Here is a 63,479-nt window from a genome sequence, read left to right on the forward strand (position 1 = left end):
CTTTTTTCCCAGAGCTTGGCAATGAAATCTGGCTTGCAAAACAGGTTCTACTTTCGATATATCCTTCAAAAGAGACTACACACATCTAACAAAATCTGTCTTATTTTCTGGAGCACTGTTTCCACTTTTTATCAAAATTACTTTTAAATAGCATCAAAATTTTCCTGACGTCCTTTGGGGTATCTTCATTACAACTTTCAAATGTACTACTCATTTAATAAATCATCTATAGCCTTTTCTTCCTCAGCAATTATAACAATTCCAATTACCGCCGGTACCTTGAATCGCTCAGAATGTGACATGATTTTCCCTATCGATATAAAAATGAAAAAACTGTAAGCCATGTAATAACTATACCATAAATATCAATAAAAATTTATGCCGTACAAAACTACAATAGTTAAAATTAAAATTTTGTCTTCTTTAGCGAAATTTATCCCGATATTCCAGGCGTCGTCCGAGGAAATTCCCCCAGGCCCGCGTCTCAGCGGCTCTCGTTTGTTAACTTCATGGAACAAAAAGGGCATTATTGTCAAAAAGCGCAAGTAGGCGAAAAATGTGATGAAAATATCTATAACTATAAGGACGTTTCCACATGTCTTTGTAGGTTTCGCAATCCTACCTCGACATATATTTTTTATAAGTCAATTTAAACAATTGAAGTCGATAAAAAACGATGTTATAAAGACTGAGAGATTGCCATTTGAAATATAGTATTTGAAACCAATTATATTTGAAGAAAAATCACTCTAAATAATTCTATATACCGATGGCTATAAGATCCCGTTAGAAATTGTCGTTCCTTGCGTTATTGCTATCTAGCAGGTACGTGTTAATGCTAGCGAGTCAGCTACCGTCGGGGTGTAGGCGGAGGGTAGGCAATCTCAACGCGTGACTTTGCAGCTGCATAACATTGTTATAACTTAAATAAACGTTGTAAAAGTTACCAATCATGATGAAGCATTTAGTTGCGGATATCGCTGAACCTACGGCGACTTTATTTTTAAAAGTTGCAAAACTGACTTTTGTCCCGCTAGATTTGCGATTGGGACCACTGTGCGATGTAAAGAAAATGAAAAAATAACTATTTTTAAAAAATTTTATTTTTATAAGTGTAATTTCTGTACGATGTGAGAAAAATGGAATATGAAACTCAAGAATTAAATTTTTTGCTAGAATCAGAATTTCTGTGAGATCCGACAAAAATACAAAATGGCACTCCAAAATTAAATTTTATTGCTAGAACCAGAATTTCAGTGCGATGTGAGAATAATGAAAAATGACACTCCAGAATTAAATTTATATTGCTAGAAACAGAATTTCTGTGCTATGTGAGAAAAATGCAAATTGATACTCAAAAATTGAATTTTATTGCTAGAAACAGAATTTCAGTGCGATGTGAAGAAAATACAAAATGACACTCCAGAATTAAATTTTATTTTTATAACTAGAATTTCTGTGCCATGTGAGAAAAATGGAAAAATTACACTCAGGAATTTAATTTTATTGCTAGAATTAGAATTTCTGTGAGATTCGACAAAAATGCAAAATAGCACACCAAATTTAAATTTTATTGCTAGAAAAAGAATTTCAGTGCGATGTGAGAAAAATGCAAATTGAAACTCAAAAAGTGAATTTTATCGCTAGAAAATGAATTTCAGGGCGATGTGAAGAAAATACAAAAAAACAATTTCAGTGAGATCCGAGAAAAATGCAAAATGGCACTACAGAATTAAATTTTATTGCTAGAAACAGAATTTCAGTGCGATGTGAGAAAAATGAAAAATGACACGCCAAAATTATATTTTATTGCTAGAAAAAGGATTAAAGTGCGATGTCAGAAAAATGCAAAATGAACTTAAAAAATGAATTTTATCGCTAGAAACAGAATTTCAGGGCGATGTGAGAAAAATGCAAAATGATACTCCAGAATTAAATTCTATTTTTATAAGTAGAATTTCTGTTCGATATGAGAAAAATGGAAAATGACACTCCAGAATTAAATTTTATTGCTAAAATCAGAATTTCTGTGAGATCCGAGAAAAATGCCAAAATGGCACTCCAAAATTAAATTTTCTTGCTAGAAACAGAATTTCAGTGCGATGTGAGAAAAATGCATAATGACACTCCAAAATTATATTTTATTGCTAGAAAAAGAATTTAAATGCGATGTCAGAAAAATGCAAAATGACACTTAAAAAATGAATTTTATCGCTAGAAACAGAATTTCAGGGCGATGTGAGAAAAATACAAAATGACACTCAAGAATTAAATTTTATTGCTAGAAACAGAATTTCAGTGCGATGTGAGAAAAATGCAAATTGAAACTCAAAAAGTGAATATTATCGCTAGAAACAGAATTTCAGGGCGATGTGAAGAAAATACAAAAAAAAATTTCAGTGAGATCCGAGAAAAATGCAAAATGGAACTACAGAATTAAATTTTATTGCTAGAAACAGAATTTCAGTGCGATGTGAGAAAAATGCATAATGACACTCCAAAATTATATTTTATTGCTAGAAAAAGAATTTAAATGCGATGTCAGAAAAATGCAAAATGACACTTAAGAATTAAATTTTATTGCTGAAAACAGAATTTCAGTGCGATGTGGGAAAAATGCAAAATGAAATTCAAAAATTGAATTTTATCGCTAGAAACTGAATTTCAGTGCGATGTGAATAAAATGAAAATGACACTCCGAAATTAAAATTTATTGCTAGAAACAGAATTTCAGTGCGATTTGAGAAAATGCAAATTGAAACTCAAAATCGAATTTTATCGCTAGAAACAAAATTTCAGTGCGATGTGAGAAAAATGCAAAATGACACTCCAGAATTAAATTTTATTGCTAGAAACAGAATTTCAGTGCGATGTGGGAAAAATGCAAATTGAAACTCAAAAATTGAATTTTATCGCACAGAAACAGAATTTTAGGGCGATGTGAAGAAAATGCAAAATGACACTACATAATTAAATTTTATTCTTATAAGTAGAATTTCTGTGCGATGTGAGAAAAATGGAAAATGACACTCCAGAATTAAATTTTTTTGCTAGAATCAGAATTTCTGTGAGATCCGAGAAAAATGCAAAATAGCACTCCAAAATTAAATTTTATTGCTAGAAACAGAATTTCTGTGCGATGTGAGAAAAATGCAAAAGATACTCCAGAATTAAATTTTATTTTTATTAGTAGAATTTCAGAGCGATGTGAGAAAAATGCAAAATGTCACTCCAGAATTAAATTTTATTGCTAGAAAAAGAATTTCAGTGAGATCTTAGAAAAATGCAAAATGACACTCAAGAATTAAATTTTATTGCTGGAAACAGAATTTCAGTGTGATGTGGGAAATATGCAAAATGAAACTCAAAAATATAATCTTATCGCTAGAAACAGAATTTCAATGCGATGTGAACAAAATGAAAATGACACTCCAGAATTAAATTTTATTGCTAGAAATAGAATTTCAGTGCGATGTGAGAAAAATTTGAAAATGACACTCCAGAATTAAATTTTATTGCTAGAATCAGAATTTCTGTGAGATCCGAGAAAAATGCAAAATGGCACTCCAAAATTAAATTTTATTGCTAGAAACAGAATTTCAGTGCGATGTGAGAAAAATGCAAATTGATACTCAAAAATTGTATTTTATTGCTAGAAACAGAATTTCAGTGCGATGTGAGAAAAATGCAAATTGAAACTCAAAAAGTGAATATTATCGCTAGAAACAGAATTTCAGGGCGATGTGAAGAAAATATAAAAAAAGAATTTCAGTGATATCCGAGAAAAATGCAAAATGGCACTACAGAATTAAATTTTATTGCTAGAAACAGAATTTCAGTGCGATGTGAGAAAAATGCAAATTGACACTCCAAAATTATATTTTATTGCTAGAAAAAGAATTTAAGTGCGATGTCAGAAAAATGCAAAATGGCACTTAAAAATTGAATTTTATCGCTAGAAACAGAATTTCAGGGCGATGTGAGAAAAATGCAAAATGATACTCCAGAATTAAATTCTATTGCTAGAAACAGAATTTCTGTGCGACGTCAGAAAAACGCAAATTGAAACTCAAAATTGAATTTTATCGCTAGAAAAAGAATTTCAGGACGATGTGAGAAAAATGCAAAATGACACTCCAGAATTAAATTTTATTGATAGAAACAAAATTTCAGTGCGATGTGAGAAAAATGCGAAATGACACTCAAGAATTAAATTTTATTGCTGGAAACAGAATTTCAGTGCGATGTGGGAAAAATGCAAAATGAAACTCAGAATTATAATCTTATCGCTAGAAACAGAATTCAATGCGATGTGAACAATATGAAAATGACACTCCAATATTAAATTTTATTGCTAGAAATAGAATTTCAGTGCGATGTGAGAAAAATTTGAAAATGACACTCCAGAATTAAATTTTATTGCTAGAAACAGAATATCAGTGCGATGTGAGAAAAATGCAAATTGATACTCAAAAAATGAATTTTATTTCTAGAAACAGAATTTCAGGACGATGTGAAGAAAATACAAAAAAAGAATTTCAGTGATATCCGAGAAAAATTCAAAATGGCACTACAGAATTAAATTTTATTGCTAGAATAAGAATTTAAGTGCGATGTCAGAAAAATGCAAAATGACATTTAATTTTGTTGCTAGAAAAAGAATTTCAGAGCGATGGGAGAAAAATGGAAAATGACACTCTAAAATTTAATTTTATTGCTAGAATCAGAATTTCTGAGAGATCCGAGAAAAATGCAAAATCGCAGTCAAGAATTAAATTTTATTGCTAGAAACAGAATTTCAGTGCGATGTGAGAAAAATGCGAAATGAAACTCCAGAATTAAAATTTATTGCTAGAAACAGAATTTCGGGGCAATGTGCGAAAAATGGAAAATGACTCTCCAGAATTAAATTTTATTGCTAGAATCAGAATTTCTATGAGATCCGAGAAAAATGCAAAATGGCACTCCAAAATTAAATTTTATTGCTAGAAACAGAACTTCAGTGCGATGTGGGAAAAATGTTAATTATGACACTCAAGAATTAAATTTTATTGCTGGAAAAGGAATTTCAGTGCGATGTATGAAAATGCAAAATGAAACTCAAAAATTGAATCTTATCGCTAGAAACAAAATTTCAGTGCGATGTGAACAAAATGAAAATGACACTCCAGAATTAAATTTTATTGCTAGAAACAGAATTTCAGTGCGATGTGAGAAAAATTGGAAAATGACACTCCAGAATTAAATTTTATTTTTATAAGTAGAATTTCAGAGCGATGTGAGAAAAATGCAAAATGTCACTCCAGAATTAAATTTTATTGCTAGAAACAGAATTTCAGTGAGATCTTAGAAAAATGCAAAATGACACTCAAGAATTAAATTTTATTGCTGGAAACAGAATTTCAGTGCGATGTGAGAAAAATGCAAATTGATATTCAAAAATTGTATTTTATTGCTAGAAACAGAATTTCAGTGCGATGTGAGAAAAATGCAAATTGAAACTCAAAAAGTGAATATTATCGCTAGAAACAGAATTTCAGGGCGATGTGAAGAAAATACAAAAAAAGAATTTCAGTGATATCCGAGAAAAATGCAAAATGGCACTACAGAATTAAATTTTATTGCTAGAAACAGAATTTCAGTGCGATGTGAGAAAAATGCAAAATGACACTCCAAAATTAAATTTTATTGCTAGAATCAGAATTTCTGTGAGATCCGAGAAAAATGCAAAATGGCACTCAAGAATCAAATTTTATTGCTACAAACAGAATTTCAGTATGATGTGAGAAAAATGCAAAATGATACTCCAGAATTAAATTCTATTGCTAAGATCAGAATTTCTGTGAGATCCGAGAAAAATGCCAAAATGGCACTCCAAAATTAAATTTTATTGCTAGAAACAGAATTTCAGTGCGATGTGAGAAAAATGCAAAATGACACTTAAGAATTAAATTTTATTGCTAGAAACAGAATATCAGTGCGATGTAATGAAAATGCAAAATGACATTCAATAATTAAATTTTTTTGCTAGAAATAGAATTTCAGTGCGATGTCAGAAAAATGCAAATTGAAACTCAAAATTGAATTTTATCGATAGAAATAGAATTTCAGGGCGATGTGAAGAAAATGCAAAATGACACTCCAGAATTAAATTTTATTGCTAGAAACAGAATATCAGTGCGATGTAATGAAAATGCAAAATGACATTCAATATTTAAATTTTTTTGCTAGAAATAGAATTTCAGTGCGATGTCAGAAAAATGCAAATTGAAACTCAAAATTGAATTTTATCGATAGAAATAGAATTTCAGGGCGATGCACAGTGGGCGGAAATCGGAAAAAGCCGGACAAAATTACAAAATGGCTTTTTTTGAGTTATAAACTTGAAACTTCGCAGGTATACTCAAAAATGATTGAAGTTTATTGATATGTACTTCATTTGACATAGATCCTACCCGTTACTGAGATACAGAGGCTCAAACGTGAGCAAATTTCCATAAAAACGCCCGTCTTCAATTTTCCCTGAAAATCTTCCAAAGTAAGTGAAAAGTGAAGTTATGGGTGGATTCTTGCCGAATAAAAAACCACATAATCTGTTAGCATGGTGTTTTTTCTTTAATTTTCCGTAATCTTAAAGAATACAGACCATAAATTCTTACCGTGCAGTAACAAAATGGCGGATACTGTTTTTCGACGAAGTTTTACATTTAGGTAGAGTTTCAAATAGGTTTTCGGCAAGGTCGCGCAGAGTAACTTATATGAGAGCATTGTTTGAAGATTTCTTGAGGTCTTAATGATGTTTTCTTTGAAATAAGTTTGCGTCGCCGGAAATTACATTGATTTTTCGATCGCGCGGCAGGGTTCTTCTCCGCGCGTCGGGAGTTGGATTAGCCGCGCCGCGGTAAGGTTATTGAAGCTGTATGGGTTTTAACGCTCAAAATTCACCGTTTTTATGTTTTGCTTCAAGACACCGATTCTCAAATGGTCTATGGTGAAGACAGTGGAGGTTTTTCATGCGATGTACTTGCACGTTTCATCGAAGTTCATTTCGTTATCTTTGGATACGATCGAAGACCATGCTTCTATTAAAAGCGTTCAAACCTCGACAAAGTGAGTTGTTTTCCTGGGACTCATACAAAAAGACCTACCAGAAAGATACCAGCTGAGACCTTTATACCTTTTTCAATCACCAATCCCTGACCCTCAGGATTCTAATTTCGAAAACGGTCGTTTTATGACACCCTGGAGTGGAGCCCTTGGCCGTCTTAACGGAGGCTGAATTTAAGACAAGGCCCTGATGCTCTGAAATTTCTCAATGGCTTCCTGACGAAACGCATTCTATGGCCATACCTTAAGAAATGGGTAGAGTTCTCGATATAATGAATGATTTTTGTGTCGATACAAAAGTTGGCTCGCTGACTCTATAACATTTCCAGAATTTGTTATGCATCACTTTCCCGATACTTCAACGACAGCCGGTTGAGTATTGTATTTTTGTAAAAATCTATTCCTCTCAAATTGATTGACTAATTAAAATTCCCCCTGTAGCTTCATGCTACAAAATTCATATTATATTTGCCAGGCATTCCAGGGCGGCCAAAAAAATGTCGCACCTAATGTGTTAGATCACGCAGAAGAAAATTCAAACTTTAAAAACTACTGCTACTACTGCTGAGCTTGCTCTCGCGGCATCTGTGAGTTTGAGAGAGAGGGGAGACACTGCAGCAGCTCACCTAATTGCAGAAATAACAACTACGACCCCTACTCGGGCTAAGAGAGTTCTTTCAAAGTGGAGGACGAGTGAAAAGGTCCACCCTGAGATGACAGTGGAAGAGGCACTGTCATTGATGATTGCCTCTGATTTGACCAAGCGTCAACATCGGTCTTTTCGTAGGACAGCTCTGAGCCATGGACACGAATTGTATCCCAGTTATGATAGAATAGCGATAGCAAAAAAAAGGCAGCTTATAACGAAGGAATCAAAATAACTGAGACCATGTGCGAAGTAAACCTTCAAGCACCACTGAACCACACCATATTGAGAACAATAGCCTGCTTAGCCACCACTTCCACCTCTCAAGAATTAAAATGTGTGGTGAACTACAGATTAATCTCTAAGTACGGTTTTGATGGAAGTTCGGGCCACTCTCAATATAAGCAAATGTGGCAACAAGTGGATGCTTCAGATAAATTCCTAGTCATGAGTTCCCTAGTATCTCTTAGTTTGATTAAAAAGCAGCAGGTAACATAGGCGCTACAGGTAACGACTGAAGTTTCCACTTTCTCTTGGTTCATTACATTTATCTCTAAACTTTTGATAAAGAATTTAAATTGCATCGGAGGCACTTCTCACATATAGGCTCTACAATTTTAGATGACACTATCTGGGAAAATCCACTGCCGACGTCGACACGATTTTGTCATCCCATCCGCTTTAGGTGAAAAAAAGAGACAAAAGAAGTTACAAAATCAGAAAGACATTACCTATATCGAAAGGCAGGTGGATGGCGTTAATGATTTCAACTCTGGATTTTACAAGATCAAGTTCTGTTTACTACTGACCATGATCAACGGAAAATTAATGCTTGCATTGCTTACCTTATTTTCCTAATTTTTTCTTAATCTTAAAACCCATATAATTTATTATCCTACAGGGAATTATAGTCATTTCGAAATTAAGAAAAACGATAGTTTTTAGTTTGCAACACACTGAAGGACAGCTGAATCATGGGGTTCTAAATCTGCGGTGCAATAGCGTCGGGTATGAATAGCTTAGGAGATGTAAAATATCGTTCACCTGATATCGATAAATATTCTGTTGGTTTGTGTACGCTGCACTGCCACATATGATTTTCTGAATGCATATTGGATATGTCGTATCGATTGGAATTTAAACAGTGGCATTTGATAATTTAAATTTAAATTTATTTTAGTTAGGAAAGGAATGCTAAGAAAATTTTCAGCTAAAATTGATAATATAAATTAAAATAACTATTTTGAAAAAGATGTTCGGGGATTTCTTCAAAAACGTACTTACAGGCAAGTGGAAGTTTGAAATTTCTACGCTCCACAAGCAAATTAAAATCACTTTCACAAATTCTGCGCACTCAAGAGAACTTAACTTTCCTTCACCACAGTCAAAGTAGAACTGAGGGTATGAATCACGTTTTAAAAAATCTAGAAGTTCCCGTGGAATTGTCTACCTAAACTACCCTGTCTTCATCGTATCTGCTTCAACAACTTTCTAGTGCTTACTGTAGGTGCAGAACGTGAGATTGTCACGCGATCCATAATTTTCGTCCATAAAATTTTGATTATTTAGTTGTCATCAGTAATCTATGTTCATGATTAGTAATGTTAAGTCACTGAACACTGCATTATTAGCCATCTTCTTGAACATTATTCTCTTCATCTCAAGAGTAAAACATTAATGACGCTTTTTGCAGTTCGTTATTTGCTCAATTTGCCGACTTGGGTGGCGGCGGGGTAAAATGCTCGCCTGTTAAAGAAGTGTCGGGTTCGAGTCCCGCATGGGTAAGTTTCCTTTATCAAGTGCAACGTTGTCGCAGAATGATTTATTCACGCCATTTATGTCAATATTGATCCGTCGGTACGTATGAATAAAGTATAAATTTTGTAACGTAAAGCTAAATGTGGAATAGTATTTATTCAATTAATTTGAAAGAAATAGATTTTTACAAAAATACCAACTCCCGTAGAAGTATTGAGAAAGTAATGCAAAGCATATTCCGGAAATGTTACGGATTCAGCGAGCCAATTTTTGAAGCGACACAAAAATCGTGCATTTTTTCGTTCCCATGGAAATACCTCCGTTAAGACGGCCAAGGGCTCCACTCCAGGGTGTCATAAAACGACCGTTTTCGAAATTAGAATCCTGAGGGTCAGGGATTGGTGATTGAAAAAGGTATAAAGGTCTCAGCTGGTATCTTTCTGGTAGGTCTTTTTGTATGAGTCCCAGGAAAACAACTCACTTTGTCGAGGTTTGAACGCTTTTAATAGAAGCATGGTCTTCGATCGTATCCAAAGATAACGAAATGAACTTCGATGAAACGTGCAAGTACATCGCATGAAAAACCTCCACTGTCTTCACCATAGACCATTTGAGAATCGGTGTCTTGAAGCAAAACATAAAAACGGTGAATTTTGAGCGTTAAAACCCATACAGCTTCAATAACCTTACCGCGGCGCGGCTAATCCAACTCCCGACGCGCGGAGAAGAACCCTGCCGCGCGATCGAAAAATCAATGTAATTTCCGGCGACGCAAACTTATTTCAAAGAAAACATCATTAAGACCTCAAGAAATCTTCAAACAATGCTCTCATATAAGTTACTCTGCGCGACCTTGCCGAAAACCTATTTGAAACTCTACCTAAATGTAAAACATCGTCGAAAAACAGTATCCGCCATTTTGTTACTGCACGGTAAGAATTTATGGTCTGTATTCTTTAAGATTACGGAAAATTAAAGAAAAAACACCATGCTAACAGATTATGTGGTTTTTTATTCGGCAAGAATCCACCCATAACTTCACCATTCACTTACTTTGGAAGATTTTCAGGGAAAATTGAAGACGGGCGTTTTTATGGAAATTTGCTCACGTTTGAGCCTCTGTATCTCAGTAACGGGTAGGATCTATGTCAAATGAAGTACATATCAATAAACTTCAATCATTTTTGAGTATACCTGCGAAGTTTCAAGTTTATAACTCAAAAAAAGCCATTTTGTAATTTTGTCCGGCTTTTTCCGATTTCCGCCCACTGTGCGATGTGAAGAAAATGCAAAATGACACTCCAGAATTAAATTTTATTGCTAGGAACAGAATTTCAGTGCGACGTCAGAAAAACGCAAATTGAAACTCAAAATTGAATTTTATCGCTAGAAAAAGAATTTCAGGACGATGTGAGAAAAATGCAAAATGACACTCCAGAATTAAATTTTATTGATAGAAATCAAATTTCAGTGCGATGTGAGAAAAATGCAAATTGATACTCATAAATTAAATTTTATCGCTAGAAACAGAATTTCAGGGCGATGTGAAGAAAATACAAAAAAAGAATTTCTGTGAGATCCGAGAAAAATGCAAAATGGCACTCAAGAATTAAATTTTATTGCTAGAAACAGAATTTCAGTGCGATGTGAGAAAAATGCAAAATGAAACTCCAGAATTAAAAGTTATTGCTAGAAACAGAATTTCGGGGCAATGTGAGAAAAATGGAAAATGGCACTCCAGAATTAAATTTTATTGCTAGAATAAGAATTTCTATGAGATCCGAGAATAATGCAAAATGGCATTCCAAAACTAAATTTTAATGCTAGAAACAGAATTTCAGTGCGATGCCAGGAAAATGCAAATTGAAACTCAAAATTGAATTTTATCGCTAGAAACAGAATTTCAGTGCGATGTGAGAAAAATGCAATTTGAAACTCAAAATTGAATTTCATCGCTAGAAACAGAATTTCAGGGCGATGTGAGAAAAATGCAAAATGACACTCATGAATTTAATTTTATTGCTGGAAACAGAATTTCAGTGCGATGTGGGAAAAAGGCAAATTTATACTCAAAAATTGAATTTTATTGCTAGAAACAGAATTTCAGTGTGATGTGAAGAAAATACAAAATGACACTCCAGAATTTAATTTTATTGCTAGAATCAGAATTTCTGTGAGATCCGAGAAAAAAGCAAAATAGCACTCCAAAATTAAATTTTATTGCTAGAAACAGAATTTCAGTGCGATGTGAGAAAAATGCAAATTTAAACTCAAAAATTGATTTTTATTGTTAATAACAGAATTTCAGGGTGATGTGAAGATAATGCAAAATGATACTCCAGAATTAAATTTTTTTTTATAAGACGAATTTCAGAGCGATATGAGAAAAATGGATATTGTCACTCCAGAATTAAATTTTATTGCTAGAAACAGAATTTCAGTGAGATCTTAGAAAAATGCAAAATGACATTCCAGAATTAAATTTTATTGCTAGAAAAAGATTTTCAGTGCGATGTCAGAAAAATGCAAATTGAAACTCAAAATTGAATTTTATCGATAGAAACAGAATTTCAGGACGATGTGAGAAAAATGCAAAATGACACTACAGAATTAAATTTTATTGCTAGAAACAGAATTTCAGTGCGACGTCAGAAAAACGCAAATTGAAACTCAAAATTGAATTTTATCGCTAGAAAAAGAATTTCAGGACGATGTGAGAAAAATGCAAAATGACACTCCAGAATTAAATTTTATTGATAGAAACAAAATTTCAGTGCGATGTGAGAAAAATGCAAAATGACACTCAAGAATTAAATTTTATTGCTGGAAACAGAATTTCAGTGCGATGTGGGAAAAATGCAAAATGAAACTCAAAAATATAATCTTATCGCTAGAAACAGAATTTCAATGCGATGTGAACAAAATGAAAATGACACTCCAGAATTAAATTTTATTGCTAGAAATAGAATTTCAGTGCGATGTGAGAAAAATTTGAAAATGACACTCCAGAATTAAATTTTATTGCTAGAAACAGAATTTCAGTGCGAAGTGAGAAAAATGCAAATTGAAACTTAAAAAGTGAATTTTATCGCTAGAAACAGAATTTAAGTGCGATGTCAGAAAAATGCAAAATGACACTTAATTATATTGCTAGAAAAAGAATTTCAGAGCGATGTGAGAAAAATGCAATATGACACTCCAGAATTATATTTTATTGCTAGCAACAGAATTTCAGTGCGATGTGAGATAAATGCTAATTGAAACTCAAAAATTGAAATTTATCAAAAGAAACAGAATTTCAGTGCGATGTGAATAAAATGCAAAATCACTCTCCATAATTAAATTTTATTGCTAGAAACAGAATTTCGGAGCGATGTCAGAAAAATGCAAATTGAAACTCAAAATTGAATTTTATCGCTAGAAACAGAATTTCAGGGTGATGTGTAGAAAAGGCACAATGACACTCCATGGAAACGGAAAATGGCACTCCAAAATTAAATTTTATTGCTAGAATCAGAATTTCAGTGCGTTGTGAGAATAATGCAAAATGACACTCCAGAATTAAATTTTATTGGTAGAAACAGAATTTCAGTGAGATCCGAGAAAAATGCAAAATAGCACTCAAGAATTAAATTTTATTGCTAGAAACAGAATTACAGTGCGATGTGAGAAAAATGCAAATCCAAACTCAAAAATTGAATTTTATCGCACAGAAACAGAATTTCAGGGCGATGTGAAGAAAATACAAAATGACACTCCAGAATTAAATTTTATTTTTATGAGTAGAATTTCCGTGCGACGTGAGAAAAATGGAAAATGAAACTCTAGAGATAAATTATATTGCTAGAATCAGAATTTTCGTGCGATGTGAGAAAAATGCAAAATTACATTCCAGAATTAAATTTTATTGCTAGAAACAGAATTTCAGTGCGATGTGAGAAAAATGCAAAATGAAACTCCAGAATTAAATTTTATCGCTGGAAACAGAATTTCTGTGAGATCCGAGAAAAATGCAAAATGGCACTCCAAAATTAAATTTTATTGCTAGAATCAGAATTTCTGTTAGATCCGAGAAAAATGCAAAATGGCACTCAAAAATTAAATTTTATTGCTAGAATCAGAATTTCTGTGAGATCAAAGAAAAATGCAAAATGGCACTCCAAAATTAAATTTAATTGCTAGAAACAGAATTTCAGTGCGATGTGATAAAAGTGGAAAATGATACTCCAGAATTAAATTTAATTTTTATAAGTAGTATTTCAGAGCGATATGAGAAAAATGGAAAATGACACTCCAGAATTAAATTTTATTGCTAGAATCAGAATTTCTGTGAGATCAAAGAAAAATGCAAAATGGCACTCCAAAATTAAATTTTATTGCTAGAAACAGAATTTCAGTGAGATGTGACAAAAATGCAAAATGACACTCAAGAATTAAATTTTATTGCTAGAAACAGAATTTCAGTGAGATGTGAGAAAAATGCAAAATGACACTCAAGAATTAAATTTTATTGCTGGAAACAGAATTACAGTGCGAATTAAGAAAAATGCAAAATGACACTCAAGAATTAAATTTTATTGCTAGAAACAGAATTTCTGTGAGATCCGAGAAAAATGCAAAATAGCACTCCAAAATTGAAATTTATTGCTAGAAACAGAATTTCAGTGCGATGTGAGAAAAATGCAAATTGAAACTCAAAAATTGAATTTTATTGCTAGAATCAGAATTTCTTTGAGATCCGAGAAAAATGAAAATGGCTATCCAAGATTCAATTTTATTGCTAGAAACAGAATTTCAGTGCGATGTGAGAAAAATGTAAAATAATACTCCAGAATTAAATTTTATTGCTAGAAATAGAATTTCAATGCGATTTGAGAAAAATGCAAAATTATACTCCAGAATTAAATTTAATTTTTATAAGTAGGGATTTCAGAGCGATGTGAGAAAAATGGAAAATGGCACTCCAAAATTAAATTTTATTGCTAGAATCAGAATTTCAGTGCGTTGTGAGAATAATGCAAAATGACACTCCAGAATTAAATTTTATTGGTAGAAACAGAATTTCAGTGCGATTTGAGAAAAATGCAAAATAATACTCCAGAATTAAGTTTAATTTTTATAAGTAGGGATTTTAGAGCGATGTGAGAGAAATGGAAAATGACACTCCAGAATTAAATTTTATTGCTAGAATCAGAATTTCAGTGAGATCCGAGAAAAATGCAAAATAGCACTCAAGAATTATATTTTATTGCTAGAAACAGAATTACAGTGCGATGTGAAGAAAATGAAAAATGACACTCCAGAATTAAATTTTATTGCTAGAAACAGAATTTCAGTGCGATGTGAGAAAAATGCAAAATAATACTCCAGAATTAAATTTAATTTTTATAAGTAGGGATTTCAGAGCGATATGAGAGAAATGGAAAATGACACTCCAGAATTAAATTTTATTGCTAGAAATAGAATTTCAGTGCGATTTGAGAAAAATGCAAAATGATACTCCAGAATTAAATTTAATTTTTATAAGTAGGGATTTCAGAGCAATGTGAGAGAAATGGAAAATAACACTCCAGAATTAAATTTTATTGCTAGAATCAGAATTTCTTTGAGATCCGAGAAAAATGCAAAATTGCGCTCCAAAATTAAATTTTATTGCTAGAAACAGAATTTCAGTGCGATGTGAGAAAAATGCAAAATAATACTCCAGAAGTAAATTTAATTGCTAGAAACAGAATTTCAGTGCGATGTGAGAAAAATACAAAATGACACACAAGAATTAAATTTTATTGCTAGAAACAATTTCTGTGAGATCCGAGAAAAATGCAAAATGAGAATTAAATTTTATTGCTAGAAAGAGAATTTCAGTGCGATGTCAGAAAAATGAAAATTGAAACTCAAAAATTGAATTTTATCGCTAGAGACAGAATTTCAGAGCGATGTGAGAATAATGCAAAATGACACTCCAGAATTAAAATATATTGCTAGAAACAGAATTTCAGTGCGATGTGAGAAAAATGCAAAATGACACTCCAGAATGAAATTTTACTTCTAGAAACAGAAATTTAGGGCGATGTGAAAAATATGCAAAATGATACTTTTGAATTAAATTTTATTGCTAGAAACAGAATTTCATGGCGATGTGAAAAATATGCTAAATTTCAATCCAAAATTACATTTTATTGCTAGAAACAGAATTTCAAGGGAATGTGAGAAAAATGCAAAATTACACTCTAGAATTAAATATTACTGCTAGAAACTGAATTTCAGGGCAACGTGAGAAAAATGCAAAATAAATCGCAAGAATTTAATTTTATTTATAGAAACAGAATAACAGTGCGATGTGAGAAAAATAAAAATGACACTCCAGGATTAAATATTATTGCTAGAAACAGCATTCCATCGATGATAGAAAATGGGAAATAAGGTTCAAGAAAAGAATTTTATTTCTATAAACACGATTTCAGTGCGATATAAGAAAAATGCAAATTGTCACTGCAGACTCCAATTTTAATGCTATAAGGAAAAAGGCGAGATGACACTCCGAATTAATTTTCATTCCTATAAACAAGATTTCAGTGAGATATAAGAAAAGTACGAAATTACACACCACAATTGAATATTATTGCTATAAAAACGATTTCAACGCAATGGTAGAGCAATACGAAATGAAACATCAAAATGGAATTTTATTGTTAGAAGCACGATTTCGGTGCGATGTATGAAAAATTGAAAAATAAACTCCAGAATAGTACTTTATGTCTACGTACCCGATTTCAGTGCAATGAAAGAAAAATGCTAAATGACAATTCAGAATGGAATTTTTCAATAAATACGATTTGAGTACAGTGTAAGAAAAATGCAAAACGACATTCTTTTATGGAATTTTTGTGTTATAAACAATATTTCAGTGCCAAGTTGGAAAAATACGAAATTATACTCCAGATGTTTATTATTAGAAATACGATTTCAGTGCCATATAAGAAAAATGCAAAATAACACTCTAGAATGGAATTTTTGTGCTAAATACACTATTTCATTGCCAAGTATGAAACACACGGAATTATACTCCAGAATAGATTTTTAATTTTTGAAACACGATTTCAGTGCGATATAAGAACAATGCGAAGTAAAATTCCATAATTGAATTTAATTGCTATAGACAAGATTTCAGTGCCATGTTAGAAAAATGCGTAATTACACTCTAGAATAGAATTTTAAACAAAATTTCATTTCGAGGGTAGCAAAATACGAAATGACATTAGAAATTAATTTTACTGCTATAAACTCGATTTCAGTGCGATATTAAAAATATGCAAGATAATATGAGAGATTGAATGTTTTTGCTTTGATAACGTATAACGAATAACGAATTTTGGACCTCCGAATAACAAAATTTTGACCTCCGAATAACGAATTCCTGGCCTCCTTATAACGAAATTTTGACCTCCGAATAACGAATATTTGACCTCCGAATAACGAAATATGAACCTCCGTATAACGAATTTTGGACCTCCGAATTAAGAAATTTTGACCTCCGAAAAGCGAATGTAAACCTGGTAATATGACGTTTTCTCGGAATACCAAAAGCAAGCCTCGGAATACCGAAAGTCCCTCTGTATCCTCAAATATTGATGGTTGACCTCCGAGTGACAACATTTTGACCTCCTAATAACGAATTATTTACCTCCAAATAACGATTTCTTGAACTCCAAATGACGAAATCTTGACCTCCGAATAACGAAATTCTGACCTCCGAATAACGAAGTTTTGACCTCCGAATAACGAAAATTTGACCTCCGAATAACGAAATTTTGACCTCCATTCAACAAATTTTGGGACTCCGAATAACGAAATTTTGACCTCCGAATGACGAATTCCTGACCTCGTTAAAACGATAGAATTATAAAGAAAATTTGGTTATAAAGATTATTATAAAGAAAAATTGGCATTGAAATAGTGTATTTAGCACAAAAATTCCATTCTAAAGTGTTATTTTGCATTTTTCTTATATGGCACTGAAATCGTATTTCTGATAATAAATATCTTGAGTGTAATTTCGTATTTTTCCAACTTGGCACTGAAATATTGTTTATAACACAAACATTCCATTAAGGAATGTCGTTTTGCATTTTTCTTACACTGTACTCAAATCGTATTTATGGAAAAAATCCATTCTGAATTGTCATTTAGCATTTTTCTTTCATTGCACTGAAATCGGGTACGTAGCCGTAAAGTACTATTCTGGAGTTTATTTTTCAATTTTTCTTACATCGCACCGAAATCGTGCTTCTAACAATAAAATTCCATTTTGATGTTTCATTTCGCATTGCTCTAACATCGCGTTGAAATCGTTTTTATAGCAATAATATTCAATTGTGGTGTGTAATTTCGTACTTTTCTTATAACTCACTGAAATCTAGTTTATAGGAATGAAATTAAATTCGGAGTGTCATCTCGCCTTTTTCCTTATAGCATTAAAATTGGAGTCTGCAGTGTCAATTTGCATTTTTCTTATATCGCACTGATATCGTGTTTATAGAAATAAAATTCTTTTCTTGAAGCTTATTTCCCATTTTTCTATCATCGATGGAATGCTGTTTTTAGCAATAATATTTAATCCTGGAGTGTCGTTTTTTTTTCTTACATCGCACTGTTATTCTGTTTCTAGAAATAAAATTTAATTCTTGAGATTCATTTTGCATTTTTCTCACATTGCACTGAAATTCTGTTTCAAGCAATAATATTTAATTCTGGAGTGTAATTTTGCATTTTTCTCACATTGCCTTGAAATTCTGTTTCTAGCAATAAAATTTAATTTTGGATTGACATTTAGCATATTTTTCACATCGCCCTAAATTCATTTTTTAGAAATAAAATTGAATTTTGGTGTAATTTTGCATTTTTCTCACATTGCCCTGAAATTCTGTTTCTAACAATAAAATTTAATTTTTGATTGACATTTTGCATATTTTTCACATCGCCATGAAATTCTGTTTCAAGAAATAAATTTTTAATTTTGGAGTGTCATTTTGCATTTTTCTCACATTGCCCTGAAATTCTGTTTCTAACAATAAAATTTAATTTTGGATTGACATTTTGCATATTTTTCACATCGCCATGAAATTCTGTTTCAAGAAATAAATTTTTAATTCTGAAGTGTCATTTTACATTTTTCTCACATCGCACTGAAATTCTTCATTTTTCTCACATCGCCCTGAAATTATGTTTCTACCAAAAAAATTTAAATCTGGAGTGTCATTTTGAATTTTTCTCATATCGAACTGAAATTCTATTTCTAACAATAAATTTTAATTCTAGAGTGTCAATTTGCATTTTTCTCGTATCGGTCTGATATTCTGTTTCTAGCAATTAAATTTAATTCTGGAGTGTATTTTTGCATGTTTCTCACATCGCACTGAAACTCTGTTCCTAGAGATAAAACGTTATATTACGAGGTTATAATACGTTTTTCGGAGGTCTAAATTTCGTTATTCGGAGGTCCAAAATTCGTTAAACGGAGGTTCAAACTTCGTTATTTGGAGGTCAAATTTTCGTTATTACGAGGTCAAATTTTCGTTATAACGAGGTCAGGAATTCGTCATTCAAATCTTCTCATCGCGGAAATCTTACTCCTTGGACATTTGAGGATCTCCCCTACATCCACCATGGAGAGTCTGCTATTTTCGGCTCTCTTGCTTTGGCTGCCACCGGAGGAACATATCTAATGTTCTGACAAAAATGTCGAAAAGAAGTCTGGCCAATTCATGCTGCCACACACTGTCCAAGTTATTTATTGTACATATGTTTAAGGTTCGTTTTGGTGAATAGAATCGTTACATGTGTGTTCTTATTTTTAAAATGCTCGTCATTAAGAATTTAAAATATTTTTACAACTTTTTTTTTCTATCCTTCCTTACTTTTTTGTCTTGTGGAGCTTTGCACCTCACTAGTTCACTAGCAGATTGAAAGGGTTCTTCATATTTAGGCTAACATTAAAAAACGGGGGTATAAACGAAGCCGCCCCACAAACGAATGACGGTGAAACAGTTCCGAATTGCCCTCGCCCCCTGAGCGGCTATGGCGACCCCAGACGAGGAACGGCGAAGCCGTTCCGAGTATGAAGCGGGGTAGCTCCGGGGGGGCACACTCAGCCCCTGGGCGGCGAAGCCGCCCTTCAGCGAGGAACGGCAAAGCCGTTCCGAGGAATGAGTGGGGCGCTTCCCTACCCCCTGGTCGGCGAAGCCTAGCTTAGGTGAGATTATTCGAACTTCAAAAGTCTTCGAACGACCACAAATGTAGACGGCGAAGCCGGAACTGGGGTTTTAAAGGCCTTAACGAGCGCGCGGTACGCAGCGAGTTTTAATGCTATAAACACGATTTCAGTGCGATATAAGAAAGATGCGAAATGACACTACAGAATTGAATTTTATTTCTATAAACACAATTTCATTGCGATATAAAAAAAAATGTAAAATGACGCACCTGAATTTAATTTTATTGCTATAAATTCGATATCAGTGCAAATTAATAAAAATGTGAAATGACATTCCTGATTTGAATATTATTGCTATAAGCACGATTTCAGTGAGATTTTAAAAAAATGCGTAATGACATTCCAGATTTGAATGTTATTCCTAGAAACAGCCTTTCATTGCTATGTAAGAAAAATACGAAATGACCCTCCAGAATTGAATTTTATTGGTATAAACACGATTTCATGGCAAGGTGAGATAAATGCGAAATGACACTCCAGAATTGAATTTTGTTGCAATACACACGGTTACAATGAGTGGTAAGATAAATGCGAAATGACACTCCGGAATTGAATTTTATTGCAATATACACGATTTCAGTGCGTGGTAAGAAAAATGCGAAATGAAACTCCTGAATTGAATTTTATTGCAATATACACGATTTCAGTGCGTGGTAAGAAAAATGCGAAATGAAACTCCTGAATTGAATTTTATTGCAATATACACGATTTCCTTGCAATGTAACAAAAATGCGTTTTGACACTCCAGAATTGAATTTTATTGTAATAAACACGATTTCAGTGACTCATAAAAAAATGCGAAATAACACTCCGACATTGAATTTTAATGCTATAAACTCATTTCAGTCCCAGGAAAAATATATGAAATAACACTCCAGAATTAAATTTTATAGCTATAAAGCTATAAACACAATTTCAGTATGTACAACTTATTTCAGTGCGATGTTAGAAAAATGGGAAATGACACTCCGGAATGGAATTTTTTTGCCATATACACGTTTTCAGTATGTTGTAAGAAAATGAGAAATGACACCCAAGAATTGAATTTTATTATTGTAAACACGATTTCAGTGCGATGTTACAAGAATCCGAAGTTACACTCGAGAATTGAATTTTATTGCAATATACACAATTTCAATGCGTGGTAAGAAGAATGCGAAATAACACTCCGGAATTGAATTTTATTGCGATAAACACAATTTCATTGCGATGTAAGAGAGATGCGAAATGACACTCTGGAATTGAATTTTATTTCTATAAACACAATTTCATTGCGATGTAAAAAAAAATGAGAAATGACACTCCAGAAATGAATTTTCTTGCTATAAACACAATTTCAGAGCAATGAAAAAAATGCGAAAAACACTCCAGAATTGAAATTTAATGTTTTAAACTCGATTTTAATGCGAGGTAAGAAAAATGCGAAATAAAACTCCAGTATTAAATTTTATTGCTATAACCACGATTTCAGTTGGACGTAAGAAAAATGCGAAATGACACACCAAAATTGAATTTTACTGCATTAACACGATTTCAGTGCGAGGTAAGCAAAATGCGAAATTACACTCCAGAATTAAATTTTGTTGCTATAAACACAATTTAGTGCGATGTAAGAAAAATGCAAAATGACACTCCAGAATTGAATGTTTTGCAATAAACTGGATTTCAGTGACTTATAAAAAAATGCGAAATAACACTCCGACATTGAATTTTAATGCTATAAACTTATTTCAGTCCCAGGAAAAATATATGAAATAACACTTCAAAATTAAATTTTATATTTGTAATGCTATAAACACAATTTCAGCATGTTAAACACATTTCAGTGTGATGTAAGATGGAAAAAAATGCGAAATGACACTCCAGTATACAATTTTATTGCTATAAACACGATTTCAGTACGATACGAGAAAAATCGGATACAACACATCAAAATTGAATTTTAATTGCTATTGACACGATTTCGGTGCGATGTCAGAGAAATGCGAATGACACTCCTGAATTGAATTTTTTTGCTATAAATATGATTTCATTGAGATGTAAAAAAAATGAGTAATGGCACTCCAGAATTGAATTTAATTCCTAGAAACAGCATTTCATTGCGATGTAAGAAAGATGCGAAATGACACTCCAGAATTGAATTTTATTTCTATAAACACAAATTCATTGCGATGTAAAAAAAATGTAAAATGACACACCAGAATTGAATTTTATTGCTATAAAATCGATATCAGTGCAAATTAATAATAATGCGAAATGACACTCCCGAGTTGAATTTTATTGCTGTTAGAACGATTTCAGTGAGATGTAAAAAAATGCGTAACGACACTCGTGAATTGAATGTTATTTCTAGAAACAGCCTTTCATTGCTATGTAAGAAAAATGCGAAATGACACCCCAGAATTTGAATTTTATTGCTATAAACACGATTTCAGTGCGATGCGAGAAAAATGGGATACAACACACCAAAATTAAATTTTATTGCTATAAAACCGATTTCAGTGCGATATAAAAATCAAATGAGAAATAACACCCCATAATTGAATATTAATTGCTATAGACACGATTTCGGTGCTATGTAAGAGAAATGCGAAATGACACTCCTGAATTGAATTTATTTGCTATAAACATGTTTTCAGTGAGATGTAAAAAAATGCGAAATGACACTCGAGAATTGAATTTTATTGCAATATACGCAATTTCAATGCGTGGTAAGAAAAATGCGAAATGAAACTCCGCAATTGAATTTTATTGCGATAAACTCGATTTCAGTACGATGTAAGAAAGATGCTATTTCTATAAATACTATTTCATTGCGATGCATAAAAAATGCGAAATGACACTCCAGAAATTAATTTTTATTGCTATATACATGATTTCAGTGCGATGTAAGAAAAATGCGAAATGACACTCCAGAATTGAATTCTATTGCAATTATTATTATTATTTTCCTTTTCTTGGCCTTGTTTAATATACGATATAATATTTCCTGGAGTTTGGGTCAATTTTAAAACAAGTTTCAGCCAAGGTTTCGATTTATTTTTAAATCATCATCAGGGCTACGTAAGAAAAAAGTATGAACAATATAAAATACAAAGATTGTTGAATACAAACCTTGGCTGAAACTTGTTTTAAAATTGACCTAAACTCCACGATATATTATATCGTATTCTATTGCTATAAACTCGATCTCAGAGCGATGGAAGAAAATTGCGAAATGACACTCCTGAATTGAATATTATTGCTATAAACACGATTTCAGTGCGATGTAAAAAAATGCGTAATTACACTCCAGAATTGAATGTTATTCCTAGAAACAGCATTTCAGTGCGATATAAGAAAAATACGAAATGACACTCCGGAATTGAATTTTATTGCGATATACACGATTTCAGTGCGACGTAAGAAAGATGCGAACTGACACTCCAGATTTGAATTTTTTGGCTATAAACACAATTTCGGTGCAATGCAAGAAAAATGCGAAATGACACTGCAAAATTGAAAGTTACTGTTTTAAACACGATTTCAGTGCGAGGTATGAAAATCCGAAATGACACTCCAGAATTGAATTTTATTGCTATAAACACGATTTCAGTACGAAGTTAGAAACATGCGAATTGACGCACTAGAATCGAAATTTGTCGCTATAAACACGATTTCAGTGCGAAGCAAGAAAAATGCGTAACGAAGTACAGAATTTAATTTTATTCTTATAGAAACGCTTTCAGAACGAAGTAAGGTAAATTGAAAGACACTCCATATTTTAATTTTCTAGCAATAAACACGATTTCACTACGATGGAAGAAAAATTTTAAATTGACACATTGGAAATTAATTTTATAGCAATAAACACGATTTCAGTAAGAAGAAAGAAAAATGCAAAATGACACTACAGAAATGAATTTTATTGCTATAAACGATTTCAGTACGAAGTAAGAAACATGCGAAATGACGTATTAGAAATGAATTTTATTGCAATATACACGATTTCACTACGAAGTTGAAAAATTCGAAAATTCGCACTTGAAGTGAATTGTATTGCTATAAACACGATTTCAGTACGAAGTAAAAAAAACTGCGAAATGACACTCCAGAATTGAATTTTATTGCTATAAACACGATTTCAGTACGATGTGAGTGAACTTTTGGCTTTTTTAGAGAAAATTTGGAGTATTCATCTCTTAAGGGCTACCTTAAAAGTGAATTGAAAATAATTAAAAACAAGTGATATAAGATTAGACAGGTACAATTTAGGAGGAGAGAAATTTTTAATGTTCCATGGAGTAACATTTGAGAGGTGTTAGAAAGTGCAACGTTCAATTATGCAAATCTAATTACTAATTTATGGTATTGTATTAAAAAAATAATTGATAGGTTGGAAATTTACACATGAGTGGAAATATAGTGGTACGATATATTTCCTTAACATTCTTAAGAATTAATTTTTGGACGTTTGCAGACAATTTATCATTTTCATTCTCAAATGACAAACCTAGTGATGAATAGAAATTTATTGAGTAAAGTGAGAATAATAAAATAACGATGTGGAATAATGCTAATGTTCTAAGGAGTCACATTTCAGAGGTTATAAGTTATTTTTCAATTGTAACTGCAAATGATTAATTTAGCAATAAATAAAATACATATTTTGAAAAAGAAATCTGAGCAAATGATGATGAGAAATTAATTGAAATGGCAGGAAAGAGAATTTGAAATTTTTTCTGCAAATGAGTTACTAACTTGATTTTTTTCATATAGGTGATATTTATGTCAAAGAAACTCAGTAACTTTGGACAATTATCTTTAGCTTGGGAAAAAGTTGGCATTTTTGCATTTGAGCAGAGTGAAAAATCAGCGAAGCGATATAATTTTGCCACTCAATTGTAAACTTTAAGTTGAACTAACCTCGTCTCCTCTCTGTGTCACCTAGAAGCAGCCTCTCCTCACTCAACATGTCCAGCACAGCGTCCCTCCTTTCCGTCCACTTTGTTTATGTTCGCAGTGATAACGTTCCGCTCTGATGAAAATTTCTGATGAAAATTTAAGAGAGAAATGGACCACACAGCTCTGAAATGGCAGTTTGGATTTAAAGACCCAAGTAGCCAGCTTATGCACAGGGCAGTCATGACTTTGTAAACACAATGTCACAGAGCAAGAGAAAGAGTTAGCATTTTCACATTTGAGCAGAGTGAAAATCAGCGAAGCGATATAATTTTGCCACTCAATTGTTAACTTTAAGTTGAACTAACCTCGTCTCCTCTGTATCTCACCTAGGAGCAGCCTCTCCTCACCCAACAGAAAAAGGAAATTCAGCTCATCCAAATTATTCCAGTAATAGGAAATTGAGCATTTGTCCCATTTCAATACCACAACATCTCAATTACAAGAATTTTTGGGAATAAAATGTAGGAAAATGTGGTAGAAGCCATAAACAAGCACAAGAGAAAAAAAGATTGGTGGTCAAAATTTAAGGGATGCCAATGAGTGTTCAAGGTATCCAAAAATATTATCAAATTGTTTTATCAACATTGGAAGGATTCGTTTTACCAGTTGAAGGGATTTCTATAGAAAATCAAGTTTTTTACTGCAATAGTCCATTACATGAGGAAAAAACAAGGTCAACCATGGTTATCCTGCCTGGAGCGATTAATTTCTGCTCCTTTACCCTTAGTGCCAACCGATTTTCTAGGTACTAAAGTGTCAAAAGTACAGAGGCATTTTTTGCTGATTTTGCAGTAGGCTAAGGAAAAAAATTAGGTCCCAAAAACAAGTAAAGGTATATGTTCAAAAACTTTAGGAAATCTTTATTATATGTGGTTTCACCTTTTTATTATATTATTTGACGAATTTTTGGTAATATGACTTAATTTTTATAATTTGAAGAAAATAGTTAATGTTAAAATAAAATGAATATTTACCATTGAATTATTAGTGAACTATCAGCAACTGAGAGAGACAATTGGCAGGAGCTCCGGGCACTTTTCGCGAGAGATAGGAGGAGTGCGATAGTGCTCCCTGGCACTCTAAGGGATGAAGAAATAAAAAAAACTAATGCCACTCACCCATCCTCAAGGCAATTACAAAAAAAACTGGAAGTAGCAAAATACCTACTGTTTACAAGGTCTTGGCATCATATTAAATCGTATCATTTCCACATTTAATGATGAAAATGAGCCTGTGCACAATAAACCTTTCCATTTGACAACTTCGAAGGTGGTCATTATGTTTCAGGATTTATATTTAGATAAAATCCATGCTCTATAGAGTGAAATACTTTTATTCACATCAAACAAACATGTTGAAGTATCAATGATTTACATTACAAAAAATATCATTCACAAATATTTAAATACCATGCATACTACAATTTTGTTTCCAGAATAAACTTAAAACCCTTAACTCACCCATTAGATTCTTGAAAAACAATGAGGGCTCATCCCCTGACTTCACTCCATTCACAGATACTTATGGCAAGAATTCCCTTTAATAGTTTGCAGTCCAACAGCAAATGTCATTGATTCTTTAATTAGGGAATTAATGAAACAATTTTTCAATGAGAAAGGAGAGCTAACAAAAGTACAAATTTGTCACATACTATACCAGCCAAAAATATTTAGGCTCTTCTTCAGGGATGTACCGATTAAGACACGTCAGTCATATATAAGATGCGATTATATTAGATGCCTTGGTTACCAGCTTCAAAATTTAAACATTATTTTACTTCCATTACATTGAAGAGCCTGACTTATCTCATTTCATTGGGGGCTTAGTCCTCCAAGGAAATATAATTACAAGATCCTCATCTAAAACAGTATTGAATACTTTCAGATTTGAACAATCCATACCTGGTCTTATCCTCAACGGACCTGATACATCAAGACATACATTCAGGCTTAACATAACTAATATTTTGCTATCTACTCCATAAAACATATTGCAATAAAATGCAATTTGGATTGCACAAAAACATTTTCAGCTAACGTGAAGAAATATATTAACAAGCATCATTATATGTATTTTGGAACCGTATACAGAATAGAAATTCAGTGCATTGCTAAATTAAAAGTGAAATAGCTGTTACTCTTCACAGCACGGACTTGAAAGAGTAATGGCACCATCTTCCAATAATTTACAAGCTAAACAGCAGAATATTCAAGCTAAACAGCAGTAAATACTTCAACCCTTCCGCCAAAATAACTTCAGTTCACCATACAAGGTTTTTGCACCACAACATCTGAGAGTGAACAAGAGTGAGAAGATAAGATGCAGAGAGAGTGTTAACTTCAATTAAAAGTACGATGAAATATAGAAAATGCTTTTTTTACATCTATTAATCTCACACTTAAAGCAGCTAATGCGAGGCTAGCTAAAAGAGAAATAAATCTAAACCAGTTGGAGGGATTTCTGTAGAAACATCACGTTTTTCACCACAATAGACCATGACATGAGGAACAACCATCAACCACAGCCAACCATGGTTATCCTGCCTTGAGCAATTGATTTTTGCTCTTTTAGGATATAAAATATGCAAATACCTCTCTCCCGTCCTCAAGGCAATGGGAAAGAAACTAAATGTAGAAAAATACCTGCAGTTTTCAAAGCCTTTGCATCAGTTAAAAGCATATCATTCCCACATTAGATGATGGAAGTGAGGCTGAACACAATAAACCAAAAAATCAGATCATGGAGGGCACGATAATCTCATCCACTTGCACCATCAACTCTACATACTCAAGAGGCAGAAAAAAATTACATTAGATGACAACAGGGAAAATTAATAGGTTAAGAATGAAAAGATTAGGGCCCAAAAGCACCCAAGTTGCACTTCCATTCCTCTGCCATGGGTCAAACAAATCTCAATTGCAGTTACGACGGAGGACCTTTCACGATCGATGCGTCTTCCTCAGCTATGGTGGGAGTTGTAGCCGAGAGTGGGGAAAGGGCTCCAATGGATCCAGATCTCCTGGTATCAGTCTCACGAAGGGCCTCTTCAAAGCTCTGAGTTGAGTTGGAACGCGAGTTACCCATCTTTGTCTGCAGTTAATACGTTCATGTAAAAAAAGAAAGTGAAAAAAATAAAGTACCTGACATCGGAACCCAATTTAGCATATAGTACATCTTTATGAAAAAGAAAGAGTAAAAACTAAATGAGGAGCTTATGATTAAGATACAATTTGTACAAACATGCAAATTTTGGGCAGTAGATTGTGCTGCAATGCTCATTCAAATGTCATCATCAAACTTGAGAAAAAATTTAAAGTTAACTGCAGTTAAGTTTAGCCTCCTAAAAATGAATTTGCCGGAACGAGGAAAATGGTGACCGAGTTAAGTGGTTTAGTGTAAGGAGAGGCACACACAGGAGAGGCATAGTAGCAAACACAATGAGCTAAGAGTTCACACAGAATGAAGAGGTGAGTCACAAACATATCAGTACCTTATCATTACAGTAGACTCTCGTTACGAACAAGGTTATTACGAAGTTCTCGTTATTACGTAGCAAATAGTTGGTCCCGACGAAAAGGCCTATCCAAGCTACACGAAAAAAAAAGTTATTACGAAATTTTTTGTTTTTACGAAATCACGAACCTCAGTCCGGGTCCCGGCGGTTACAAAATGAACTTTACCACGAAGTTCCACGCATTAGCAATGGCATTTAGGTGGATATACACTGCGCTAAGTTTAAATAATCGCACCACGTTTATGTTCTCTTCGTGTGCGTCCAAGACCAAGAGCATCCATTATGTTTCTTTCTCCACCATACACGCAACGCCATAGAATAAGCTTCATTCCTGGGGAATCATGGTGACCAACTCATTACAGCTCATAAATTTGATGCACAGTTAGTCCTCTTCCTATGCACATTCGATTTACGAACTTTCAGAGATACCAGAATTCCAGCTGTCAAAAATTTCAAATTTTGAAATTGGCGCCTTTTGATTTGGCCGTTGCTACGCGGTGCGGCGTAGAGGAACTCACACTCAGGGCATAATCTGAACAAAGTATCATTGAATTCGGTGCGAATTTAGACACTGTTCAGCGTTTTGCCCATTCTTCCTTGCCGTGGAGAGCGATTTTTTTTCTGCTTCGGCTGCATTGCACGCCCAGCTAGATCAGTTCGTCACAATCGTGAGTTAGCGCACAATTGTTATGCATTGTTGCATTCTGCAGGATAACCGTACTCCTCAATGCCTTGCATATAGCCAGCGAGAGTTCTCCGATGACGGCACAATAAGAGGGGCGGACAACCCTGCACCAGTACAGTTTACAGCCAATCGCTGTCCCCCAAATGCACCTCACACCATCGCCCAGTCATACAACGTTGTCAAATGCATATGGAGCACCGAAATTAGCTTGATCAACCAAAATATGCCCTTTCTTCAAATCACCAAAACAAGTGGTTCTTCCTCTGGGTCCTTCACCCTCGTCATCTCTTCCATCTCCTCTCTTCTCGGAGCCCTTTGTAGGCGTTTCCCTTTCTTACCATGCAATGCTGCACCGACCTAGACCATTCTGCCGGTCATCAGGCAGCCGGACTGTAGGTTTATCAACTTAGGAACAAGGTATTGGAACTCATCTAGTCCGTATATCGGACTTAATGTATTCAGGAAGATATCAACCCTCGATCACGTCATGCCGCATTCTTCTGTTGAGAAACTGGAACGAATTTTCCTGTTTATAAATATTTCCGCGTAATTCAATCGCGTTTATCATATATGATTTTTTTCAGCGATTCCTAAAAGAAACGTTCATACGAACTTTGTTATTACGAACCTCAAGTTTTACGGCCCCGTGAATTTCGTAAAAACAAGAGTCTACTGTACAAGGTACAAGAAAAATCTGACCTTTGCCAACAAAATAAAGTACACTTATAACAAGGTCTACTTTTTTGCTGCGGTTCAGTCCCCGGTTTTTCAATTTTTTTTGTTCTGGAACTTATTTTAACATTGAAATACCTCAATTTTCAATATTAAGGGAATTTTTGTCCGATAAGTATGCTCACTTAATATAATGCAATGCATCTTTGCAAAAGTTTCCTTTTTCTACAGCTGAAAACATTGTAAGGCATCAGGCAATCTACAATCTAAAGTTTTCCCACTGTTTATTTGAGTACCACTTCTTCTTGGTAATGGTTCTGGGGCTGGATTAAAAAAAAACTGTCATTTCACAATTTGTTTTGCAAGCCCTTCTCTTTCAATTAGTGAAGAGGGTTCAAACAGGTTTTCCTGCCATTTATTTCAGAGGTCGTTCCTTACGTAATTGATTCCCCATCCCAGATTCCCAGAAAAATTTGTCATTCCACAATTTTTTTGCAGGTCCTTTACTTTCCCCGAGTTAAAAAGATTCAAGTAGGTTTAACTGCCATTCATTTCCACTTCTTTATGGAATCAGTCGCCAGCCCAGCTTCCAACCTCAAGAACCAGTGGAACTGAAGAACCACTTATCCATAACATACAAAGTCCCAAGCGTCACTGACATTCACTAGAGGAGGACTAAAAATGATTAGGAGAAAAATTATGGAAACCCCAACTTCCCACAACCTTAACAAAAACTTTCAAAATGGAAAGAATTCTCGGTAGTCTTCGGAATGTACGGAGTTGGTAAAAATGGGACGTTGGTTCACAACTAACCATATTTATTCCGTTCAAAAATGAACATTTGCATATATCGTAATAGCATGATGACCGGCATCTCAAGGCAGAAACCGTTCATCCGAGTCAACCCTTTCCTGATGCCTGCACAGAGAGTTCCCTCCCATTGGAGCGGAGTTTGCAGTGCATCAATACATATATAACAACAAACATTTGAATGGTACTATGGAAGGATGACAAAATTGAAAATATTTTTAATAATGCAAAATAACCAGGAACAGCTGAACAAAATGCAAAACCCATCACATACATGGGCTGAAGTCCTTTAAGGTTAGAGGGAGTCTAAAAGTTACCCAAAAATTTAAAATACAGTAAACTCTCAATTATACGAAGCAGGATATTAAGAAATATACGATAACACAAAGTGAAATTGTGGTTACGGTGAAAAGCATCTGGTAAATACATGGCGCTATACGCTAGTACAAAGTTTTGATGAAACGAAATGTTTTGAAATTACAAACATCGGGCTCGGTCCTCAGGAGCAAATGGAATTCGTTTATACAAACTACGGCAAAAAATTTGTCAACAAAACTAGTTATTCCGGCGAAAGCAGCAAAAAGTCAATGCTTTTGACTGTGATGCATCAAAGTATGATATCATAAATAATAGTGCAACTTTGGAGGGAAAGGGCTTGCCTAAAAACTTACGTTAGGAATCGAGGAGAAGTAGTGGTTCAGTAAAAATATTGTGGCCAACGCAATTACCCTATTTACGTGCATACTCTTAAACATCACGTTGACAATACTTCATAGTTTAACATAGGAGGAAGGTCACGCAGAATATTTATTACGCTCCTACTCAAACCCTACATAATTGAATCACACCAAGAAAATGCTTCAAGTCCATAAAATTACTCGAATTTCAACGTTCTTGTCGGTTAATAAGCGACCTCTTGACACCACTTTTCAAATCAAGAGCTGGAAATAAGAGGGAGGAAGAGTCACTCAATGAGAGAGAAAACATTTTTCATTAGGGACGACTTTATTTCATTTAGGAGGGTCGTGGAAAATACTGCGGTTGTCAACGACTAGGTGGGGAGATGTAGTAAGGATATCAACTATGACATAATACTTAAAACACGTGCCCATATTGAGGGCGAAAAGGCTCCTCTATTGCCAATTTGAATGGGGATTTGACGATTCTGAGCATTAAGCGTTAATTACCTTGATATCTATCCACGAAGGAGGCAGTGTCTGGCCGTCTTTCATCCAGTAAGAGCTGAATGGTAAAAATGGGCTTGAACTAAATTCATGAGAGAATGTGCGAAGAGCTACAGTCGGTGCATAGCAAGTGGCTGAGCAGCACACATTGTAGGAGAAGCAGCGGCCAGGATTAGACATGACAGCAGTGACAACGAAGATGAAAGTGAGGTGGAGTATCTTAAATATTGGGCTTTATTTACCACCACTTTATTTTGCAGGCTACTCGTAATGAAGAGGTATTTCCAACTCCAACCATGAACTTTCTTGTAGCACTCCTACCCGTTCCCCCATTCTGAGAGATCTTTCTTTCCAAAGCCTTTGTTTACTATCTCCTACCACCTTTTGCTGATCTTGGTGGCACCCAAATTACGTATTCCAAACTCGTACTCGTACTCCACTACCATTTCCCACCCCTCTCCCGTGACGTAGCAAACAAACACGGCCCCCAAACTCAGTCTCAGGCAAGGCTGAAGGCCCTTTACCCGCCCCTCTTCCACCCACCGTCTGCACCTTTCTTCATCCTGCCCCCACTTCCTCAACCTTCCTCAACCCATCCCATTCTTACTAACCCCACCCCCTTCAAACTTTTTGCGGCTGCGGAGGACATGGTTCATTTATACCGGCAACAGGGGTAAGTTTCTAAAAGGAGAGAGGCTGGAGAAGTATTTTTCATTAACCGGGAAAAGAAGAGGAAAACTTTGTCAACTACATTCATTCATTTTATTGGCTACGACAAATGTTTTGTCATGTCTTGACTTTTTTTTAGTCTAATTATTAGGGATGTGCGAGTAGCACTTTTTGACCTCAAGTAAGACGTCAGGTTGAGTTGAAAACTACTCGCGAGTATCGAGTCAAGTTGAGTATGGCAATTCCTGATTTTGGCAATACAGCAAAGCATACTCCAACATATTTTTAATCATTTTTTTCAATCCCCTAGCAAATTTTCTTTTTTGAATGTTCAGCTTGTTGTAAAAACAAAAAGATTACGAGGAACTTTGATGATAATTGAGTCAAAATTAGGAGATGAATGAAAATTAATGTCTTAAACAGTTCCATAAGCAAAATTGAAATGAACTAGCCTCTGGTAATACATCGTCAAAGTATGTATCCATAACGTGTAACAAAATAGATGAAAGATTTTTTGTTTTAGAAATAGACAACTAAAAATAAATGGAAATAAATATTAGTGCCAGGGAGGTTATTAGTGGAAGGGAGACAGAAAAAACTAAATAATGATCGAATTAAATTCTTTTCGAGTTTCTATCCAGGTAAGGTGCATGCAGAAAAATATCTTTCGTAACAGACTTTTGAAGCTGGACAAGTACTTTCTTTCCAAAGTTTCAAGGTTTGGGAACCTTAGAAAGTTTTATTGAAAGTTACATCAACGATTTATATGGATCTTGATTAGTCATGGAAAATCCGTGGACAAAGCAAACGAACTATAGTACTTAGCTTTTGCTTTGTGGATAAAAATAAGATGTTTCCTTTCTTTCTTACTTCCTTCATTTAATTAACCATAGAAAACTATTTTCTCTTAGTTCAAGAGGTCAACCAAACGCTTTGAAGAAATAAAGAAAAATTAGCATTGGACATACTTAGAGCTCAAAAAGGCACTGCTTGTGACATAAAACACCGGTATTACCCACTATAATCTATAAGTTTCATTTTTTCCATAAAAATCCTAACAATTTTTACATATTCTCTCAGCGTTTGAGTACAGAAAGTATGACAGGGTATAAAAGTATCGCATAAAAAAGTATGAGCGATACTGTGGTCCATTTCAATTACTCCGAATACGCCGCCGTGCTGGGGCGGAAGACGTTTGAATGCCGCTGCTGATGAAAAGGTATTCGGCACCCACGTCGACCACTCTCTTGGCTGACTGCTACATTTACAAAAGCTGAAACTCCCAGTTGAAGACTTACCTACTTTTAATACAATGTTAATAATCAAGTTTAATGATAACGCCTCCAGTCGGCAAATTTCTGAAGTTACTGGCTTTGACAGCTCTGAAACCGAAACTACTCGACTCGACATTTGTAATGCACGTCGAATCTCTCGCGTCGAGTACCAACTACTCGCCTCGACTCGAATTTTCGAATACTCGCACATCCCTACTAATTATTTTAAGGTCGTGGGATTAAAAAATTAGCAACCTGCTTAATGTTTTAGAAGATCCAGCCAAAACCTGAAGTCAATCTGAAATTATTAGCTTCTTTTTTGGTTTTGTTCATCTACTACAAACACATTCAACAAACTTAAATGATGCCAGAAGTACCAGATGTTTTGGGCTGATTATTTTCTAAATATTGCGTAGGTTTAAAATTTTGCAATGCTAGTTTACTTTTGTGAACCCTTGAAAATTATCCCACAATACGTTGCCCTTCTTCAGCTTTCGGGTTTCATTCTTCACAGTATTTAAAATGATGTTATGTCACGCCGATATAGAAAAAGATTTTTTGTTTTAGAAATAGACAACTAAAAATAAATGGAAATAAATATTAGTGCCAGGGAGGTTATTAGTGGAAGGGAGACAGAAAAAACTAAATAATGATCGAATTAAATTCTTTTCGAGTTTCTATCCAGGTAAGGTGCTCTACCTCTCTCCAGATGTTTCAATCGAAGACCTTTCCGTCGTGATTCCTACCATGTGTGAGGTGCAGCAATTATAAAATTGTATCTCTTCTTCTCTGCAGACTTTAAATAGAAATTGGATTGCTTTGTCCCTTCCGCGCCACCATTTATTTTACGATAATGGTGCGACTAACTTTTAGTGCAAACAAAGAAAATCTTTTCTCTATATGACACTTTGCATCATTTTCAATGGGATGAAGAAAGAAACACGAAAACTATATAAGGTCAAGGTACACATTTTGAGGTATCATTATTGAGAATTCACGCAAGTGAGCCAATACTTCACCTAAATACGTTGAGAAATGATGAAACATGTTTTAGGAAAATAATGAATGTGGGTAATAACGTTTATCTATTTATTTCCCCGCTAATCGAAGATACCTCATTTTTGCCGGCCTCGGTGGCGGCGGGGTAACGTTCTCGCCTGCCAAACAAGAGGTCGCAGGTTCGAGTCCCGCCTGGGTAGGTACCCTGTCCAGGGCATGGTTGTTCGTGTGCGTTTAATTATTAAATTTGTTGAATACCCCGATGTAAAATGGCCAACACGAGCTGTATTCGGTGGTTAGGGAATAAAATTTAAAAAAAAAAAATAAATACTTCTCCAGCTTTTTTCAGCAGGAACCTTGCTCCTGTCAGCAAAGAGACTTTCTACATAAACATGGCATCTCACTCCCAGCATCAATGGCCTTGATGACGAATAAAACCAAGTCTGCAAAGATGATGGAGCACAGCAGCCGGACGGAGAGCCCGAAAAGAATTTACTTCAAATATTCACCGGTAGAAAATCATATTCTACATAATTTTTGATCGTAACTGAATCATAATGAAAATAAATGATTGAAAAGATCATACATTCACCAGACGATGCGGCAGGAACTACAAATATTAACCGGCGAAGGTTATTTAGGAAACGGGCTATGACCCTCTTTTTTTCTTGTCACTGAGCGATAGAGGGCGTCACAAATGGCGAATAGACGGGCTGCCGTTGAAGTTTTGTAGGCGTTGGAAACAAATATCAATCTTACGGGTAGATAATAATGGCTATTTGCTACTGACCACAAAATTCTTAGATTAAATTCTTGTACAAAAATTTTCAAGATGTTATTTGATTGTGTTTTCTAAAATGGACGGAAATTTCTTTAGCGCTAAGACCATTGATGTTTAACAAAAAAGAATGGGAAGTTTAAGGTCGTGTGATTTTTAACAATCTTTCACAGCATTAAATCAATAAAACAGAGAAAAAAAAAAAGAAAATTCTATCTTAAATAACCACCGAAAACATTAAACAAGGTCAGTAAAGACAGAAAAAGGGCGGTGGGGACATAAGTAACATTTTTTCGCGGCTTGTTACAAAAGCTTGAAATTACGAAACTCTATATAACGAAGTGCCTATTTTCCGGTCCCACTGACTTCGTACAATCCAGAGTTTACCCTATTTCACAGCTCAACATGGAGGAATGTCAAACTTAAATAACTTCAAAATTGGCTCACGTTCACAAAACTTAACGTCAACTCTAAGAAATCATTGAATGACAGGGAAAACAATTTAAGTCACACAGATCATTCAAAATCTATCACAGTTTTGGTGAGCAAAGACAACAATAGTGAAGGAGAGGAAAAATGAGTAAATCTCAAACCCACCTTGACATTTTCATAAGCAGATCCGACACGTTCCTCAAAAGATCTAAATGACTCAGAATTTTTCAGTTGCCCAAGTTTGCAGGAAATGTTACTGCCAATACCACCAAGGATCGAAGTAGTTTTCTCAGCCGTTGCTTTGATGGCTGATTCTGTCTTCTGATATCTAAATGGATGGAAGGACAATTCACTCAAATTTGAAATTCAAGCCAACTTACGCACTAAACTATGATAACATTGCGATATTCCCAAATAAAAGGGCTCAATAAAAAATCTTTCAACTTAATGGTGAACTATAAAGTCATTTGCCCACAAGTGAGTATGGATAATTTCCCTACTGCTTGTATGAATAACTTAGGTATCCTCATGAGACTCAATGCTTTAAAATTGTTCACAGAGAATAAATAATATTTTTTAAATTGATACTGATTAGGGGACAGCAAAAATCACTTTTTTAAGATTTCTGATCGCCCCCATAGAAATCATATAGCACCAGTCAAGAAACATAATCCAACATACTTACGCAGAGAAAGCTAAATGAACTTTTTAATCACATGAAAACATGACCTCCAGATTTTATACACGTCACCAAAAGATTTAGATTGCCAAAGAGGGAATTAGAGCAAATCATACTTTTAGTTTCATAATTCAATTAAAACTGTTAAATAATGGCATACTCAAATGAAACATTACGAATATCATGAGGCACACCGTTATTATTACTTAAAAATAACCTAACCATAGGCTACAAAATGTAACTAATTAAAGAAACTATCATATGATCTTCACTGAGAAAAAAGCTTGTGATATATGAGCAAACAAATGCATACATGCAACAAAAAGACGATCAATATAAGACTGCATAACGATACAAAACAGACAAGCAAAAAATTTGAAAATAGATGATGAATAAATAAGAAAATAAAAGTTAATAATAAACCCATCCCAACATTAGAAGATAAAATTACAAGGGCTACATCCAAGTCTTAATTGAACATATGCAAACATATTAATCTCTGCATGCTCAGGCAACGTCAAAGGAGTAAGCAACAAACATTAAGTATATCTATACAAAATGAATGAATTAAAATTAAAGGCAGTTGCACTTTTCACAATAAGTTAATGTGTACGATGCGTTTCGGCTCACTGAGCCATCATCAGCTACAAGATGATCGTGGAAAAGTGAAACTATGAACCTTTCATTTTAATATGTTGAACTTCCACAATATAACGCCTGAATCAGTTGAACTTATAATGGATGAAGATCAAAAAGTGCTCAACGAGTAATTTCGTGGGCTCTTAGTGAAAAAATGCTATGATGAGCACCCTCAAAAAGGCAAGCATTGTCACACATCAACGGCAAGAACTACATACGTACTGCTTCCATGCACCAGTATCTAACCCTCATGAAGTAGCATGACATTCCTAATGATATTCACTACCTTACCACTGTGGTGCCAATGTAATGTTTTGTACATGAATAGTGAATGGATGAAATAATAAAATTAATTTCTTTTCATAATGGGGCCCTTCACTCACACCTTCAGATGCAATTTATAAAAGAAACGGGAGATTAAGGGTAAAGATTAAAGTTATGACATAAAAAGAAACTTTCCCAACTGGTAAGAGAAAAATAAAGAGACCATGAGAGTGGGATCCTACTTTTCGTGAGTTGCTGATGTCATTGCACTTTTGCGTTGCATTGATTCGCTCACCTTTCATGCAGGGAATAAATTCCTCACAATTTTGTCCACAATAGCCACGCAAAGCCCTAGCACAAGGCTGCGGGGAACCAGGGACACTCTGCATGAGTTTAAAATGTCATCAACTAATCTGCCAAAGGGCTTTGGCCATCCACTCATAGTCTCGGATAGCTTTTTAAGTAGACAATGGATGGAAATGCAGAAAAATGTGGGTATTTCAAATTCTTTTATATTGTTACTCTTATTATTCATACTCTACCACAATCAACGATAGAGTGAAATTGGTGAATAAGCCCATTTTGTAAGACGACATATTTTGAATCGGCTACAATCGGAGATCGGTAAAATACCACAAAATTGTAACAGGGATCAGATACAGTTTAAAAGCCAGTTAAGAAAATCAGCGGCAATATTAAGAGGTAACTAGTTACAGTTACAAGAGTGGTTAACTTTATTTTTCGGTAACATTTTTAAAAAGTCACACGAGGTCTATACACCACAATTGGATGAGTTTTACTAAACGTTTAAAAATTCTTTACTTTGTAGAGCTTATGATGCATTTTACTTATAATTCACAGGATTAAATCAAGAGTAGAGAAAAAATATCAGCTGCCTCACATCAGACTAAGAGAGAGGGGTAAAGCTGGTAGTCTTACATAATGAGAGGGCAGAGTTGAGAAAGGTATAAGCCATCCAAAGCAATGGATGACAATAAAAAAATCTTCCATTAATTAAATCTGCAGTCGAAATGACTGATATGGCATTAGTGGAAGTTATTCATTTTTAAGACACTGACTGACCTATCCTAAAATCACTACACCACAATAATCCCTTCATCAAGTCAGGAAAATTCACTGAAGGCAATAAAAATAATGACAGTATTTTACACAAATAACTAGTCAAATACAGTTCTTTTGCAGAAAAAAACAAAGCAGCTGTTGCCATCTGAAATATTATCAGTAGTCAAAACAAACACAGCCTTTTACAAGTTATTTTTTAAAAATACTCATTATTTGAATTCCTTCAATCAGCACAGCAATTACCACTTCTTTGCAACACCAATGAAATGAAACTTTATAGAATTCTACAAAATTAAGTTTTTATGAATCAGAAAATATTGTTTTAGTGGCTCCGAAAAAGAGACAAATTATCCTCGGGAAACGGTTAGTGTCCTATTGACTGCCACTTTACTGCCATGGGTTTGACTAACGTTGGATTCCTCACACAAACTGAGCTCATTTTGCATGTGCATTTTCCAATTTCAAATTTACCAGATTCTCTTTCAACTGGCATTTATGGAATGCTACGGCTTATCTGTTAATAAATCACATTTTTAACACTATGCCATTTCAACATACGAGAGAATATGCTTCACCATTGGTCCTCATTATAGTAATGCAAGGGTCTACTGCATGTGAAAATATTACACAAGATATGAAAATTGCAACTTAAAAATGGAAAAAATTCAGAAAAATTACAATGATTACAAGTTGAATAAATTTAATGAAAATTAATCAGACTTAAAGAGTGAAAATACAATTCAATGTCAAAAAAATAATACTTGATGATGAGTACCATGCAGAAGAGAAAGATTAGTGAATTAGAATACAAAATAGAGATATCAACCAAGGAAAACTAATACATGATTAAAACCTAATAATATCAAATAAAATGATATATTTGCAATAAAAAAGAATATGTATTAGCATTGAGCCATTGTATTATTTCGACATTATTGTTTATTGTTTTATTATTTTAACAGCCTTCTTTCCATCCTCCTTAGTTTACCTATGACAACAAAACATTACCCTCTCGGTTAAAACCACTGAATATAAGAAAATATTGATTTCACGAACACTAAAAAAATTTTAACCAATCATAAACTGAATATTTAGCACCAAGTTTTAAACTATTTACCATTCCGAATGAGATAACATAATACTGAACAAATTACTCAACTATCTAAGCCATGCAAATCTTAAGTTTAATACCACAAGAATGCCTCGGTTCCACAGAGTAACTAAAGGAGCTTCCGAAAGCATTTCCTATAATAGGTATGCTACTCTTACGGATGATGTTATGTACTTTGAAAAAAATTTGCTAAGGGACATGCAGCACTGTTCTCATAGTTTGAAGAGGAGTGCCTGGCAAACTAAAATAACTTTTAAATGAGTACACTCACCCAAACAGCAGACTATAAAGTATAGAAAGTAGAACAGAATTAGGACACACTGATAGAAATGTTCACACAGGTGCAAATCACACATCAAAGATCTTAGGTACTCCTTACATATTATTTATACCATTTCACTTTCACTGAAACCTTACACATTAAAATAGTTTCATGAAACAACTCACCAAAAACTACTTTTGGTTGAAATGGGAAAATACAACCCGGAGTGATTTCACGATAAACAAAACATCATCACTCAACACTTAATTTTTTTATAAATATCGCTCTACCTATTTCACTAAATAAGAAAATGGTTTAAGATACGAAAATGACGAATAAATTCAAAAGAATAGGATATCATTAAATATTTTCACTAACAATGAAACTGGTACAACATGCCTACATTATGCTGGCTACTTCTCATAAATACACAGTTGTACTATAGTAAATATAAATATAAATAGAGTACCAGAAAAAAAACAAGGAAGTAAATGGAAATATCAGAGGATTATAAAGATGGAAGACAAACTAATCATTATTAGTTACAGAAGACATTGCAATATTTCCACCAAATAAACATTCAACATTTTGACTAAAAATAAAACTCGTACACCATGCCTACATTACTCTTGCTACACATTGTAAATACACACTTGTAGTATGTTAAATATGAAAAAGAAAGATGAGTGCCAGAAAAAAAAAACAAGAAAGTAAATGGAAACATCAGGGATGATATGAAAATTAAGTGGAAATATTTCAATGTCATATTTGACTCATATTAATAACTTCCATCACAATTTGACAATATAATACAAGATATTCAACAATATCACACCTATAACGTCCGTCACAGTAGCTAAGTTCATCAAGTAAACCAACAACACTTTAGATTACAACATGAAAACTGCCACTAAATACAAGCACTACATCCATCCTTACAAGAAACATGAGAAATTATACCTAATAAATCAATACGAAAATCATTACACAGAGTGGGTTTTTGAAGATTCTCCACACTAGAGAACTCACCATGCAGAATTCAGGAATACCTCAGTGAAAATTAAAATGAAAGAGAATCGCTTATTTATTCCCACATTAACTTAGTGTGTAAAGCTCAAGATAAAAAAAAACAGGTGGGTAATTCCATGCCACAGTACAAGCAAAATTGTCCTCATCATCTCAGATTTTCATGATAATTTTTGTGATCTTAAAGGAGAATTTCTACTCAGTAGTTGGAATCACTACAAACTGTGAAATTAATATAGCTAGTTATGTTCCTATCATCTTATCAATATAGAAATATTCTATAAAATCACAGTTATCTTCATCTCCTGCTGACATACGTGTTACTACAGCAGATAGATTTATAAATATAATACGTTTAATTTAGTTTCCTGTGGTGATTATTGCATAACTAAGAGTGATTTCTTCTTAATAAACATTATTTATGCTGAGAAAAGCCTCTTTCCAGGCTTGGGTATAATGGCTAAGTGAATGACCAGATATTTAACATGATTCTCAATCTAATCCTCGATAGTACCAATAATAATACTCAATAATACCATAATTACCCAAGCAGCCCTATTTTTTTAACAATACAATTACTTAAGAGTAGGTGTACTACCAGCAAAAATTATGAAATTATAAAACTAATGCTAAACATACGACTACCTCAACCTGTTTCAATTATCATGAATCTGATACAAGAATGGCTGCTGCTGAAAAGCATGCTTCCTATGAGGAGGTAGCCGCGACAACTGATGATGCTACCACCAAGCAAAATTGTCCCCCCCAACATTACCCTGACCCATCACAGCCATGAGTGAAGAGTAAGCCATCACAGACACAAGATTCAAAGAAAGTTGCCCACTGAAAGCATCAGTGTGGCATTGGGGCAATTTACAAGGGATTTATGCTTAACTACCCCAACAACTTACCATCAAAGGTTAATTTGAATCCCCTGAATTTCCTAACACAAGTCAAAATTGACCTTCTCACGTTTCCTCACAAAATACACGTGATGCGGTACATCCCTAACTTCACTTGACGAGATGCTACATATTTTCTGAATGCAAAGTTCTTAAAATTGACCAGGGAAGATGTCCTTACACTTGACCAACAGATTATTATGAGCATTGCACTTTCCACTTGCATTTTCCAACACTATATTCACACTGAACTATTCAGAAGCATTGTACACCAACATACTTCAACTAACAAAAAAATAGAGAGATGAGTAGATAATGAAAAGAAAATTGCCATTTAGTCACATATTTCATGGCAAGTTTACCATTGCAAAAGAAGAATTGATAGGAACAATTGGGCCCATGGACTATTCTAGTTGGAATATTCATCACGATATAAAAAGAACAAATTTCAGACAAGCTATAACTCATGCACATTTTACACTATAAGCTGGAGAGGTAACCAAATTTTGAACTTAATAGCTTTGCTGTTCCAGAGATGTGTGTTCCATAAACTGATTTTGCATGCTCAGAAGAGTTAATGGCTTCAAATTGACAGAGGAAGATATTTTACAAAATTTTTTCAGAATTTTCACATCCTTTGGCCAAACTAGTGAATAACTACCACTCAAACTGACTGACTAAAGAGGCCTGCCTAATTACATTTTATTTCCCTATATAAACAGTGTAGACAAGTTATTCTAAAATTATGATGATAAACTATAAAGATTTTCTCATTTTATAAATAGCTTATTACTGTAAGCTGCCTTTTCCGGGTTTCACCGTGTCGTGGTTGTGTTGGAGACAACAGTTTCTCCTGCACGCCAGCAGCCGTCTTCAGGTCAAAGAGCTTATGCCGTGTTTTGGCCGCCGTTATATAGGCAGCCCAGTGGTGTATGTTCTCCTTGATTTCCGAGGATCATCCGAGAGGCGATTGAAATACCTAAACATCCTCATTATTTCAACCGAGAGGATAGCTACCAACTCCACAGCACGTGGAAGAGACTCTTCGCCCCATACCCCTACGCTATTGGCCGCAAGACGACCAATCAGGGAGAACATACACCTCTGGGCTGCCTATATAACGGAGGCCAAAGCACAGCAAAAGCACTCTGACCTGAAGACGCCTGCTGGCGTGCAGGAGAAACTGTTGTCTCCAACACAACCACGACGCAGTGAAACCCAGAAAATGTAGCCCACAATACCAGTGCACTGCGGGAGCCTTCGCACCAAAGCTTATTACTGTTGGGCTATCAGAGGAGTACCCCTCAAAAGAGTAGCCCACAAAAATAATTCATAGTAAAAAAGAACCAAGTTTAAGCTCACACTGTTAATTTAACTAAACATAATTCGTAAACCAATTCTGGTTCCCCGGTGGTAGTGTCATCATTATCTGGGCAATTTTTCCTAGGTGGCCAGGCGTAAATACAGTTAAAGGTGGAAAGGACAGAGTGGAGATGGGTTGGGATTGACAGTTGCATCAGCGAAGAGGAAAGAACAGAGTTGAGGCAACTTTAAATTACGATGCATTCCCCTAAGAATGCACCAGACTTCCACATAGTCAAATAGGAAATGATTAGGTGTTTACACAAAAAATAAGATATCATCTAGGAAATTTTGGATTTTAGGATCACTTAAACAGAAAAGACTCATTACCAATCAAAGCCAACAGATTCGACACCAAATGAACAGAAATCCACCCTTTTCTTTACACATTAAAATCTACACATTCCATGGCAAGTTTACCACAACAAATCAGCTCTGGATTAAATTCATAGCATGCAGTAAAAATAATTAAATGCAAATTTACAAAGAGAATTTTCATTAATGACATGTCATGCACACTTAAACTAATCTAGTGGGAGTGAGTAACACGTGACATAGAATTCTCACTTCAGTAAAGGCAAAGATAGAGATTAAAAAAGAGGTATGGAAGAAGGACTTGAAAACCTAAGTTGGGTGCCTATTCCAATGCACTAACAGGGGATATTGGGTAACTATTGGCTGAACATTGGCCACATGACTGAGTTTTGGGGCTAATGAAATCCACTCACATTGGGGCACTAACCACAGCAACTGCAACATGGTTCACTGTTTCTCCTACTTTAACGCACCTGCAACCCAGGATCAAAGCAGATAAAGGCAAAATAATATGTTTGTGGAATTAAACCATCATATTTTTAATAAGAAACAACACAAAAGAAGCACAAACTTATTTGATAAACAGGAAGAATTAATGAGGGATTATTTAAAAATAAATCAGTTGAAATACGAAAGTCTGCTGCTATTTTAAAGCAATCAAGCAAAAAATATTCTACACAAAAAAATGTATCAAGCATGCTTTTTAAACTTGAAACCAGAACTTCACCTTTTTTATCATCCAAAAAAAACTGTCATTGATGAGTAAATGCAATTTCCCCAAAAAAACTCATTTCACTCTAACTCAGGTTTCGATGCTGACACATTTTCAAGTACCTATCAATATCAAATATCAAGGTAAACTTTTATTTTTTTAACTGTATCTAATTAGCAGATATGCTACGTACAAATCTCAATCCATTTGATTTCAATATTCAAATGATAGCCTTTATAAACAACCTTCTTTGATTGAAAAATATACTTTTGGGCCAGAACCAATTACTAATTGTCTTTCCTACGAAAAATGATGAGTTTCTTCTTTATTATAAATTAAACCAAGAAATAATATGCAAGAAACACATGTTTACAAATACACATAAAAAATGACACTCCCATCAACTTATTTGCAAGCAAATTAGGACGAATCATTCAAATAGGGTAGTTTCCTTCATCAAAGAAAACGATAGGCATTGATTGCGATTCGTTACCCACCATTAGTGTATTCATAATACACAAATTATTTGGTTTTTGAAATACAGGTTTAGACGAATGGCAAGGGTCAAATTTTATCCTCATTTGAAAAAGGCCAGATTGGCGCCCATGCGATTCCACTCCGCGTGACGTCACAGGGACCTAGTTTCTACACGAGAGGATAGGAGTTATACATCGTCTGAGGTTACCAATGCATGCATGAGGCACAGAGCTCAGGGAAACATGTCTTAATAATCACCTATTAAAACTGGCTAAGGTCGGAAAGTTTTCTTCGTTTGATAAGGTATTAATAAACCTTTTTTAAGCCAAGCGCTACCATTCAGCAAAGTACTCAGCTATCCGCTAGCATCCTGCGTCCTATCAGCGCTCAGAGTCTCGATCAAGGTCACTTCACAAGGAGAGAGGGGGAACCAGAAATGCGTCGCACGGACTTTCCTACTTACGCGTCGCATTTTTGCGCGCTTGAAATTTTTAACTTTTCATTTAATCGCGAAACATAGATATCGTCATTTAAAAATCTAAAAGCGCGAAATACGTACTCCAGGAGTAATAATCTTTCGATTTAGCAATAAAAAAATAATAGGAAACCACCCTATTCTCAAACGTGTGTTCATAATTATTAATCTCTCTGGATTCCTAAACACCATATGAAATTTTATAAAATACGCATCACATGTATTTTTAAAAATATGCATTCTACAAATACAATCTTCAAAATGATTACAGTTGAGAGGAACTCAAAATCTCCATTCCCAAAATTTTGGTGGTTTCTTAAAAGGTCAAAGGCAAGGTGTGTAGGCATCACACAAGTGTTTGTGTTTTCAGATGGATTTTATGATGCCTATTGTTTGAGTTACTTTTCAGAGAAAATTAAGCAAAACTTAGGTAAAACAGACACAAAAAACAGCAAAATCATGCACACATATGCAAAACATTTTTAAGACAATTAATTCATCGATTTTTCAAATAATCTCTCACGATGAAACATTATTCCCTTAAAGTTTCTTATATACAATACATTGGTTAACACCTACTCATTAGAAGAAAGATCTGACACTTTTCTGGTGATTAGACTGAATAAGGTTTTTTCCGTTTTACAGCCCTGTGAGTGTGTTCATTTCCTCTGCTAAATGGCCACTTTCATCTGGGTGGAAACCTGGGGAAACCTTTAAACCCACAGTGATACCTCGACATAAGAGTATAATTCATTCCGTAACCTTGCTTGTAAGTCAATTTGCTTGCAATCTCAGAGCAATTTGCTCCATTGAAATTCAATTAAATGCCAATAATCCGTTCCAGCCCCAAAAATGCTACCCGAATTGTTTTTGTTACGTGTTTTTCAATAAAAAAATGTATTTAAAAATGACAACTACAGTGTAAAACATAATAAAAGAGAAGGTAAAGCAAAAAAACTGATTTTTATAAAGTGTACTTGTATTTTGGTCACATGCAAATTACAACTTAAATGCTGATGTTGGTGCAGGTGCAAGGCCGTGTGCAGCGCCACAGCTGGCCATTCCTTGTATCTTACATTTTGCTCGTATTTTGACGTGAAACTTAGCTTGCTTGATGGCTAGTATCTCAAATATCTTGTATGTTATGGCACTCCTATCTTGAGGTACCACCACACTTCCAAAATTGACTGCTAACACACAACCACTTGCATAGTTATTCTTTTCAAATGCAAATTACTAATTTATGTGATGACACGAAAATTGTGAACTGAGCTGCGAAAGTGACCCTGGCTTCTGAACGTTTCACTTAAAGTGAAATCATCACACAGAAAAGAACTTCAAACAGTGGGCTCCCCATATTTTCTTCACCATGCTCTGACCAACAAAACTTCCTAATAATATTTATACATTACACACACGATTTATTAAAAACCAGCACCCAGAGTTTGACACTTTTCAAAAAGTTACCACCAGAATTGAAACGAGATAGTAAGATATCCCACTTCAAATATCATCGTGCGACAGTGGCAGTAGTACCACCTTCTCTACATCACTGTTTTTCTGAGTCACTTGTTTTGATATAGTCATAGTTTTTTAACCGAATATTGCACTTCTACGATAATATCCAAATTTGCAACAATGAAACAGCTGCATCATCTAGGTTCATACTGCATATAGTTAACTTATGTCACCATTATATATTAAATCTTTTTCATAATTATGAAATCATTATCGTTAAATTGTTACAAGTTGACCATTGGCCTGGTGGTAACATGAATACATATTCGATGCAAAACAATTGATTACATCATAAGAAACCTTGGTCCCAACTTCTTCAACAGCTTTTTAAAAATATGTAATTTTTTTGGGAAGGGCTCAAATAGTTTTGCTGGTAGGTCGTTCCAGTCCCTTATAGTCCTATTCAAGAAGGAGAAGGTGAGAAATGATGGTGATTCAAAACATTTCTGTATTCAATGACATAAGACTCAAAAATACACATCAGAATAAAATTTCCCCAATCCACATGCAATGTGCCACCCACGACCCACCTACTTCTAAAATGTGAATTAGTGAGTGCAAAAAAAAATACGGATTCAAAATATGAATGTAGCCATACATTTATGGGCTAAATACGATCTATATCCCATGATCTAAAAGGAGAACTCACAACCTTAGAATTCAATACTTTGAAACATTGTAAAATGACCACACCACATCCACATAGCTGAGCCTCATGAATCCAGAACCCAATCCATAAAATAGAAAGGGAATTTGTGATACAGTCATATCTCCTTGTAGCGGACATGTAAGGGAACTGCTGTCAACTACAGCTATTGGCTGTAAATGCATCATTTTTTTATGTTTTCAATACCAATTAACATTTTTGTAATATTCAAACAATCTTTCCTATTTTTTTATCTAAAAATTGCTTATTGTTGTCCATGCATTGAATATCGGCATATCCATCATCAAAACCAAAAGCATAGAAAAGCTCCCTAGTACTCTATCCCTTCCTACACAACTACCTCCCCTCGATAGTGAAAGCAGAACCCAATTCTTATAATTTCACTACGTCCACACTAAGGTATGCATAGCAATAAAATGAGGACGACTAATAATCAGTAGACTAACAAGGTGCTCACCCCAACCTGATTGATATTTCTTTCCGGGATACACTGCATGTAGACAATGGGCTTTCAAAATTCCATAAAGTGCAATGTTCCGCTGGGGGGAGCTAAAAACCTCTGTTAATGGGAGGTGTCTTTGGAGGAGTCCATTAAGAGATGTTTGACTGGATCGAAATATGCTCATTCTTTTTGCCTTAAATTAATTGATTTCTTCAGGTTTTTACAACAAATATGCAGACAGAGTCAACTCTAAAATCAAGACTGACAAAATGACTCAAATGACTAAAAAAGCACAGTCGCATCAAGTGATGAGGATAAGTGAAAAGATATAATCAAAAAACTGGTACATTAAAAAAGAAAAAGACTTGTAAAATTGTTTAGGAGTTTCCATCCTTACTCATAATTTTTTTTTAAATAACAGAAACAACCAATGAAATAACTGATGAGTAGAGATCCGTGAAATTCAAGAGATGCAATAACACGAAATAATACGAAATTGGTAAATAAAAACGAACTTCACATTTTTTGTGATTTTTGGTGAATTAGCGAAAAAATCACATCTAATGTGTCATAATCTATTAAAGCCTAAGCATTCATTGTTTAACGCTGCCGACATTCATTTGCTCTACCTCATTACGATTCCAAGGTCAATTGTCTTAATTCTTGTGCATAATGCATCCGCGATATACCGCGCACCATATCGATTTCTCCGCCAGAAATTGCCTTTAAATTTATCACAACCTCTCTCTTTGATTCCCATGTATCAATCCTGAAATATTTAGAATGAGGCACTTTCTCTCCTGAAGAATTAGATATTATGAATTAAAAAGTGCTGAAAGAAATTTAACGCGGCCGTGGAAGAGTGGAAATACAAGCTCGTGCGCCCGGCACGCATCAATGCCGAGCAGTAATTCTGGTGACTAATCGCGACACATTAGACAGCGTTATTGGATAACTTGTCACAGGAAAACCTTGAGTGTGGGTCTAATGTAACAATTTTGTTGACTGAAACACAGCCGCTGGCTGGGAACAGGCCGCCGTTCACGGCACGTCCCACAGCACAGCAGAGAGTCATCTCGTCTGAAAGCGGCCTGAATTTCACGGCATCGTGACGTGAACGGTGGCCGGCGTAAAGTCATTTCGTGAGAAAGCGGCCTCTATGTAGCACTGCCTGTATTTCACGCCCTAGACGGCACACCACCGGGCCGGATTGAAATGGGTGCCATGGTGACCACGGCAGCCGTCAACGGCGCCATGCCGTCAACAGTGCGATTCGATTCGTTTAAAGACATCCATAGACACGTGTGGTTAATTTAAAGCACGAAGCACTAGCAGTTAGGGGAAGGGAAGGAGAGAAAAGGAAGGATAGGAGGAGAGGAGGTTCTCCTTATTAGCGGACGGATCGTCGGATATTCGGAAAATCTAATTTTTCAGGTGAGAAAGCATCTCATTCTAGATGCTTTAGGATGAATGGGAAATGATTTTTTAAGTTTCTTTGAATCCGATTATTTTTAGTTATGTGTGCTTCTTTCACTGCCTTTCCTGACCGACTGGCAACAGCTGTAATCAAAACTAAGCGATTTTGTTGTATCTAGCTGCTGTCCTACCTTCCCTCAACACCTGGGTGAGGGGTATCAAAAGGGAACCCACGACATGAAACATTTTGGCCAATTTGTAGGTTATACAGTACTATGGTTATACCATAGCTACCCAGCACTCAGTTTGAAAACACCATTGTGAGTGGTTTTGTTTTGTGGTTGGACTTTTTTTTATCATGGTTCCAGCTTTAAATATTGAACCAAGGACAGGAATTTTAAAATGCCTAAAGCTAGTGATACTGCTCATAGCAGGGCAAGTGAATTCAGCTCAGAAGAATTTTTTGTGAAAGACAGAGTATTATTGTGCAAAGTTTGCAATAAAATATTTGAATTTGAAAGATATGGCACGTTGTTAAAACACATCATTAGCGTTGCACATAAAAGTGCAAAAGAAATGGGATCTGCAAAATGACAGCTATCATTTAAACACACAGTCAAAAAAGAGAAGGAGGAGCTTGTTGTTGCTACTACTGTAGCATTTTTAAAGGCTTTATTTCATGTAGAGAAACTTGACAACCCAAAAATTCTGGAATGTCTCTCGAAGTATATACCCATATGAGGCAGTGGGGATTTGCTGTTTGCCGATCGTATTCGCCAAGACTACATACTTGAACCATTCATATACCTTGAACCATTTCCTTCATTTAGTTTTATCAGAAATTTTGTACAACCGAAACTGTGTTAAATGTTATGTAAAATGCTTAATAAAAGCATAAGTATTCATGAAATGTGTACCATGAAATAAAAAAATGCCCATAAATGTGGAAAAATTGTAGTACTATAAAAACAACGCCAAGATATTCTATAACACCGAAATCACATGGTTTTAAACGAATTTTAGCAAAAAATAAAACCACTTTCTAATGATGAGACATAAAACGTCTTGTAATCATAAGTTAGGTGAGATAAAGAAAGCTTTCCCTAATATTTAAGGGCTGGGTGATTGGCTATAGCCAACCATGGCAGATACTATAGGAACTAATGGACATGATTACATCCACTTGGGGAGTCAAAAGCCATGACCTTCATACCAATCCACATAAGTGAATTGTTTAAAAACTATATTTTACTATAAATGACCATGCCACACAATTTTAACAATGCAATTATTGTTGCCTTTAGAATATCTACTCACATGTATTAAACTTCATAATTGAAGAAAAAATTTGAAGCAATAACATTTGAGGGAGCATTAACAAAAGATAATCTACGGAGTGATCCAATCTAAAGGTGTAAGCATTAATAAAATATCAATTTATACACAATTTCAAATGAGAGCAATTAAAACTGGTGAAACTATTGTTTCACTGCAGAGCATCAGGTGACAACACACAACATTAATCGAATTAGCGTGACAATTGCGTTTCAATGAATTTATAAAAAAAAGGGGCCATAAATCAAGCGTAATGGAATGAAGCCACAGTGCACTAGTAAAGGCTAAATTTGTATCACACATACAAGAGTGCAGACGATCCCCTACTTGAGAACTTAATTTTTAACGTCTCCAAAACAATTATGTACAGCACGAACAACATTCTTCCATCTTGCAACATCAGTCCTAAGAGTGGTTTGACAAAGCTCTCCAATCCAGTGCTCTCCTCAGCTTATCTATTCTAATCTGTCTTTTCACACCACCTCAGTCCTCATCTTCCATATCCTCCTTTACCAATTAAATGGATCCATCTCCCACAAAACAACATTTTAGTTGCATTTCTCCTTTCCATTGTCTTTTCCGCATGACCTAGCAACATGTCCTGCCTTGACTCGTACAAAATACGTAACTCAAGAGTGAAAATGACACCACAATCATTTTAAGTCCACTTCTAGAGTATTCACACTTATTCGTAAAAACGATTGAGATGCAAAATAAATCTCTTTGTATGGACAAAAACCACATTGCTTAACCATAATTATTAGACCCAATTATATATAGAAAAGTTCTTTCCTATCACAAGATCGCAGAACTTGATAACTCAAGGATACTAAACCCCACTTCTTGTGACCATGTATATATGTATGTATCTTGATTCCAATTGCTATTATGCTGAACATGGTACTGTAGGTTAAATTTTTCTTCAGTCAGTTAAAATTCTAACTCTAATATTGTTAACAAAACTAAGAGGTTTTCAGGAGAGCAGAATGACTAGCTTTAGTGGCTGGTTTTATGAAATGTAGTTGGGATTAAGCGAGAAAGTGGGTTTTGTGGCCTCAGAAACACTTAGGAATATTATACCAAAAGTCCAATTGATATGATGCAAGCTCCAAAGTGTGACAAACGCTAATTTACTTCAATACTGATCATAAAGGTCAACAACCTTTAGATTGCTTTGATTGAGCTCCCCAGTCAATTTTCCTGGCAGCTAAACTTTCCACATCTACATTTTTCTTCTCTTTCATATCAAACTATACTATCACAACGAAAGTCATGATGCAGAATGTCTCTAGTATTGAAATACGATACCCACAAGATCAACATGACTGCAACCATGGATTAATTCAATCACAAACTATCACAACCTGAGTAGAATTACTAGTAATAAAACAATTCAAATGTACGATAACATTATATCAGACAGGCATTCGATTTAAGTCCTTAGTTTTACCTGTTGTCGTCAACATCTATCACAAAAAAAAATGGTAACTTTTGCAATGCCATCTCAGTTCTTAGTAGTCCTTCATGACTCAGTGACAATTCAATTAGCAACAGAGTGCCACAGTACTAATAGGTTTGTTAGCTACATTTTCAACCTTCCCAAGGTCAACCTCCCTCACAATTCACGATCCTGAGTCAAGAGAAAACAGGAGGGCAAGCCCCAAACACTTTCATCAAATCCTCTCCATAATATCTAACGATTGTTTCATGGTAGGCATGATATAGTGAAGCAATCAAGTATGAATTCATTAAAAACTTTTCCCTAAAATTGATAACAAGAGGGCATTAATGCGCATCAATTTAATAGCTGAATTTAAGCATACAATTTTAAGTGCCTCAAGTTAAATACGGATTTACGTAGTTTACCATCATAATTTGACAGAAAGTGGTTGTTTCTCACACAGTACCAACATTTAAATTAATCAGACAGTAAAATACTTCTTAATGAAAAACCGCAAGGCCTAAAACAAAGAAAACACATTGAAATCACTAGATATGACTTTCTGAAAAGATCAATGGGCAATTTTTGACAGATGATAATATGTAATCCTCTGTGGTCTTACGTATCGGACGATGGAAAGCTGATGACTGGTAGCAAATATAGAGAGTGCATATTAACAGTATTGCTTAATACTCTTATAAAATAACAAAAGCAAGATAATTAGCTATACCCACTATTTCAATAAGATTACAATTATTAAAATATGTAACCACTCTGCCTGTTGATAAACACATAACCGAGCTTACCTAGTAACATTTGATAATCTTTCTCTAATTTCATTAATTACATTAAAACTTCCCACTGATGACAACTATAAACACTATTTCATCAATTTTTAGCTTCCCCCTATCACTCTAAGGTAACCGAATCAGATTATGTGGGGTTTAAAAAGCTTAAGAAAAGCTCTTTCTCTATGCCGACAATTGTCAGGTCATTTATACTGAAACATAGTCAGAACTACTAATGCATCATCAAGAATGGCTTTCAAATGTTATGAATGGAAAAACCATTTACAGCAGGGTTACTCCGGAACTTTCATTAAATACAGACCAAACAGCGAATGCAACAAAATTTCCAATTCTAATGCCAAAAACAACTAAAGAAATGAAAGATCAAGAAAGCTAAATTCTAACTTACACATTTGATTCCTTGACATTTTTAATACCCTGGTTCATGTCCTCTGCAAATTCACGCCATCCAGTAAGACCCAATTTTCTCTTCAACTCTTGGGCAGCCATTCTTTTCGAATCAAGCACATGCCGAAGAGTCTGTATTTCATCTTCAATCTGAAACAGCAACACAGATGAACAACATCTACTACAAATGGCACATACGATGACAAATATTTAATAGCCAAAAATAAACAACTCATCAAAAGTTTAACCAAAAGCAGTATAACAAGTAAAAACCATATGCTTTTACATAGGTACAAACATTAATAGTGAAAAGTTGGTGTCAGGTTATGTTATACTCAGTCGGCCACTCATCCTTCGAAGCCCAGATGATGGTTAAGGGAATAGTACGCCTGACAGTCGGTGGGTGAACAGACTAGAGGTAGAACGGTAATACACCGAAATACACCTTTGCAGAAAGTTTTACATGACTCTATTTTGTATGACTAATTGTAATAATTTGAACCATTGTTCTATGATTTTTTTCCAAAAACTATTTGTACATATTGTAAATCAATAATTTCATCCAATAATAAACTACTTATATTATTAAGAAAGAACTCCTGCAGAAAAGGATACAGTGTAACATTTCCAAACATCAACTTTTTACTGCCGGCATCTCATATCAATGGGGATAAAGAATTAAATATCTACACAGGATTGACAGGAGAGCAAGTTGATAGGAGAATACGAAGGCAAATCTTCTATGGCTAATGGAACCACTCATGTCCTCATATCTAAGATGGTCAGCTAATGGGGGAGTGACCGTTACAGATATGCTATTGTCTCGTGACCTTGACCACTTCATAAATGCTCAGTTTGAGTCTTCAGTAATTTTACGGGTGTTTTTGACCATTCTTAGAAAAATCAGAAAGATCTAAACTGAGAACAGGACACTGTTCAACAGGAGTTCAAGTATTAGTTCTAAGAAGCCATTGGTATGTTGCAAGATGATCCAGAAGGCCCTACGTAGCACTCAATCACCTTCCCTACTTAAGGGGACAGGGAATATGCTCCATAGTTGACTGTAGTTCAAAATTTTAAAATATTCATTCCTTTTATGCAATTACAGCAGAATCCCGACTATCCGGCTGTGGTTTATCCGGGTTGTGCATTATACGTGCATGATTTTCACTCTCGCTCAATTTTTTCCGCGACCCGTATTTATAAAAATAAAATCAGACGCAAAATCATCGGAATAACAGCGGATACACATCACGCAGCAGTTGCAACCCGGGCAACTTGTGCGAGACGCAACTATGTGTTGTGGTGCCTGACAGTGTAGTTTCCGACGTCAAGCAGTGGTTTTGAAGCATTCGCGCAAACCACTTTTGTGTATCCGTGATCCTACAGCCGTGGATGTAAGGTTTTTGAAACCACTTAAATAACACAATAACTGCATAAATAATAATATATTGTTTGTTTGACGCATATTATGAACATTACAAGACATTAAAGTGAACGTTTGGGTTATCCGTGTCTTCCGATTATTCGTGCCATCTCTCCCCCATCGTTTAATTAGCGGCTAATTAGGATAATCAGGAGTGTATTGTAATCTAGTTTAAAATGTAATGTTGTGGCCTAAGGTTTTCAGAAATTCAGTATACACAGTACACTCTGAACTCCCATCATCCGGGTGCAGATTGCAGAGCCCTTTAAATGTTTTCTGCGATCTTCATAAAATTGGATGCAAAAACTCCAGGATCATCATATTTTAATGCAAGGGTACACAAGGCCAATTACAGCAAAGCCTCTATGTAGTGAACCTCTTTACATCATAAACGTCCATACTTCAAACCACCCCTACGGTCCTGTCAGATTTACATGTTAATTTATAGGCAAACCTCTTTGTAATGAACCTCTTCATCTCGTAAAACCTCCACTTATCATACCAAGGAGATACCCACGTGACAGCCTAACTACCTCCGCAAATCGTACTGAGACAACTAGAGACGCAGCCACGATTACGTACATGGAATGACATTTTCAGTGATAAATGTTTTACCATTATTTTTTTTCTTATACACCTTTAATACGCTGTAATTTTCACGTTAATCATTAGATGTGGCCATTTTCTTCCATATGAGAGCATACCTAACAGTAAATAAGAAAAAAGGTATCCAACTATCCTAATCATTTTAAATGACTGTTGAATTACGAGAGTTCACATCGCTTTCTCTCAAATCATGATAAAAATCATGCGATAGCGCTCGCTTTCTGTAATTAGTAAATAATAAATACATGTTCACTAATGCATGCATGTTTATTTAAACACATAAATATAATGGTTTAAAAGACAGTACTGCCTTTCATTTCTGAAGGATATGAAAAAATGGTGCCCATCACTGAAACCTCTCTATAGTGAACCTCCATACATCAAATTTCCCAAATTTTGGTCCCCTTCATTACAATGTAAGGAGGTTTTACTGTATTTCCATCAGAATTCCCCTCCTAAAACTTATTTTTTATTATAATCATATTCTTCACTTGGTGGCAAGGAATGGGTCAAGTTTAATTGGACGTCTACTCTAGCAGAGCAGAATATGATGAGCAGTGGGAAAAATACAAGATTAATTCAAGAAGATTTCTTCAATGGTTAAACAATCATAAACAGAGAAATTATTATCTACTATTTTGAAATATATTTTTCCCTTTTGCAATTGTGCAATTATTGTAGCAGCTTAGCATGCGGTTGAATACAGTCCAAGGGAAATGGAGATTTTTGCAGCACTCGGGCACGAATTGTCCCACAGCCAGTCAAGGTCAAACAGAAGAGAAAGGACAGTAGAAGTAAAGGAAGTGCAAGAGATGAAGGTAGTAGAGACTGCATGAGCTCTCCTGAGTAGACAGTCGGAGTACATGGAGCAGCGAGAATATGAGTAGACTGATTTTATTGTAGCTAAATGGATACCTAGTGGGCAGGAGAAATCTCGCAAGGAGTCCTTGAAGCACTCTCAAATGACAGACTATGCACAATTCTAATATGATGTGTGATTTATGAAAATTATACTGCTAGGTTACATAATTAAGTTCATAATTATATAACATATAATTAATTATAATTGGATTATAATTATATAATACCTACATTATTACATAATTATGATCATTATAATCCAAATATTCGTGCTGCCTCTCCCCATCATTAGCACGGGTTATCGGCAATCGTGTAACGTGGGTTAACTAGTTACTATAAAATTGACTACTTCTTCAGCTAAAGTATTCCTAATTGTATGAAATTAATTGTACGACCGTGCACGAAGCCGAGATGATCAATTATCTACTTTTTACTGTGGGAGCAATTGTCGTACCCTGTAGTGACAGAATGGATGTTCCAATATTGTTTGCTCACATGAGTAGCAGCTTATCTCTCCTCCACATCACGTCATTTCATTTGCTCCTGGTGCCTCAAAAAAGTTCCCATTTTTTGGCAACTAATAATAAGCAGTAATTTTCACCAAAATCACTGCCGGTCTCATGTTCTCTGTATGACTTTCCCTTACATATTGATGATTATTTCAAACTGAAACATGGTCTTTCTCATAGGATGCATACAATTAGATATAGTGCTAGCATTTTTAGACAATTTTATTCTTTCGCTAATGAAATGTTTCACGCGAGGAATATTTAGTGACAGTCATGAGTTTTATGTCATTTAGAGTCATTTAGAGACAGTCATAGTAAGTTTTATGAAAATCTGAGTCAGAGGGATTCATGTAGTTGAAATTTTGGCTGACTATCTATCATGACCTATATCTGACTAGGACAAATCATCTAATGCCACAAATTTAAATCAGAATGCTAGGAGCAAAGTGGAATCTACTGATTTCAAATGAAAACGTACGAATTGCCTCCAGAGATCAATATTTATCCCTTAATTTGTTCAACATTCATCAATTAATGAGCTTTGATTGCATTAAAAATTGTTAACCTCTATATTACAAACACTTCCAAGCAACAAAATATTTTCCAAGTCCCGAGAAGTTTATTGTGAAGAGGTTGGACAGCAAATGATTCCTTGGATTGCTGGTTTTCATATCATATCAATGATATTCCAAAGAGGGTGCAAAATATAAGAAGAGCTTGTACTAACCAATGCCAACTCTTTACTCCATTCCTCTCTCTGAGCAGCTTGCTCTTCGGGAGTAGCATGATGACCGTCACTGATTCCAGAGTCAGGTGACATGTCATTCGGAGGGTCCTCCAAAGCTGCAATGGCAAAAGAAACAGCTAACCATCAATAAAAAGATCACTCATTTATTGAAACATAAAAAATAAACAAAATACAAAATGCCACAGACAATTAGTCAGCATTGTCATTTTAAGTTAATGACACCATCAGAAATTTTAAGAAAGTTCACATTCTGTATTTATCTTTCTTTTTTCCCCTTTTCTTTCCAAAAATGCCCAAGGTAAAAGTAAAGGGGGGACTATATTGAAGCATATTTTTTAAATTTTTCCTGAAACTGAGGCCTCAAAATTAGGGGGGGGGACTATATTCAGATGGGGACTATATTCGGAGAATACGGTACTTCCACCATAGTTTTAAAAAATAGGTTTGTTTTATTTTAAAAAACAAGGAAGCTCAATCACAGCGCATATTTATGGGAGGATTATGGAGAGATGTAAACTTTGGCAATTTTCAAAATAAAGAGATACGATGCCCCCACCGAATAGCCTTCGCGCTATTTCTATTTTCTATAAATCATGGACAAAAATCACAATTTCTCTGAATCTGAGAGGTCACAAAAGCATTGAAAGCCAAATGGAGAAAATTCTGCATCCACTTTTGAATAATGGTAGTTTTTACGCCCTTCCATATGGCACCACTGGCTTGCTTAGAAGTACACATGTACCTTCATTTCGAGTTTGTAATCAAAGATATTTCACACATCCATCCTCATCTTGAGTTAATGCTACACCCGAATTGCAGACACATCCAAGGGAAACAATCTCTCCCCTTACGCCAACCCCCCCCCCCCCCCAAAAAAACAACCCAAATTATACACTTCACTCCAAATATTATCTGACAGGACCAAATATTAGTGGGTTCCTGTAATCCCTGATTCAGACAAATTCTCCTAATAATAGACCCATGACCCAGAGTACTTACTACCATCATCCAATGTCCTATTCCACATACTAAAGTCTAATTATAACTGTTTTCATTGTGCTTCAGTTCACTTAACCTGTTCAGACCTGACTTCCCATTGAAGAGGAAAGCACATACAGATTTATATTATTAATAACAAGATAAGATGCATTTTAAGGGGGAATCTGAAACTTTTACCGACATTTTAGGAAATTTGATGTTTTTAGAAAAAACCAGACTCCTGATCATAGGGTCCTTGGGGTGAACAGAGATTGTCGTTGTGATTCATAAGTTTTCTGAAAATACAAGACTAATATATTTGATGCTAGATCTGAATGGGTTAATTATTAATGCAATCGCTGACACAAGACATCAATCTTCTTTAAAGAAATGCTAAAGAATGTAAATGTAATATGCAGCCTAAAAAATTGTCTTCGCTATTACAAGGGGAGAGTAGTAGCCTAGTGGGTGGAATGCTTGACTGAGTGATCAAGGGGTCCAAGGCTTAAATCCTGGGCAAGGCCCTCAAACACCCTCGGAAGTAAAAATCCTCCGAGTGTGAGGTGGCCCAGGGAATGGGGCTGGCATGGCCTCCCCACCCTGAATGTTTGACATTAACACCTTTATGGCTTGGTTTGGGGTGATTTTTACCCTCAATTATCCTAACCAACCTTAGGGTTGAATCATTAAATGAGCTACTACAAATAAAATGGATAATCTAGGAGTTAGTCAAGAGCTTCTTTTAACACTCAAGTTTACCAAGTAAAGCATTCAAGAATGGGCATGGAAGAGAGTTTGGTTATTGGAGAAATGCCCGTCAATCACTAACAGGCTTCATTTAAGTCTACACGAACTGATAAACGTGCAACGCATGTCCAATAAATAACCTACACTAGGATAAACAAATAAAATGAGTAAAACTTCACACCTGGGTTTCTTAGGCCCAGCATACGTCGAATTCGACTACCAGTGGCGTCATTACTTCCTGGTTTCGAGAGATCCTGGAACGACACACGTAAACAACCCCGAGACTCGAACTCCTCTTCCAAACTACAAGCACTTAACGTCCTACTAGGAACTGACGACGATGACTGATTTTCGGACTCGGTAGGATGGGCCCTATGGAGGCGGAGGGCGTACTCGTCGGACCAAGGATCACAATCCGCCCCCTGAACAACAAGTACTTCCCCGTCATCTTGCCACTCTGTAACACAATCCTCCATATACTCTTCACCATCAGCATCTAACAGAGTCAAACCTGACTTATTTTTGCCGAAATGGCCATCTCGCAGGGCCATGACTTCAGCAGGATTTTTTTATAGCTGTATAACATCAGCTGATAACTATCACAGTATGACGCCCACGATTAAGGAAACAACTAGGGAAGATTTCACGGGAAATAAGTGGCAGAGGGAGCCCCCAAAGAGACACCTGAAGCTGCCACGTCCTCGGCCATAGCCACTACTAGTGACCGTAAAGCTTTCGTGACCACCACAAGCCTCTGGAGTGATTACGTCACAGATGCAGAGAAAAAAAAACAAATAGCAAGACATGCCGAAACGAGCCGCAACCGCAGAGAGTTCAACGAATGCAACTACAGCAAGCACGGAACCAATGAAATCATTAGGCCCGCCTACATTCAAGAGGCGAGAAGAATGAATGAAATCGATAGATTACTAAGCTGTATATTTAAAATTATTATTCCGTAAAATTTGTTTGACGGCGTGATGTGAACAAGCAATGACATGAGAGGATATTCCATGTGCTCGACGATAGACACTGCCAGACACAGTATCCGCTCTTCAGTTTACTGTCCAAATAATGACAGAATTATAGCGATGAAAGCGAACACGAAAATATGAATCACGTGAAATTATCGAAATAACTCAAGTCACAAGCATGTACACATAACGTACAATACACAATTTCGGAAAAATCAATTTTTAGTAAACCTAAGCAAGTGTAACACGACAAATAGTGAACAGGGGATTAAAAATGGGGAATATTAACATACAACACGTAATACAAACACCTACAACTCACAGCGATATTAACATGGGATGAAGAATACAGCAAGAGAAAAGCATGACATCAGGAAAAATGTTATTTTAATCGGTTTACTCACATGAAATATCCATATTACAGCTGTTCGAGTTAAAACAAAAACACTGGACCAAAAATTAACGGCACCGAGTTAATCGGTCACTATCCACAACTTTGACGTGTACGTTGGGAATAGTAAGGTCATCTTTGGGTAAAGAAAGCAACTTACTGCTTGTAGGAACTACCGACTACGCGGCGCTGTCATCCGGGCGATTTGAATGAATGTGTCAGAGCGAAAAACGAAGCGGAATACTTAATCTTTAAATATGTCTCGTTAAATTATCACAGGTATAATATATATTACCATGAATATGAACCTGGACTTTTATATATTTTGGCATTTATTTTCAACGTAGCGACTGATCTGCTCGATTTTGATGGGTTCATAAGCTGATGAAACAATCTCCTGTATTCACAGTAGGCAAAATAAAAAGGATAAAAATAGCACATTTTTACGGCAAGAAAAAACAGTAAGAGGGAAGTGATCTTTCAGTGAATATGCCCTTTGCCTGAATCCATCCAGCCATCCTCAGTGCGGGGGGGAATAAGTAAATCCTGACGGGAAAATCGACGATTTAAAATGCACGGGTACCCTCTTCCAGGGCAGAAAGACCATCTATAATCATCACCTTGCGATGTAATGATAGAAATAACGTACAGATCAGGAGTGGAATCCATTCTTATAACACGTACTCAGGAGCCCCTTAGTTATAACCACGCTGTACCCAAGTATATTGAAAAATAGAATAAATGAATATTTTTTTCAGTTTAATGCAGTGTCGTAACTACGGTAGGGGGATAGATCCCCTCAAATCCTCAAGAGAAATGAAAAAATATTTATAGCCATTAGTCTTAATTTGACATATTATAACTACATTCACTTAAAGTTAAAGATCATTTATAAATATTATAGCAGTGAGACAAGCCACTGAATACAGACTTGCAGGCGACCCTACAGGGGTGGTCTGGGGTGATTAGGGGCCCTCGGCTGGGGCTTATGATGGGGCCCCCTCATCAGAGGATTCGGCCCCCCTGGAAAATTTTAGGAAATGAAATGCCCAGAAATGAATTCTTACGCTATTCTGGCTCTTATAAACTGGATAAAATTTTAGAACTGTGAAAAGTGAGAACTTCACACCCTATAAAATTTAATTATTTATTTATATTATCCAAGTACTGAATTCATTCATATGCCTTCTACCAGAGGTGTATCTAGGTTTGGACCAGAGGGGGGGCCTGCGGGGTAGTATGTAGAAGTAGATGACCACCATAAATATTTTACTAACAAAACGACCTACAGCATGTTCACAGCAGTCTTTCTTAATCAAAGAATTAGCCAAAATCTGCTGTTTTGAGTCTTGAAAATTCCAAATTTTCAATATTTTCCGCGCACCGCTTTTGTTAACATGTTTCCACATTAACACTTTAAAGAGGGTGAAACACTCTCACTAGCCAAACCAGCATTTATTGAACTACTTTCACAATCTCTGTGAGGAAGCTGTCCCATAGCAGAAACATGGTAACACTTTGGTTTGCCAGAATGTTATGAATCACTTTCTCCAGGGAATGAAAATCTGCACTGAATCCCACTATACCCATACATTGTGATATGATAGTTTTTCTTGGTGAATGAATTGGGGTATCAACTATCCAGAAACACCTGCGGATATATCAGGTTTCGCTAGGGAACTGAAGACTGGGAAGAGTGGACGAGGGAAAAAATCACGTCTCATGATCCATAGTAGTCCCCAATGTATACTGATTACCTACTCGAATATATGCAGTGTTACATATACAGTCACACTTGCGGTTGCCACCGTGGTCTCACCTCACGAGGAAGATTCACACTAACTTGTCATCATATTGTGCCTAAGCGTGGGACAGGAGAGGGAAAGAGAGAAGAGATGCGACCAAGGCCCCAGCGCATGCCGGCCACTTCATGATACACACGAGCGTTATGGGGGCCTTCAAAGTTCGGGGCCCCAGCGATTGTCGACCAGCCGACCTGGCCAGACTGCCCCTGCAACCCCCCAGGCTTAGAACAGTTGTCTGGGGGGACCACCCCCAAAAGCATATTCCTGGCTTAATTCAAATGACAAGTATGAAGCATATTGTCATTCATTTACAAACCTTATGAAGGATAAATTTTGTTTTTCTTTGGTCCTCTTCATGTTTGTAAAACTCGATGACAAATATATTGAAGAAAACTTCTCCGGCGAAACACTGCTCTGATAAAAATATGTAAATGAATCTTTAGTTGCTTCTGAACTAGGTATATCCACAATACGTATATGTACAAATGAACTGCCTAAATGTGGTCCACTAATTCAATATATTACAGAATCCACCAAATTTCTTCCAACTAAACAGGATTTTCATTAATTTCTCACCCTACAAAACATGTGCAGAAGCAAATCCAATCCAAGGATTAGGGATACGGCAACTCAAGATAAAAGGCAGGGTGATATGGAAAGGGGGAGGTGGAGCATTAGCGAAGTATGTATTCCGCTTGGGTACAGGAAAGAGCGGTGGAATTAAATGCTTAATTGAAAATTCAGTATAGATGGACGGGCAATAACTACACATTTTTGCCAACAAATGAAGAAGAAATGTAGCAATGATAATAGTAAGGAAATGATTTCCAGAAGCAATTTCTATTGGTAAAATATGACATAACTCAGCGCCCTTTGTTGCACAAGAAGAAAAAATCTATGGTGACCTTCTATATTGCGGTGAATGATAAAAGGTATGTTTTCAAACCCACTTAAATTCAATTCTTTTCAGTAGATTAAGGGGGTGCAGCCAACTCCCCATATTTACTGGAAAATTTGAAAAGCTGTACATCTTTAGGGTCTATCAATACAAGTTTTATTCCACCAGCTTAATAAATAATGCTAAAAAATTATTGATGAATATCTACCAGTCACTTGTCCAAGAATATCAGACTGAAGAGACATTATCACTGAGAGGTATTGCAATTATACCACCAAGGTACCACCGAAAGTAATGCACCACCCCAAACACAAAGACGACCAAAATGCACCCATTTTCAAGTCCATATGCTTACCACAGGGGCATGGACGTACCCAGTGGGGGCAGCTGTCCCCCCTAGAAGCAAAAATTGCTAAGTCTTTAAGCAAAATCAGTACTGAATTGAAACGAAAGTATTCAACAAATTTTC

At 35.1% G+C, this 63,479-nt stretch overlaps 1 protein-coding gene across 6 annotated transcripts; it reads right to left on the bottom strand.

Moving 5' to 3' along the window:
- Positions 1-26,043: 26,043 nt before the first annotated feature.
- On the bottom strand, positions 26,044-60,455 carry LOC124154672 (tumor protein D52). Of its 6 annotated transcripts, none has more exons than XM_046528540.1 (7): positions 60,321-60,455; positions 57,197-57,312; positions 53,069-53,217; positions 43,802-43,861; positions 39,793-39,804; positions 35,911-36,073; positions 26,044-27,818 (listed from the first exon to the last, which is right to left on the bottom strand). In XM_046528540.1, the coding sequence occupies exons 1-7, from the start codon at positions 60,331-60,333 to the stop codon at positions 27,651-27,653; spliced, it is 681 nt and encodes a 226-aa protein (XP_046384496.1). In that variant the 5' UTR covers positions 60,334-60,455; the 3' UTR covers positions 26,044-27,650. The 6 variants fall into 6 exon arrangements, with proteins under 6 accessions (XP_046384496.1, XP_046384491.1, XP_046384493.1 ...); XM_046528535.1 differs by lacking the exon at positions 60,321-60,455 and adding an exon at positions 59,124-59,675; XM_046528537.1 differs by lacking the exons at positions 43,802-43,861; positions 60,321-60,455 and adding an exon at positions 59,124-59,674.
- Between the last annotated feature and the right edge of the window lie 3,024 nt (positions 60,456-63,479).

Source organism: Ischnura elegans, chromosome 2 (genome assembly GCF_921293095.1).
Source record: "Ischnura elegans chromosome 2, ioIscEleg1.1, whole genome shotgun sequence".
Classification (NCBI taxonomy): domain Eukaryota; kingdom Metazoa; phylum Arthropoda; class Insecta; order Odonata; family Coenagrionidae; genus Ischnura; species Ischnura elegans.

Bases quoted from the DNA above. Each gene is read 5' to 3' on its own strand.
- LOC124154672 (XM_046528535.1), bottom strand. From the start codon at position 59,493: ATGGCCCTGCGAGATGGCCATTTCGGCAAAAATAAGTCAGGTTTGACT. The intron at 57,313-59,123 runs GTGTGAAGTTTT...TTGCCATTGCAG, and splicing joins GCTGGGCCTAAGAAACCCAG to CTTTGGAGGACCCTCCGAAT. The intron at 53,218-57,196 runs GTTAGTACAAGC...TTGCTGTTTCAG, and splicing joins GGAGTAAAGAGTTGGCATTG to ATTGAAGATGAAATACAGAC.